This window comes from Pleurodeles waltl, chromosome 8 (assembly GCF_031143425.1).
Source record: "Pleurodeles waltl isolate 20211129_DDA chromosome 8, aPleWal1.hap1.20221129, whole genome shotgun sequence".
Lineage (NCBI taxonomy): Eukaryota > Metazoa > Chordata > Amphibia > Caudata > Salamandridae > Pleurodeles > Pleurodeles waltl.
The window spans coordinates 248451096-248523184 of NC_090447.1; positions in this window are offsets into that span (position 1 = coordinate 248451096).

The following is a 72089-nucleotide window of genomic DNA, read 5'->3' on the forward strand; positions in this document are numbered from 1 at the left end:
TGGCCTATGTACACTTTGTATCATGTGCTACAGACATATGCAACATAAGTATGCCATTTAGGAATATGCCAATTTAACCATATTACAAAGATGGAGCACAGGCACTTTACCAAAGTTTAGCAGGGGTAAAGTGCACAGCATTCCACAGCCAGAAAAAACAGATAAGGCAGAAATCGAGGGGTTCTCCCAGCCCCGCCAAACAACACGAATTGTCATTTTCCTACACATGTTCTTTGATTAAACCAATGTCTAGTGCTTGGTTTCTCATATTTTAAACCAGATTCTGTAGATCCGACAGAGGTTTGTCTGGTATTTTAAAACTGTGTTTTGCATTCCCTAACTTTCCCTTTATCTCTTGGTTATGTTTCATAATGTCCTGCAAAATATTAATTCTCCTGATATCTACTGTTTTAGTAGTAATTTTAAAATTGGTCTTAAGACTGTTCGACCCTTTCCGCTTAGATTTATTTTGAAATGCTAAAATTGATGTATCGGAGCTTTCCCTCTAACTCCTCAAACTGTTTTAGTACAATTTTAGCCAGTGGCAAAATTGTAAGTGGTATCACTTATGTAAGAGGGCTGGATGTAGACTGTGTGAAGAGTAGCAACATCTATGTTGTCCTTCCTTTGATTGCTAGAAAAAGATGTTGTAGTCTAATGCTTTTAAAATATTGAAACATTTTACACATTAAATTGAAATATGCATGGTGTTTAGCAGTCACAAATTCTATGCCACCACTAAAGATTAATTTATTTATTTAGTATTAATATATAGCATGCTGTCACCTGTGGGAATGTAGTCACTTCAAACTGAACAAGGTATAATGTATATTGGACATGGTAAAACATAGTAACAAGAAACTTTGGGGCTCATTACGAGTTTGGCGGACGGTATTACTCCGTCCCAAATGTGATGGATATCCCGCCCGCCGTATTACAAGTTCCATTATATGCTATGGAACTTGTAAAATGGGGGAAGGGCTATCCATCACGTTTGGGTCGGAGTAATCCTCTCTGCCAAACTCATAATGAGGCCCTGTATTGCTATAGGAAGCTTAAAATATTTACGGTAAATGCAAGTAGAAGATGTTAATGAAGAGGTTCTGGATGATATGGACGAATAGTTAAATGAACAATGAAGAACGTGCAATCAACTGCTTAAGGTTCCTCACAAAATAGAGGAGAGAGATAAAGACTGTTAAATTGGCATTTCAGCTCTAGAGGGGATGTTTGTGGGTGCCGAAAGGGACAGTTCATCAATACAGAAGGGGCTCAATCAAGGAAAAGGTTCAATTGTTTTTTATGTTTCCTGGATTTGAGCAAAGTAGGTTTGGCTCTTGTGTTTATTGGTGTTGGGTTGCAGGCAGCTATTGCAACTCTCATAGTTCTGGTCTGGACAAATGATGTTTTGAATTCAGGAATGTCAGCTCTGAAGTACTATTGACTATTAAGTTTTCTCTGTCCTCCCAAGATAGGCGGTAGATAAGAAAGAGTGTTGGTACGTGGGGCATTGTATGTCAGGCATCACAATGTCAATCGGACCTTTTACAAGTATCAAAAATAATTCTGTTAAAATGAGTGAGATGTGGTCAGTTTTTCTTAAAAATATCACTAGCCTGGCCGTAGAGTGAAGTATGGCTTTTAGTAGGATAGTTGCAATTAGGGGCGTCTGCTAAGATAGAGTTGCCAAAGTCCAAACAAGAGTTCAATAGTGCATGAACTGCTGTTCTCATTTGATGTTTGGGTGTGGTGTAATTTACTTTTTTGAGGTTTTTTGAGATGTAGAGGAAAATGTTAATTCCATAGTTTGTATTGTTAATGTGAGGAACAAAGGCCTGTGAGGAATCCGGTGTGAAGCCTAGACGGTTCATGGTTGGACTGAGTAATCTCAATGTCATCAGTTTATATGAGAATATATTGAAAATAGGGAACTGTGGTTGTAGCCTCCCAAGCAGAACTAGGACTTTAGTGATGAATTTCAGGCCTTCTCTACACCTTATGCCTCCAAAATTTACATACAATACTCTTGGTTGACTTCAACTTTCCAGACAATGCAAGCACTGAAAGGAAAAACCATCTCATTTGTGACATAATCAACATCATACAGCATGTCACCCGATCAGAACACCACAGAGGTAACATCCTTGATAGCATCTTTCAACATCACCAACAATCTAATGAAAAGTTACCACAAAAGTGGACTGGACAAAGCACTCAATATCCCCATCTCCTTTCTAAGATCCATACACCATGCCAATTCCAGCACAAAAGAGAGCAAACTTCCTAATACTTTAAAGACATTTCCATTGGCAGCCTAAATCTCAAAGTCAACCCTCACCCTGTCAGTTACATGTTGATGTCAACACACTTCTAAATAACTGCAAATTGTTTCTGGAAAATAAACTCTACACTCCAACTAAAACACAGAAGTGCAGGTCAAACTGTTTGGCACATTGGTACTCCACAAGCCTTGCCAAAAACAAATGTTCCATTTGTACACAGGACACACAAATGGAAGAAAAACAGTACCCCTGATGACCTCACACTACTGAAATCACATTATGCAACATGCAGAAAACCTATCCGGTCAGCAAAATCCAATTAATATGCCAACACCATCAAGGAAGTTGACAACAGAACCAAAACACTATTTAAGAAAATATAAAACTGCATAACCCCCTTCCTGGCCCTTCTCTCTCCTATACCACAGACATGTCTAATGTCATCAACCTCTTTTTCAGTGAAACAATGCAGATTATCAGATAGTACATCAATACTAAGCCTACCTCTCCTCTGAGACCCAACCCTTCTCTGAACTTGAGATAATGGTTGTGCTTTAAAGATGCAATCTCTCACAGATTTTGCAGACATACTCAACACCCTGAAAGCCATCTTGTTTGATGTTGATGCCTTACCCACATCCTTCACCAAAGCTGTCTCACCCCAACTCATGATTGTCAATGCCTCTCTCACTCAAGGCATCTACCTGGAATCTCTCAAGGCATCTCAGAACCTCCCACCCCTGCAGAAACCCACACTAGATCCTAATGACCTCAACTGTTACTAACCTATAACTCACCTACCCTTAATTGGTAAGATGATCCAAAAAGAAGCACGTAAAGGCCAACCATCTCCCACATCACTACCAAACTGGCTTCAGATCATGATCCTGCAAAGAGACAGCTACCTGATCCAAATAAATATAAGCCTGGTTCCTGATATTGCTGGTTCACCTTCAACACCATTGTCCATCCCACCTTCATCCACACCCTGAAGTCTTAAATGGGATTCATATTTAAATGTGTACAGGGTGTGCCTAAAGAATTCTAGCAGTGACTTATGCCCAATATAACTTAAAGCCCAAGAGCACATCAGTAAACAAAAGGACATTCTAGAATGCCTATTGCTAATGATTGTTATTGATGCAGGACTAGGTAGTGTTGGAAAATGGGTTATTGGTAAGGGCAGGTAAGTGCCTACACTTAGCAATAGGCCACTAACCTCCACTTAGGTCCAGTTAGGTCTCAGTAAATTAAACCTAATTCAACCCTTGGTAGCTTGGCAACGAGCGACAAGGCTTAACTTAGGAGACAGAGTGTAAAGCATTCACATATCACAAAACAGTAATTAAATAAAACACAGGACACAGTTTAAAAATCCAAAATCAATTTATAAAAATAGGAAATATTTGTAGCTTTAAAATGACATCAAAACAAATAAAATCGGAATAGGGGAACCGAAGATAAGAATTTTTAAAGAATTAATGCTTTTTAGCGCATAGAAGCAACTAGCGCTCAAAGGGTTAATAAAAAAAAAAGTCACACTGGAAAAGAACAAAGTCCAGAGTTCAGGCCACCCACAAGGTAACACTGTCACACTTACTTTCAGAAGTGTTTGATTCAGGAAAATTGGTCCACAGCACCAGCCAAGGGTTCAGAGGCTCTGGTGTGCCTCTTGGGGTCTGGGACTACAACTCCCACAAGGCACCTCTTCAACTTATGGAGTTGCTCCAAACGTCTCCAAATTCCTGGATCTTCTTTCAGAGGTCTTTTTTGTGTCCCTGAAGTGTCCACAACTTGATCCAAGGTTCCAGAAGCTCTGAGTTGTTCCCTGGGAGTTGGGACTAGAGTTACCAGAACGCACCTGGTCAGAATCCTCAAAGGGTCACTGTACGCTGGTCAGCTGGGCTCTGCTTGCAGGACTTGATGCAGGGGACGCTGGGCAGCTCTTTTGTACCTGTAGCAAACAGGGAGTCCCTTCTTGAAGCAGTAGAAGACAGGTAAAGTCCTTTTAGTGGTGAAGCCCAAGTGTCCAGCTGGCGCAATCCTCCAGAGTGCAGTGTCCAGGTGCAGGTCAGGGGTCCAGCAGGGCAGTCCTTCTTCTCCTGTAGTTCTCCCTTGTTGGAATCTGATAGGTATCTGAGGTGTGGGTGCAGGTCTGCTAGTTTTATCCGTGCTCCTGGGTGAAAAGCAGGGGGTCCTGGTTCTCCAATCAGGTGCAGGGTCCTTCCCCCTGTGATGACCACTTCCTGGGAAGTGTGGCAAAAATCAATCCCAGGGAGCAACATTCCTCAAAAATCCATCATGGCTGAAAGTGATTTTTTGAGGTTACCTCTGGCTGAGCCCACCCATTGGTGTGGCTAAAAATCATAAACACACCCCTCTTCTGCCCTCTCCTAATCTAATCAAGGGGGCACCTAATTGTCTGGGGTTGCAGGATGTGAGGGTGTTTCTGGGTTGCTCCAAATGTCCTTCTCTGCCTTTGAAGACCAGTTTGGCAGCCCTCCCCCTTCCTGCTTCACCATCTGCTGACGGGAGATCTCCTCCCCCAGGCACATCTCTTTGTGTGGAGCCAGGCCACTTCACACCTCATCAAGGCAGCCTGGCCAGGCTGTCAGAGGCTGGCCAATCAGAGCCAGCAGCAAAAACACTGCAGGGCTGAAGTTGGCAACTTTTCAGGTAAAGTTTAAAACTCTTTACCTGAACGGGTTATATTAAATCCCACAACTGGAAGTTGTGGGATTTATTATAACAATTAATTTGATACCAAACTTCTGGTATCTGTTACTTAAAGGGGCCTTTTTAAATTAAAATAAAGTCTCCCTATTCTAGCCTATGGAGGCCATTCACTACAAAGAGGGAAAAACACATTTTGCTGATTTACCTCACCAGGGCTTATAAAACTATTTTTATAAGGTCCCTGCTTATAGTTACATGGCACCCAGCCCTAGGGGCACATAGGGCACACCTTAGGGGTGACATATATGTAAAAATAAGGTAGTTTAAGACTTTGGAGCTACTTTTAATTCCAAAGTCGAATTTGCATGTAACTTTAATTTAAAAGCAGCCAGCAAAGCAGGTTTTGCCTTTAAAATGACACTGGGCACCTCAGCAGTGCACCTATGGGTGCACTACCTATGCTGGGGTCCCTAAACCTACATGCCCTATCATATACTAGGGACCTATAGGTAGGTTGACTTAGCCAATTATAATTAGCCTAATTTGCATACTGAGTTTACACAGAGCACAGGTCCTGGGACCGGTTAGCAGTACCCAGGGCACCATCAGAGTCAGGAAAATACCAGCAAAAAGTGGAAAATGGGGGCAAAAAGATAGGGGGGCTCTGCAATCAGCCCTGTTCTCTCACACAAGCGCCCCCAGCCCACACGCCCAGGAGACTCAGCCCAACCCTGGGGGACTCTTCCTGGCTTGTCAGGCGAGGGAGACAGTGAAGAGAACAGGCTGTTCCTTTACAGGGCCTACTCTGCCTTACATCCTCCTGCCATGGTCACTCCCTCTGGGTAGTGAATCCATCCCAACAGTAAAAGGACCCATCTCAAACTGAAACTTCCCCCCAGGGGGGTCTTCCTCCTCTCTCTCTACCAACTTGGGTTGTGAGGTGCCCACCTCTCCTACCGCTAACTTTGCTAGGGCAACACCTAGCTTACCCAAAGAGATGACCCAACACTTGAGCAACCCCACCATGACCAACAGGGTCAGGGGGCCTACTTTGCTTTTGGCCCTGGGGTCTGCCTTCCAGGCCAAGGGCAGTGCTGCCAGGAAGGCTAGCACCCAGCAGAGGCTACTGACAGCTGTCAGTACCCAGAACCACACCCTAAGCTCTCCACTGACAGGTGGCTGAGCTGCTTTTGGGGCAACTGTGGGGTCCTGGCACCCCTCTTGCTGACTAGAGTGGGGGGCTACCATCTCCTGTGGCAAACACCCTCCTTCCACTCTCCCTTCTGTCCGTGCAGGGCTAACACCCTGTATCTGGACAGCTGCCTGACCACTCAGGACTTCCTTGATGTCAGGTGAGGCCTCACTAGTGCCAACCCTGGGCTCCCCCCCTACTGGGGCAGAAGGCCTTTGGCTCCCTAGAACTCTCTTTAAGAGTGGCCCACCCTTCCTTTTCTTCTTTCCTTTTCTTGGGGACCCCTATCTCCTAACTGTAGGGACTGACTCCCCAGGACTTTGGGTTGGGGGCACCCTGGGTGACCGCCCCCTCTGGGACCAGACTCACCTCTGGGAGATCATTGCCCAGGATACAATCTAAGGGGAGGTCAGCGCTGACTACCATCCTAAACCAGCCAAGGATACCCTCCCTCTCTAGGGGCACTCTGGCTACAGGTTTGAATGTGACCTCTCCTGTGGCTATCCTGACTTTCCTGGTCTCTCCTGAGACATACGTGTCTGGGGTCACTAACCGGCCACTCACTATAGTGTGACTGGCACAGGTGTCTCTCAGGCCAGTGGTAGGGATCCCATTCACCTGAATGGGGTGAAAGTGCCTACTCCCACCCTCAGGGATCACCAGCTTACTATCTGGTCCTGTCTCCCAGCCCAATGCTAGGAGGACTTTATCATATGAGGAGTCCTCCTCCATGGCTACACTGGACAGCCCAGTGCTAACCACCTTCTTTGGACAGGCTGCATCTCTTCTGAAGTGACCTGTCCGCTGACAGTCAAAGCAAGCCTTACTGTCCAAGAGCTTTTTTAACCCTGGGTCTCCCTGTCTCTGCTTGTCAGAGTGGGAGTGGGATTTACTCTCCTCCTTCTTAGGGTTCTGGGGTACAGAGGGAGTCTCTGTGGTGGGCTTACCACCTCCTTCGTAAGGTTTTTGGGGACCTGACCCCCCCTTCTTGGAGTCTCCCCCCTGGGACTTGACAACCACCCTGGTTCTCAACCACTCATCAGCTGCCTCCCTCAGCTCTCTAGGGTTGGTCAGCTTAGAGTCCACTAGATGCTGGCATAACCTTTCTTGGATACAATTGGTCAAGATGTGCTCTCTCATGATCAGATTGTATAACCCCTCATATGCATTTACTTTGTTACCATGAATCCAGCCCTCTAGTGCGTTAAGTGAGGTGTTTGCAAAGTCAACCCAAGACTGGGTATTAACCTTCTGGGTGTCCCTGAACTTCATCCTATACTGCTCTGGGGTCAAACCAAACTTTTTAGTTGAGCATCTCTTCATACTGGGGTTTGAATCTGCCCCTTCCCCCCCTCAAGGTTAGGTGCCTATCCCTCCCAGAGTTGGGTACCAACTCCCAAAGAAGTGAACCCCAGTACTGAGGCTTAACTATCCTCATTTGGAGGGCCCTCTCAAAGGCCCCCAGCCACTTATCCATGTCATTCCCCTCTACATCGGCAGGAACCACCCCCTTGAGTAATCTGGGGAAAACAAACACTCATGGACACCTCAGCTTCTCTGTCACTGCCACCATCTCTTTTCTCTTTTTTTGCCCACTTTTTCTCTTCTAGGGCCAGCTTCTGTGCTTCCAAAGCTATAAATGCTAGCTGGGCCTTCAGCTCTTTTTCCCTGAGGGACAGGTTCTCTCCTCCTGAAGGGCCCCCCTTCCCCCAACTAGCTTTGGGTATGCCCCTAGTGACTGTGTGCAGTGAGACCGGTCATCCTCCTCCTCACTTAGGCTCAGATGCCCTCCCTCCCCTGAGTGATTGGGGCTAGCATCCTCCTCTACTTCTTCCTCCTCTGGAACTTCCTCTGAGCCTACTTCTTGGACCTCAGCCCATGCTGTCAGGGATTTAATCAGGACATGCTTCCTGTGGTCAGTGGTTGCAGGCAACCCCCTTGCAGAACACAGCCCCCTAAGCTGGACTACTGTCAGTGTGGGTAGGCAAGCCAGATCATCTCCATGGTTCCCTATTTTTGTGTCAACAAAAACGTTTTGCAAAAGTTGGAAACAGGAATTTAGAAAAATCACAAAAATTCAACAATTGAAATTAATCCAAATTAAAAATTAAATCTTTTTTTGCACTAGGACAATTTAAAGGATTTGTAATTTGTTTTACTTAAAACTGTAATGTGATACTGGACACAAGTACAGGATCCCACCACTGCGCACCAAAAATGTTGGAAAATGGGTTATTGGTAAGGGCAGGTAAGTACCTACACTTAGTAATAGGCCACTAACCTCCACTTAGGTCCAGTTAGGTCTCAGTAAATTAAACCTAGCTCAACCCTTGGTAGCTTGGCAACGAGCGACAAGGCTTAACTTAGGAAACAGAGTGTAAAGCATTCACGTATCACAAAACAGTAATTAAATAAAACACAGGACACAGTTTAAAAATCCAAAATCAATTTATAAAAATAGGAAATATTTTTAGCTTTAAAATGACACCAAAACAAATAAAATCGGAATAGGGGAACCGGAGATAAGAATTTTTAAGGAATTAATGCTTTCTAGCGCATAGAAGCAACTAGCGCTGAAAGGGTTAATATAAAAAAATCACACTGGAAAAGAACAAAGTCTAGAGTTCAGGCCACCCACGAGGTAACACTGTCACACTTACTTTCAGAAGTGTTTGATTCAGGAAAGTGGTCCATAGCACCAGCCAAGGGTTCAGAGGCTCTGGTGTGCCTCTTGGGGTCTGGGACTACAACTCCCACAAGGCACCTCTTTAACTTATGGAGTTTCTCCACACATCTCCAAATTTCTGGATCTTCTTTCAGAGGTCCTTTTTGTGTCCTTGAAGTGTCCACAACTTGATCCAAGGTTCCAGAAGCTCTGAGTTGCTCCCTTGGAGTTGAGACTACAGTTACCAGAACGCACCTGGTCAAAATCCTCAAATGGCCAATGGACGCTGGTCAGCTGGGCTCTGCTTACAGGACTTGATGCAGGGGACTCTGGGCAGCTCCTTTGTACCTGTAGCAAACAGGGAGTCCCTTTTTGAAGCAGTAGAAGACAGGTAAAGTCCTTTTAGTGGTGAAGCCCAAGTGTGCAGCTGGTGCAGTCCTCCAGAGTGCAGTGTCCAGGTGCAGATCAGGGGTCCAGCAGGGCAGTCCTTCTTCTCCTGTAGTTCGTCCTTGTTGGAATCTGATAGGTATCTGAGGTGTGGGTGCAGGTCTGCCAGTTTTATCTGTGCTCCTGGGTGAAAAGCAAGGGGTCCTGGTTCTCCAATCAGGTACACGGTCCTACCTCCTGTGATGACCACTTCCTGGGAAGTGTGGCAAAAATCTATCCCAGGGAGCAACATTCCTCAAAAATCCATCATGGCTGAAAGTGATTTTTGGAGGTTACATCTGGCTGAGCCCACCCACTGGTGTGGCTAAAAATCATAAACACACCCCTCTTCTGCCCTCTCCTAATCTAATCAAGGGGCACCTTATTGTCTGGGTTTGCAGGATGTGAGGGTGTTGCTGGGTTGCTCCAAATGTCCTTCTCTGCCATTGAAGACCAGTTTGGCAGCCCTCCCCCTTCCTGCTTCACCATCTGCTGAGGGAAGATCTCCTCCCCCAGGCACATCTCTTTGTGTGAAGCCAGGCCACTTCACACCTCATCAAGGCAGCCTGGCCAGGCTGTCAGAGGCTGGCCAATCAGAGCACAGCAGCAAAAACACTGCAGGGCTGAAGTTGGCAACTTTTCTGGTAAAGTTTAAAACTCTTTACCCGAACAAGTTATATTAAATCCAACAACTGCAAGTTGTGGGATTTATTATAACAATTAGTTTGATACCAAACTTCTGGTATCGGTTACTTAAGGGGACTTTTAAAATTAAAATACAGTCTCCCCATTCTAGTCTATGGAGGCCATCAACTACAATGAGGGAAAACCTAATTTGGACGTTTTACCTCACCAGGGCTTATAAAACTATTTTTATAAGGTCCCTGCTTATAGTTGCATGGCACCCAGCCCTAGGGGCACATAAGGCACACCTTAGGGGTGACTTATATGTAAAACTAAGGTAGTTTAAGACTTTGGAACTACTTTTAAATTCCAAAGTCAAATTTTCCTGTAACTTTAATTTAAAAGCAGCCAGCAAGGCAGGTCTGTTTTTAAAATTACACTGGGCACCTCAGCAGTGCACCTATGGGTGCACTACCTATCCTGGGGTCCCTAAACCTACGTGACCTACCATATAGTAGGGGCTTATAGGTAGGTTGACTTAGCCAATTATAATTAGCCTAATTTGCATACTGAGTTTACACAGAGCACAGGTCCTGGGACTGGTTAGCAGTACCCAGGGCACCATCAGAGTCAGGAAAATACCAGCAAAAAGTGGGAAATGGAGGCAAAAAGTTAGGGGGCCTCTGCAATCAGCCCTGTTCTCTCACAGGTAGAAACAACTGTTCTTTTCTCCTCATTAGGTGACCATTTTAAGAAAACACAGGGCTGAGGGCATTTCATCATACAGGTTGACCTATTCATCATATTCCTACAGAGAGAGTTGAATGTGTGCAGGGTGGTTCACCCGATTAATGATGTCACAATATATCTCAAAACCCCAAGAGTTGTCATTAAACAGAACATTCTTGAATGCCGATTGTTGGTGATTATTATTGATGCAGGACTGGGTGAACATGACTGTTCTTTTCCCTTCACTACATGGCCTGTTCAAAAAAACACAGTCCTGAGAGTGCAGTGCAGATGAGTACTGTGAATCTGCAAAAGTCTGTGCAATTTTACAGGGCTGTGGCTCCAGGCTGAGAAATTCAGATCAGCTGATTTAAAGTTGTAGCTGTTTCTTATCCGGTGGTAGATTGGTCTGTCAAGCAGTCTGGCAGTGCCAGATGGACCAGCATGAAAGGGCCAGCGAGTTGGCTGTGTTTTTTTTTTTTTTATCCTCTGGGTAGTGATGGAACGGGAAAAAAATCCCATACACTGGTCATTTAACAAGCTGGCCAATCTGGCAGTGCCAGACTTTCCGACAAGCCAGTTCAAGGTTGCTAGTTCCTATGAAGAAATAGAGCACTAAATAGCATCCCTGTGCAAACTGCTACTGCACTAGCGGTTCATCTAGTCAAGCATGAAAGGCCATATTATATGCCGAGCAGCTGTATTATGAGGCTGCAGAGCATAAGTGAATTAGTTTACCCTTCTGGATTCTGAGCTCTGCTGCTTGAAAATGAGGTACTAACACAGCGAAATATCAGGTTAAATGAATTCAATGTATGCTCTGTAGACACATATAACAGGCGCTGGGCCCAGCAACGTCAATGGTGATAGGACCCAGAGGGTCAGGTGTAATCAGTCGCTGCCCTGCTGGCCTTCCCACTTAGTCATACTATTATGTGCTATTACTTGTGAGACTGAATGTACATTAACACGGCTGAACATCTCCAACCCCGGTACTTTACTGAATGAAGACCGCAGACAAGAAGAAATCGTACCATGCAAGACAGCATTTTGTAAAAGGGACCATAAGATTTGCGTCTTATATGGTTTCATCTCCTTCAAAATACACATAAGAAATGTACGTCTGAGAATTGTTTCAATATATCATTGAAGTTCACGTTATTCAGTTATTCATTTTATGGAAGTATGTATGTAATTAAATGTTTCTGCAAGTTGTGATAAAATGGCAGCGTTTTAGTCAATTAATAGCGTTCCGTTTCCCCAGCATGCTCATTAGTGAGAGCATAAAATACTTCCAGCATTTACTGAATGTGGTAAACCTGAAATCCCATAACTGCTTGCAGTCAGCAAAATGTAAAGTGCTGATGATTACTAGACCGCACCAGAACAAATTAATGAATAGATGTAATGTGTTCAGTAATTAAAATGTCATTAGTGGCGTTTCATAAAGTAGATATGTGAGGGTTATGTAGATGCATGTTTAGACATTTGTTGGTCGCAAAATCATATCTCTCAGCTTTAAACCCATATGAGAGGATATATTTAATTTTATAGTTGTGCCTGGAGGAGAACGGCATAATCGCTTGCTATAAATTGTGTCTCTTTCGTACCACAGCGGTACCGTTATAGTCATATATAAAACTTTTTTTTAGAATTATGCAGACTCAAGGGCCTGTTCACCACGTGGGTTGAGCCCGTTCCTGTAACTCCAATTACAGCGAGAATTATGCACCAGTTTAAAAATGGTATAGCATAGTGCCTTAACCCAACTTCTCCCATCCCCTTTTAATATCAAATTCTGTAATCTGGTATCACAGTGGCCCCAACATAAGTGTAGCTTTTCGTGTTTGAGACGCACGTGATAAAACAATGTTCTTTGCATCCAGGTCTCTGTAACATGAAATAACTGCGCACGATTTGACAATGCCAATCATTCTGGCTCTTGCATATTAAAAAAATGTTTCCATCTTCGAGAAAGGCACAGAAAAGTAGCGATATCGTAGCAGCAGTGAATTCTAATTTCCCCACAAAGGATTATTAGGGTCGAGCCTGCGTCCATGCGCTTGTGCATGAGTATCGCTAGCGAGACCCTTTAGGAGTTAGAAAAGGGCTCGGAGCCCCGTCCACGTCACGTCAGTGTCTTTCATTGGTTCATGGGCTTGCCTGTTAAAATCGGCTTGCTTTCATTAGTGGAAGGCACGCATAGGTCATGCCTTTTCCGGTGGTTAGGCCTCCTCGAGCGCAGCAACCAAGTACTGAAAACTTGCGAGGCTTGCTGTTTCCCATCAGGTTTATGGACTACTTTTTCTCTATTTTCGCAGCACGATCTCGCTTGGCAGAAGTCGAGCGCTTTGCATAATATCGACCCTGATACATAGTTAATTGCACTTTTGCTGGTTACATACATAATTGCACTTTTGCTGATAGGTTTCTTTACGAGTGAACTGTAGCAGCGCGATCGAGCTGCTTTTTTTTTTCTTTACTGGGTGTCTTCTTTGCTATCTTGGCGATTGATTGACGTCACACATTTTCTACTGTAGCCGCGTGATCGCGCTGTTTATTTTTTCTTTACTGGGTGTCGTCTTTGTTATCTCAGTGATTTATTGACATCACACATTTTCTTATGGCTGTTGTCATTGCAGCAACTGGAACTAGCCCCGGTATGATCGCAGTTTTAGAGTTTGTTTCTTTTCAGCTCGTGGTGCGTTGCCGCATGTCCGCTTCGTGAATTATTAATTGACATCCGTTTTCAGAATGTGTTTTGTTTCTGTGGTCGAACCTCAAGGGTTTTCCTTCTGATACTTGGAATTAAAAGCGGTTTAATGTTTATTTCTGGTCTGTGCGAGTAGGCATATAAACTTTGTCATTATTTGGTGTGCTTTAGTAGTTTGGTTGTTTTAAAGGACATTTCTTAAACATGCCTCACAATTTCAAGTTTACTGCTGCTAGCCTGGCTTAATAGTCCATCTTGGAAGTAGATGATGCAGTGTTGAATATATATCCGCACACACCGATTTAAGGATACTGGTGTGACATCGCTATCAATATTATAAGACCATCAGCATTTTGCTGGCTAACGTCTGCTTAATTATTTTACATTTGCTTTATTTCTTCTAGTATAAAAGGTGGATGTTCCTAGCCTCATGCAGACAGCCCCATTATTTCCACTGGTTTGCTATCCCACCACACAATGTGCACCTATCATTTAGTTTATTTTTGTGGTTTTATTAGGCACATGTAAAGGCCCGTTTAGTCGTAAGTCTGTTCATATTTGTCTTTAAACCACACCGGCTTTGTACATTAAGACATTCTAAGCTGTGAGGTCTTGGTGGAAATGGGCATCTGCCTCTAAAAGTTTCATCGGGGCTTTAAAGTTACTCTTTTTAGGATACTTTATCTTTCTGGCTCCAAGTCAGATGTTGCGATTGAGACTTCACTCTGTACTAGCAAGCCACTTTTGCATTGTCCCAGTAGTCCTGTGTCTTTTATCATGAGGTGCTGGATGTCTGATAGATAAACTAACTGGCCAGATGCAAGCAGCTGTTGGACTCTTTAGTAGACTCTTCTTGCTTGTTCCAGCCAGTGAGTGGAAGCAGCCCATTTCCATTATAGGGATGTATGGTCATGTTTTATTTGTTTTGTGTTTGGGAACACTGGTAAGCAGGCATAGGTGCACTACCTGCTCGCAGGGTGACCAATAAGATTCTTCAAGGCGGATGGTGGCCCACCAGGACAACTTACCTCTGGTGGTCGCAAAGCTCCGATTCATTCTTGCAACACCCAAAATGGAGGTTGACACCTGTTTCATACCTCCTCTTATTTTGGGTTCATAAACTGTGGCTTTCAGAACATCTTTGCAGTCAAATGACCTTGTGATTTTGCTTCTTACAGTAGCAACATTTCATACATCACTTATTATCTCCAAATACACTAATACGTATTCATTCATTAAAGAATGCACTTGCTTATCAATATAGTTAAGTGCTCTAAAATAATTAAGTTGGGTACCTTCTCTGCACCACTACGATGACGCCTGCACCTCGTTAAAATCATTAATTACAGACATCTATCCTTCCTAAAATATCTGAATCGTTTACTCCTTCCTCAAAAAATCCAACCTCTACACTAATGAACTTCTCTATTTTGATCCCTCATTGCCCTTTGGACGAAAAATACCTCCAACCCAGACCATCACAAGCTGCTTTAGTTGTATGCAGGGTCACTGGAATTGAATGACAGGAAAAGACGAAATTATGAGGCATGGTCAACCAATTTATGTGGCAAAAGTCCAGTTAAGAATTTACAATGCCAATACAACTAAATCAAGCAAATGCAAGATCTATTGCATTGCAAATACTTGTACTCTATTACATTTTACTTCACTCTTTATCTTATAATGTGCTTCTTTCCTTGGCTATCTGGTGAAATTGTTGTCCACAGAATCTGACATAAGCTGTGACGTTTCTTACTAATCATCATTACCAGTAGGGATGCAGTGAGTCAGGTGAATTTTAAATGAAAACAGTATCAATAGATTTGTTTTTATTAGGCCAATAGTTAAGCCAGCTCATCAAAAGCCTTTGGCCATACAATCCGGCCTGAACTGCCCTTTTTAGGTCGAGCATAGCAGTGCAAGTGCTGCTTTTACGACGTTGTTGTTATCCATTTGGACTTTTAACCACGCCCACCTCATGCTCATCACTATCACTCGTTCATGGGCTTGCCCTTAAAAAATCCTTTGTTATCATTGGTAAATGCTTTACGTTTGTCCCTCCTTGGGGTGCTTTGGTTACTGCCTTGGACATCAACCATGTTACATGGTAACTGCACTTTTGCCAATATGTTTGACTGCAAGCGAACTTCTTTTTCCTTTTTTGTGTCTCCTTCATGCTCATGGCTGATGTGGCGCTTTGAATTGGCCTGCTTATGTGAAACTGTTTTACTTTTCATTTTCAATTTATGTGGCAAGAAAAGTCCTGTTAGGAGTTTGCAATGCTAATAACTCTAACTCGAGCAAATGCGAGACCCATTGCATTGCAAATGCTTGTTTTAACTGCTGCTAACATGTTGCACCTCTTTGGACTGAGTGACAAAGCATTTACAGCCCCTTCCTGTTATGTAAGTGAATTTATCGTGTGGGGAAACTTGCACTGCTGCTGTACTGTGTCCGTTAAAGCAGTCTGGTAATTCCATTTTTATCCACAGTAACAGATTTACTGTAACACTACACGGTTGCCACTGTCATGGGAGCTCTCGGGGTGCAAAAGTGAAGAGTGCAGCAGGCAGCGGGGAGTGCAAGGATGTAAGCACGTGATGTGAAACATTCAGGCTAAAGGGCAGAGTAGGCTGTAAGGAGGGAGTGCAGGGTGTGGAGGGAGACTGCAGGTGCCATCATATGACACAGGGTACCGAGATGGAGTACTGGGTGGAAGCTTACTTGTACATTCAGAACAGGTGCAGCACTGGGACCAGCAATACATTCAGAACAGGTGCAGCACTGGGACCAGTAGTGCATGGCTCTCAACACAATCACAGAACTGGTATCACCTGGGGCCAGCAGTTCAAGCATTCCTTTCTGATACAGAAAGGGCACAGAGCAAGAGGTAGCAGTCAAGCTTCTCACGTATGCAAACAACAGGCATAACAAGAGCACCACTCAGGTTAGCTATGTGTGGGTGCAATAAAAAGCAAAATAGTAGCCAGTCAAAGTGAGAGGGACAAGGAGATGACAGACAAAGAAGTCACAGACGTTCTAAGGTGGTGGAGAGATACAATGAGACTGGAAAGAGAGAAAAGCACATCGGAGTAATCCACACAATGGGGACCTAGGGCACATTGACATCTGATCCACGGTTAAGCAGATTATTGTGACCCAGAACTGCACTTCTCAGTTTCAGGGTCTTCTTCCACTGCCTCAGACCCGGATATTGCCTTGGTTCCTCGCTAGTCAATAAAATTAGAAAATGACCTCAGAGACCTCTTGACTGATGCCATGTTACACACACTGCTATGTTAATGTAACGCCCCTGAGCAGAGAATGGAATCAGCAGGGGAGGTTTTCACCATAGCAGCAATTACGAGGGAAAGGGCATGGAGGGGAGCACAGGGCCTGATAGTTAGTGAGGGAGCCAGAAAGCGACAAAGGAAATGCATTGAAAGAGGGCCCAGAAAACACACAGGCACACAGAAAGCCTGACTTGACTGGATATGGCTAACTAACAAACAAATCCCATCATAGAAGTCATTTGTGGTGCATCTTCCTGACATAGGAAGCGGATTGTGGCTTCAACTCCTTCACTGAGATGGCAATCTCAACGCTTCTGAAAAATGACAGTATGGCAAATTGAAATATGGACCCCCCTCTGCTTATAGGAATGGGCAATATAATGAACTCTTTAGGCAATACAAATATTTGTTATGGTTCAATTGATTTCTTGGCAAAGGGTCCATCTGTATATGAATTAAAAGCTTTTGTGGCAGAATATCATGCAAAAATACATTCTGGCATAAATATTGCCTCCTAAACATCATTTACAAATTTATTGTTCTATTGAGTGTATATTTTATATTATTATCTTCAATGGGGCAATAGTTTTTGTACTTGATGATAGTTGGTGCAGAAACAAAGTGGAGGGCAGGACAGCAGTTGCTGCAAATGTGCTTAGAATTCTTTCTCCTAAAAATTTTTGGGGACACATTTGGTACTGGGGAAAATGCATGAGAATAACAACTCTAAAGTCAAGCAGGTGACGAAATATACATGGTTGGTGCTGCAGAAATTTGAAATAATTGCAGTTGCAAAGATTTCCAAGCCGAAATTCAGAAATGAACTGAATTACTTGCTATCACTTCAACTAATTTTGATTTATCCTAAACCGGAATAAAATGCAAGCCAGGGAATGGAAACTAAGCAGACTATTTTGCAGACTATTTGGCTGAATAGGATCAAAGCATTCACAGTCTCTTGATCTGAAATCTGAAGGACATGGATCTGAGGTCCAAAGAGCGATGTTGTAAATAATGGAGAGAATCTACGCTGTATTAACTGGTAATGCAAGCAGTGTATGAAATGTGATAGAGGTAGTAAAGCCCATGTTTATACTTTTTTTTGCGCCACATTTGCATCGTTTTTTACGCAAAAGCGGCGCAATCTTACAAAATGCGATTGTATTTTGTAGGTTTGCGCCGTTTTTGCATCAAAAAATGATGCAAAATGCGCCTCTAAAAAAGTATAAATATGGGCCTAAGTGTCTCAAAATCATTCCCATGCTAGGATGAAGATTGGAAGAGAGCTTCTAATGGGGTGTTAATACTGTGTGGTATTATTCTTAATGGTGTTTGCTATGGATCTTTGAAAATGTGTGGGATGTAGCAAAGTAATAAGGGGAGAGAGAGGCCCCTTACATATCAATGGTACATATTGAATGGTCATGCAGGGGTAGAGGTCTGCTTTAATCTGGAAGGTTGAGCCCCATATCTGGTTCCTGCTTCAGATCAGGTTCCTGTTCCTCAACCAGTCAAAGTGGAGTTGGCAGTCAGAAACCCCAAGCCTGGCACACAAAATGATTTTCTTGGACTGCACTGCTGCGGGACCCGATTCCTGGTCTGGAGAAATCTTGATACACTGGTTGATAGTTTCTACCACTCACTTATGCTAATATTGTAGGCAGAATTTGAGTTTTCCAAAGGTCCTTCTCTGGGACATATTTCAGGTGGGAGTTGCAATTTCACTTAAGTTCCTGTTAACCTGTTGTGGGTAGCACTTTCAGCAAAAGTACAGCCAGGAAGGATAGAGACTTTCCCTACATTTCAAAGAGGACCCATTGTCTCCAACCATCCACACAATATCGTCTTACGTGCTACAAAATCCTTGAGAATGCATTGAGGAAGGCATGATGTCCTCAGCAGCTGTCTGGAAGTCTCCCTTTAGTCCATTATCCTAAGTACCCTTCGAACAGAGAAAATCATAATGCATTCCATTGTACTACATGCACATCATGTATGTACACATGAAGCAAAGGGGTCGGTTTCCTGGGACTAGAATACAACTTTGAACCAGAGAGGGAAGTAGGAACTCACCCGCCACTGACACATGTAATAAGGCTTGTCCTGCAAATGCAATCTTTTCTGCTGCCATCACTGTCTTTCCTCAACAGCTCAGCGACTTGGTAGTCATCACACAGTTAAAAAGAGGTGCACACACGGTTGTTGCGTTGGCTCTCATTGTACCTATGAGGCTGCTGGGTTTGAGAGGCAGCATCACATGAATTGTGGGGAACTGAGTCCAATCCCTTACCATGTGACAACTGTCGGTCTGATCCATTTGTTGTGAGTTAGCAGAACTTCACCTCTGTCCAGGAGCAGGGATGATTTGTGGCAACCGGGCGCATGACATTGTGACTTTTTAGGGAGATTGTGGTGGATCAGATCTCATCCTTTTCTGTCAGTTACATTTATCTCACATACCTAAGAATGACAGAAGTGGAGGAGCCTGTCATCTATAGAGACATCATCCCCATATATAGGCCAGGGAAACGGTAGTCTCAGGGACCAGCTGAAACAAAGTCAGACAGCATGCGTCATGGTGATCTGGTTGGAACCACCCTCTAATGTGCATGGGACAGAGAAATGCTCTTATAATAAAACAGCTAGTGTTCTGAGAAAAGCGTCCCCACATAAAAATACATACATTTCTGTGAAATGTTAGAGACGCAGTGAACCACTTGTGCCAACAATCCTATCTCGTTGCAGCTGTGAAGTAAGCACAGAGTAAAAGAATGCAATGCTAAGAAATGTAAATACTTTCCTATGCGAAAGAACAGCAAGATAAAGGAAAATAAAACATCACCTGAAAATGTAGTTGTTTCTAAAAAAAAAAAAGGAAATAAAATGAAACGTTACTAGGCTAAAGGGCAACAAGCAGCAGGCCTAGTTGCTAAAGTAACTTGCTGACAGACATCACTAAAATGGCTCACAACATGGTGCTCCCCCCAGACCACAGAACCCCATCTGGATCTCATTCCATGTCACAGAGGAACCCTTAGAACAAAAGCATGACTGTTGTTCGTGCTGTGGCAAAAAAAAAAAAAAAAAAAAGAAACTCACTATGGGGAGCTTGAGGCAGGAGTGCTTGCGCTCCAGGGCTACACAGGAGACCTTTTCCATCACAACACTAAAAAAAATGTATAGTCCTTCATGGATCACTTTAGTAATCACAATTAGGTGCACATTGAGAAAATGGTTACATGTATTGTTTGAGTATTCTGTCAAACACGATCAACATTTTGTCAAAGGATATTCCACAATGGCTAAATATGCCACTGAGAAATCGTTTTACATAAATCTAGAGTCTCAGACGCAAAACAAGACATACTCTCACATAATAACTATTGACTTTCATCTCTGGGAGGATGTGGCCTAAAGGCCTGAGTAGCAGACTGTAACAGGGAACGAGATTCGAGTTTCGGCGTCATCTCAACAACCTGTGATTCTGGTCAAATCACTCACTTTCCTAGTGTTTGGAAAAACATGAATGTGTCCTTGTGCAATGTAACCTATGCTCGTGTAAAGCACTCCAATATCTTCGGGTCGAGTTCGAGATTCCACTGGTATTAAAGCTACCTGAAAGGCATACATTGGTGAATGCAGATGGAAACACCACGAGAGATAGCCGGATGTGAAGGTCCATTTTGGATTTGATAAAAATACAACAATGGATTAGTTCTGCATTAGGGTCAGCGCTGCTCTTTACCAGTGAGTTTGCGAATATTGTCTATGAATAACGTAAACAAAATGACGGGTATAGGCAGTGTCTACACTGGAATATATGACAGATAAATGCAATATATTCTGAAGCAACGCTAGATAAGAGATCATTAGATATTGTCAAACGTAAATCAAATGGGACACTAGAGGAAATGCTTTATGAAAAAGGCAATTTACTTCGAAAAATTCTGCTTATTAGTTAACTTCTAAGCCAAATCAATTTAATAAAGTGTATAACTAGTATTAAGTGGCTGCTTCCAGTGAAGCCCCAGTTGGAACAATCTGATGATTGTGGCCCTTTTTAGAGTCCATGAAATTATTTTTAATAAATCTACTTGGAAGAGCAACTGTTAAATTACCCTGGCTTGCAAGTGCCTTTTAGGAGCACGCAAAATCAATACGGTCCTGTAAATAAAAGTGCTGGAGCTGTTGCAATGAAACTATTGAGGAGGCATTTTGAAAACACCAAACCTACCTTTGGAAATAAATAAGCCGTGGATACTTGCGAATTATCAATAACTGGGCATATTTACTCGTGCAGACCAGACCTTGAAGCCGTTTCGTCGCCTGACGTTTTGATGGCGTGGATTTCCTTCATATGTCTGAGCATCCTAATAGTAGACGGATTGTGAAAACATTTCGAGGGAAGTTTTGAGCTAGAATCGTTAGTTCTGATAGGCCTCGAGCCAGTTATTTGATGCTTGTTGTTTCGGTGCGGGCACCGGCATTTATTAATGAGGGCCGGCACTTATTTTTCAGCCTCAACATTTACTGCGAGGAAAACACACATGAGAAAGAGGAGGAAGAGAAAACGAAAAAGCGTCACAAAGGGAGAAAGCAGAAAGCTGCAAGAGTGATCTGAAGGTTCAGGGAGTGGCAGTAAATGGATTAAGGAGGCCCGAGAGGGCTTTGGGATTACAATGGTTTCGGGGATTATGCTGCCTCAGTATTCCGTGCTCTCACATTTAATTGCAGTGGCCGTGTGTTTCAGAGAAGAGCTTTGCGCACCAGTACCCTTTCATTTACAAATTAAGCACTGCCTCGAACACATTTACTTTTTGCCTCAAACGATTATTTCAATGTACTTGGCTTCACCCAAAACTGGTTAGGAAAGAGTATGTTATTTTTCCATTAGTCCTCTCAGTTTCTCAGTTCTTAGGGAAAAATTAAGATTCAGCCTTAAAAATCGGGTGCACAGTATGCACCTGCTAATTTGTCTTTGTGCAAGGTCACAATCACAAATGAGCAAGTAAAGAATGTATGCCCGATTTCGACATTGATGTCTTCAAAATGGGAATAACAGGCTACGAGTGCAAGTTATTCCCCCATTCCAAGAAGTTTAGCTTCACCTGTCAGAAATCAAGGGACGAAATACCTCTGATTTGCGCATAATGTTGCAAACCAAGGGCCTGATTTATGAAAAGTTTGCACCGTCTTTGCGTCATTTTTTGATGCAAAAGCGGCGCGAATTTACAAAATATAATATTTTGTAAGTTTGCGCCACATTTGCATCAAAAAATGACGCAAAGGCGGTGCAAATTTTCATAAATCAGGCCCTAACTCCCTTTCTTTGTTTAATCTCCAGATCAATAGAAGCTGACTGACATCTTTTATTTTAATGGTCTATACAGCATACTATAACAACATATATGAAACTACTATTTATGCAGCCATAAAATATGGTTGAGAGCGCAGTTTTTTATACATGAAAAATACTATGGGAGTTTGAAGGCTGAAGATGATTTTTACTTGCAGTGCAACTTGCACGTATGCTAAATTGTATTCCTATTGGTTTGCCATCTTTAGAGGACATCACCTCTATGACTGTTCAGCAATCCATGTAGTTATCATTGCTTAAGTACAATATCCTTTGTAGTACTATAATTGCTACATATAGTGCCTATCTAATTAGGTTGTGCGGGATTTCTCACTGTTGTACGGTCTCATCCTTGATAAACCTGAAGCAACCCACATAAGATATGCAGGAGAAACGCGAGTGCTCAGATGATAACATTTACCAAGGGGTGCAGTTATATGTTGTATCACTTATGAATTAATCTGAAAAATGCAACTTAAAAATAGTAACAATAATAAGCAGAAAATAGTGATCTATATGTTTTTTACAAAGTAGCCATCTTACCCAATAGCCGGGATCATCATACAGCCCAATGCAAGAATAGAAGAGTCTGCAAATTAAACAAATGGATAAAATAACATTTAAATAATTTCTCTGCAGTTTGAGGTCAGCCCTGCACCCGGTGAACACTTTTAAAACTATACATCTTATCAGCTCCCACCTCTCCACCATGCTCAACATCTCCATCCAAAGTGGAACCTTTCCGGACAACTGTAAGAATGCAGAAGAGCTTCTCTCCTGAAAAAAACCACAGTTGACACACAGGAGCTCAGCAACTACTGACCCATCTCACTCCATCCCTTTTGATCCAAAGTTGTGGAAAAAGCTATCAGCAAACAACTTTACAACCTTCTCAAACGACACCACCTACTAGACATCTCACATGTCTTCATTCCACAATAAGCACAGCATAGAAACCGTTCTCATTGCAGAAACTAAAAACATCTGGACCATCATGGACAAAGGAGAAACAATTGCATTCCTACTGTCTGACCTCTCAGCAGCCTTCAAACCGTCTCCCACATCACCCTCATCACAAGACCTCACAACTCTGGAATACATGGCCCTGCCCTGAGCTGACCGGCCTCCTTCCTTTCTGACTGGACCCAGTGAAATAGGCTCCCACCCTACATCTCAGAACCCAAAAGCCTCATCTGCGGAGTCCCTTAAGGATCATTACTGAGCCCTTCTCTCATCACCGTCTACATGGTGCTTTCACCCATGTCATGAGGTACCACAGAATCAACAGTGTATCCTGTGCAGACAGCACCGAGCTCATTCTCTCCCTCACAGACAACAGCCACACCACCAGGACCCACTTCAACACCTGCATGTCTAACATAGCAAACTGGATGAAACAGAACTACCTAAAGTTTAACACAGATAAAACTGATGTCCTGATCTTTGGCAATGAGAGGTCTCCATGGGAGTCCCCCTGGTCTTTAACAGACCTGGGACCCAGTCCCACCCCCAACTACCATGACAAAAGACCTCTGTGTCATTGTGGATGACAGAATTACAATAGCCAAACAAGTAAACACCATCACCATCACCCCCTCCTGCTTCTTCATTCTACGTATGTTCCACTGGCTCCCCACCAATACCAGACGCACAGTCACCCAGGCCCTCATCACCAGCAGATTAGACTATGTCACCACTCTCAGGCATAACATATCAACTCTTACAAAGAATTTAGACCACCCTGAGCGTTGTACCCAGACTCATCCTCAACATCCACCACAATGCAAACATCACGCCCCACCTTAGAGAGCCACACTAGTTACAAATCCAGAAGGGATGCCAATTCATACTGCTCACCCATGCATACAAAGCCCTCTACAACATCGGACATACCTACCTCAACAATCGCCTCTACTTCCACCAACACTCCTCAGGCAAATACACTCAACCTCACTCATCCTGGCACAAATACCCCACATCCACAGGAGCAAGTCAGGAGGATTCTCCTTTCCCTACATAACTGAGAAATCCTAGAATGAGCTTCGACACCACATCAGGGCCCCCATCTCTTCTCGAAATCTGTGAGAACCTGAAGGCCTGGCTATTCGACTAGGAGGGTAATCAGCTTATTCGTCTTCTCCAGCACCAGGATACCCATCGGGTGATAAGCAATCTCTACAAATCATCATACTATCACATACCATTCATGCTTGTAATAGAGGTATTTATTCTGAATTGGCCTTGATAACAGACATTTCGTCACTTTAGTCATAAAGGTCAAAGTGTAATGTGCCAATTACTTCCTGTTTGTTTCTCAATACTTCGATTACCCTTAGTCACCTCTGTACATACTTCAGGAAGACAAGTCCATATTTGCCCAGCCAATACATTGCCCAGCTGATACAAGCAAAATTACTCACACCTGCTTTCTGACTTTGCCTCAGGGCCCTCTGTGCCAGAAGGGGCCATAAAGAGGCAGAACACCCCTACCTTGACTTTTTTCTTGCAAACTGTATATCACAAACTCAACCTAACGGTATTGGAATGCGTTACTTGAGCTCTAGTTATACTGCACAAAGTCACATCCATTTTTCGGCATGAGCGTTTTAAGGGCCCAATTCACAAAGGTAAACTTACACTTTTGTGTAAGTATACTCTTCTTCGCTATTCATAGACAAACAATTTAATAGTAAGTTTACAAATGCAGAGATGCCACAGTCAGGGTGTTAAACTTTGCATATAAAAAGATAGGCCTTATCCTCCACTCCGCAGAGTCTCAGCAGTCATAAACATACTATTAAATTGTTTGTTTGTAAACAGTGAAAAGGAGTAAACTGACAAGAAAGTTTACCATTGTGAATTAGACCCTAAGTAATTTGCTGAGAATGAGGGGGCATGGCCACTATAGTGCCGGGACCACTGCACTGCTCTAAGCTCTTACGAACCACCCCAGCAACCGACCACCTGCATTGAAGGATGCAGTGCTTTGCCAAATGGCCCCACTGTCAGAGGGGCTTCAGAGAGGCTGAGGAGAAGAGAGGAAGTGACAACTGGTGTGACACCGTCTTGTAGCCTATGGGTGTAGCTCTGGAAATTAAATCCTACAGCTTTTACTTCTCACTCCTCCCATTTGGAATATCTCCTCACATGATCTTAGGTATGCTACGAAGCAGCTATCTTTTAGACACTACCAACTTTCTCTCTTCGCCCCTCATGAGAGTCTTTACTTAACCATGGGATTTATCTATATTTACAGCATCAGACACTATTGTTTAGTGCAGTGGCACAGAATTATGACTTTTGCTTTCTACTGTTACTTGAACACCACAACCCTGTCTCAACATTGACATTTAGTTTAATCTATGCAAACAAGCTAAGAGAAAAGGTCCACATGATATCTCTGGGAAATACAAGCACCGTTCCCATGATACAGGTACACAGGCAGGGCACATGTACATTGAGACTTCAAGGTACCACACACATGATCAGCTTGGCCATGGTCCATCGATCAGTTAGCAAACTGCCAAAGGGAGAACACACCATCTTTTGACATGAGCAGGCAGATTTGAAACAATACAGTTGGTTATTAATTTATCACCAGACCCACCTATGTGTGGCAAACAGTGTGTCGCTATTGGCTTAGCACCTTACCAGCTTTGACAACTAGTGGACCAAAATATTATATGCATTTTTGAAAAACTAATACGCCATTGTATGTGACTAGCATTTGCATTCCCAATTGGATTAATTTCCATCACCTGGCACAAATAATGGCTTACTTTCATAATCTTTAGTCACGTAGGGCATACTAGCCATGATTCCATGACTAGAAAGAGGTAGAATTTTCCAGATTTCAAAACCACCAATCAGCATAATGATGACATCAGAAATTACGTCAGGTTATCACAAGTCAAACCATTTTGTGTTGGAAGATACAGGTGTATTTGACTCAGGAGCTGACACGTCGTTTATGACATACTTACGTGGAAACAAAGTAACCAGTGCACTCCTTAGATGCATCTCTTCTGTCAGTCTGAAACCAGTTTAATACAAATGCAGGCTGCAGAGACTCTCCCCAGCTGTAGTGTTGATCATAGAAAGTAATATACAGAGCAGCAGTGTCTCCTATCAGCTCGCTTTGGATATCCCCTACAGGGCGACTGGCTAGAAGGCTGACAGGAACAGACACTATTGGACAAAGCTGAGGTGAGCCACAGACTGTTACTGCCTATGTGTTGACAAAGCTGAGAGCCTAAAGCCCTGGTGCTAAGCAGCTTGCGGAAAGCCACTGTAATCGTAGAAGGTCAGCAGACTGGGATAAACATCTACAGGAATAGATTATGGACTTTAAATGGTAGGTGTTAGGAATCATCTAAAAGCAATAGGCTTCCAAGTAAACATGGAGGGCTGGCAAGAATGCTGACACCAAAGTTTAGATTTATCATTATTTCACGTGGGTCAGCAAGCTACATTCTTGCGCTGTGGGAAATGGAAAGGGCAGTGTTAGAAATGGTGTCTTTGGTTGGCAGTCAGGTTACCCCGTCCAAGCAATGACCCTCACTCTAGTCAGGGTAAAGGAGAGTCACCCTCAGTTAACCCCCGCTCACCCCCTTGGTAGCTCGGCATGAGCAGGCAGGCTTAAATTCAGAAGCAATGTGTAGAGTATTGGCACCAACACACTCAGTAATACAGTAAACCACTACAAAATGACACAACACAGGTTTAGAAAAATATTTAATATTTATCTAAACAAAACAAGACCAAAACAACAAAAATCCAACTTACACGTCAAGATAGGAATTCTTAAAAGAATAAGGGGGTCATTCTGACTCCCGCCGGCCGCGGTATCCGGAAGTTTACAAATGCAGAGATGCCACAGTCAGGGTGTTAAACTTTGCACATAAAAAGATAGGCCTTATCCTCCACTCCGCAGAGTCTCAGCCGTCATAAACATACTATTAAATTGTTTGTTTGTAAACAGTGAAAAGGAGTAAACTGACAAGAAAGTTTACCATTGTGAATTAGACCCTAAGTAATTTGCTGAGAATGAGGGGGCATGGCCACTATCCGCCAGCCCAGCGGGAAACACCCTTCCACAAGGATGCCGGCTCCGAATGGAGCCGGCGGAGTGGAAGGGGTGCGACGGGTGCAGTTGCACCCGTCGCGATTTTCAGTGTCTGCATGGCAGACACTGAAAATCTTGGTGGGGCCCTGTTACGGGGGCCCCTGCAGTGCCCATGCCATTGGCATGGGCACAGAGGGGCCCCCAGGGGCCCCACGACACCCCATACCGCCATCACCGGCGGTACACCGCCGGTTTTCCGTTTCTGACCGCGGCTGTACCGCCGCGGTCAGAATGCCCTTGGGAGCACCGCCAGCCTGTTGGCGGTGCTCCCGCGGTCCCCGGCCCTGGCGGTCCATGACCGCCAGGGTCGGAATGACCGCCTAAGTGTCTTAATCCTTAGAAAACAGTGACAATGCTGTTGTTACACAAACTACCTGGTCAGCTTTAAAAATAAAGCCGTACGGGCGAGTGTGCGTCAGTAAAGTCAGTGATGCGTCGATTCCTTACTCGCACGTGAGGCAGTGCGTTGTTTCCTTCTCCGGTCGGGTCAGCGATGTGTTGTTTTCTCTCTCACAAGAGAGCGATGTTTCGATTTCCAGGCGGTGCACCTCGGATCAGTGCAGACTCCGGTTGACTTTGACACCCAAGGACGATGCGTAGAAAATGCAGTTGCACGGTATCAGAAAACTGCTCTGCTCAGGGGTTTTGAGTCCACTACTTATACTCCTTTCTGCCTTTGAAGTAGGCAAAGGAAAGTCTCTCTTGTTTGTAAGATCCTACCTGGCCCAAGTGAGGCCCCAGACACACCAGGGGTTTGGAGGCTTAGACCTTTAAGGTGTGAGTGACCACTCCTCCCCTCCCTCCCAGCACAGATGGATCATCAGGATATGCAGGCTACACGCCAGCTCCCTTTGTGTCAGTGTCTAGAGAGAGGTGCAAACAGCCCAACTGTCAAACTGACCCAGACAGGGAATCCACAAACTGGCAGATCACAGAAAGGTTTAAGCAAGAAAATGCGTACTTTCTAAAAGTAGAATTTTCAAATACACAATCTAAAAACAAAGTTTACTAAAAGATTTATTTTTAAATTGTGAGTTCAGGGAACCTAAACTCCAGATTTCTATCTGCTCCCAAAGAGAATCTGAACTTTAATAATATTTGAAGGCAGCCCCCATGTTAACCTATGAGAAAGATATGCCTTGCATAGTAATAACTTAATTTGGAAGTATTTCACTGTCAGGTCATATAAAACACCTTAGTATATGCTTACCTTAAACATACACTGCACCCTGCCCATGGAGCTACCTAGGGCCTACCTTAAGGGTGCCTTACATTTAAGAAAGGGAAAGGTTTAGGCCTGGCAAGTGGGTGCATTTGCCAAGTCAAATTGGCAGTTTAAAACTGCACACACAGACACTGCAGTGGCAGGTCTGAGCCATGTTTACAGGGCTACTCATGTGGGTGGCACAACCAGTGCTGCAGGCCCACCAGTAGCATTTGATGTACAGGACCAGGACACCTTCATGTGCACTTTATTAGGGACTTACTAGTAAATCAAATATGCCAATCATGGATAAACCAATCAACAATGCAATTTACACAGAGAGCATATCCAATTTAGCACTGGTTAGCAGTGGTGAGGTGCCCAGAGTCCCTAAGCCAACAAAAACTGGTCAGAAAAATACGTGGAAGGGGGAAAAAAGATTGGGGATGAGTCTGAAAAAAGGGCCAGGTCCAACACGTAGGAATGTGCTGTATTGAACATGATAAGGCACATTCCTGTCCTTTGCTTGCCCTGGCGCATAATGTGCTGCCTAGCGCCAACTCAGGCACCCTTTCATCACATTGCAGGCAGAATTGATTTTGTGCAGGAAGGGGCACCTTCCTGCACAAAACCAATCCTCGGAGGCATTTTCCTCCTTCTATGTGTGCCGCAGACAGCACACTAAAAAAGAGGAAACAACAAGGAAAAATAGAGATACTTCTCCTTGTTGCACCTCCACTGGGAAAGGCGTAACATTTTGATGCATTCCGAGGTTTACCAGTATTGGTAATTCTGGAAATGCTCAAACTCCATGTATGGATGCATGTGAACATCCACGCTCCTCCCATGGTACGCCTTCCTGGGGCAGAGTAATGCAAGGCAGCGATTTGTGGTGCCTTGTGTTACTGTAGATTTATCAAGCCATGCAGGGCCACACAAGGATGACGCAAAACCCTCGAGAAATATGACTGGAAGTGTGCCTATTCTTCAGGGTTAAATGGTAAGCCTACCAATCTGTCAAATTCATTTACCTTGTCCTCAAACCTTGTTCGAGGACCACATTCCCTAACAAACTTCCAACTCCTCTCTCCTCCCTTCCTATGCACATCTTGACACATAACTACTAGCTTCACCTAAAAGAGGGGCTGAAAATAGGGGTAAAGCAAGCATGTTCGGTAAGTGAAACTGCACTGCATTGACTTGTGTTTCTGAAAGTGTTAAATACATTCAGTGACAGATTAAACAGAAAATGACTGTGCACAACGCTGTTGTTGGCAGTGTCGTGCAATGCAAATTAAAAAAAGCAGGGATGCGCTGTATTTACTAGAATAGGGCACACCCCTGTGTTTCACCTTGCACTGGTGGTAAATTTGCTGCTATGAGCAAACACAGCCACCCTTGCTCCATAGTGCAAGGATGGCTGTATTGAGGGGGGATCTTGTTTTTGTGCAGGAAGGAAACAATTCCTGCACAAAAACAACCTTAAATGGCGATATGCTCTTTCTATGTGTGCTGCAAAATGCAGCACACATAGAGAAAAAATCGATCCCTGGGGTGGCGTTAGAATTTGACGCTGTCTCAGGCTTGCGAAAACTTGTAAATCTGAGGCAGCATCAAAATGCAATGGGTGTTGCTGTGACATGCCCACAGCAACACCCATTGCACGCTCCTCCCACACAAAGTGCTGCGTGTAAAGGGGTTGTATTTATAAGGTGGCGTTAAGCTACAAAAAGTGGCATAACGCCACCTCGTAAAGCCTCTGATGGCGCTAGGGGCTCTTAAATATGCCCCTCAGTCTCTTTACTCCTAAAAACATGATCTTCGTTTAATTCTTCCTGCAATCTCATTGATGGGGCATTTGAGTCAGTCTCTGTGATCAGCAACACAGTTACTAAATCACAATCACACAGACACCATATCATTTAAAGTTAGTTTATTTTGAGAGAGTCAGTGGTTCAGGGAAATGATGTCATTTAATTGTATAAATGATGGTCTGCAGTTACAGTAGGTTTCATTTGTCAACATTTAGGATGAGCTGCAGAGTTGGCACGTAGCCTGTACATTTCCGGGAAAATCACTGTAAAAGGAGTCGTTAAAATGGAGGAAAAAAACAACGAGGCACATCAAGACTATGGGCCTCCTTATGTTGTAATTAAAAGTAGAAATATTTCCTCTTCTTAAAGAACGTGCGCTAGCTCTGCCAGAATTTACTAGACATGTTTAACCTTTCACAAGATATCATTTTTTATCATATTGTTGCACTCAGTATTTGTTCGTGCTAGACAATACAGAAGAGCTTGGGACCACAGTGTAAATGCCTGCGTTTATGCTATGACGAGAGGAACTTAGCTTGATGTACCAGAGTACATATATTTTTATGTTTCCAACTGGAAGGTCGAGAAAACAAGCATTTGCGAAGTCAGTAGTTCGGTGTTTAATGTGCATGCAGTATAAGCGCCTTAAAGTCAGGCAAGAAACAAAGGGGCATATTTATGACATTGTCACGCAGTGCAGCGCAGCAACTCACCTTGCAGCACAGCACTGCGTAACAGAGAAAGGACAGGAATGTGGTGTATTTCAGTCAATGCAACACATTCCTGCCTTTTCCCCTGCACTGGTGCCCTTTTGGCAACCTAGCACCAGCGCAGGCACCCTTGCACTATGGTGCAAGAGTGACTCCTGTTCGATGTAGGATTGTTTTTGTGCAGGAAGGGGAACCTTCCTTCACAAAAATAATTGCCTTAGAATTTTTCCTCTTTTTGTGCAGCACACATAGAAAGAGGACAAAATGAGGAGAAATAAAGATATTTCCCCTTGTTACGGCTCACCAGGTTTTTGGCACATTCCTAGGTATACCACTTCTGATAAATCTTGGAATGCGTCAAAATCCATGGATGTTGAGTTGGAACACCCATGCCATCCCCAGGGATATGCTCCCTAGAGCAGAGTAATCCAAGGCAGCGATTTGCACGATGTTGCTTTACTCTAGATTTATGAAGCCATTCAGGGCCTCACAAGGTGGCCTTGCATGGCTTTATAAACCTAATTATTCAGTTGTATCACTTTTGCACCACACGGCACAAAGTAGTTTGTAATATGCCCAAAAGTATTTATATTTTTTAAAGCTTTTTTGTCTTTGATAAGGTCCCTTTTTTCTCTCGATTTCAAATAAATGTCAAGTGGAAAGGTAGCCGACATTATAGTCCTCCTGTAGAGTCTATAACAAGGAAAGAAATTACCGTTACGTTCTGTTTGAACCCAACCACCTTTTCACATGGAAACAGAAAAGGGTTGTTATTCAATCAAGGGAGCCATCAGTACATCACACCTTTCGTTCCTATAAAAAAAAGAAAAAAATATCCTCTCCTGTTGGCTCTTCTTAAAAACTGTCAGGAGGAAATAGCGGGAAGGGGAAGAAAGGAGTGCATATGGACGGAAGGGCAGGAGGGAGATAGGAGAGGATGGAAGACAAGGGGAACAAGAGTGCACAGGAAGGGTGGGAGGAGGATGAAAGAGAGCAGCAGGAGGAAGGAACCAGGAGCGCAAAAGGATATGGGATAGTGATATCTTAAGAATTTGTGGAACTTTGTGCAAAATATAGTTTGAGGCCACATATTTGAAAGCCTGTCAATTTATTACCCTTTTTGGCTCATTCAAACCCTCGTGATCCCAAACAACATTGAATTGTTTGCTAAACCTTTTGGAATGGGGCACCTAACAACATCTGAAAGCTCAAATTGCCGGATTTCTGCCAGCCAACTAGTCTTAAAAGAAAGCTTGAACAAGCATTGATAAAGCCATTTCTTTATTTAGTTTGGAACTAGATTTTCTTTTACTTGTGAAAACATTTTGGGCCTCATTCTGAGGCCGGCGGGTGGTGGTGGCCAGTGGCGGTGGCGGGTGTTAAGCAGACACTGAAATTCTTTGTGGGGCCCTCTTACGGGGGCCCCTGCAGTGCCCATGCCATTGGCATGGGCACTGCAGGGGCCCCCAGGGGCCCCACGACACCCCATACCGCCATCCTGTTCCTGGCGGGCGAACCGCCAGGAACAGGATGGCGGTATGGGGTGTCGGAATCCCCATGGCGGCGCAGCAAGCTGCGCCGCCATGGAGGATTCAGCAGGGCAGCAGAAAACCGGCGGGAGACCGCCGGTTTTCCTGTTCTGACTGCGGCCATACTGCCGCAGTCAGAATGCCCTGCGGAGCACCGCCAGCCTGTTGGCGGTGCTCCCGCCGACCCCGGACCGCCGGGGTCAGAATGACCCCCTTTATGTGGAAATTATTGTGTAACATGCTTTTACTCACACTGTAGGAAAACATGCCAAGGATCACTTGCTAGATGTTTTGTGGACTAGTGCATAATATTGAAATAAGTTATATGCACATAGCACTTGGAATTGTAGCTGCGGTTGCTGAACAATTGTAATCCCGTGTTGCTACTGAAATTCTTGCTGCAACAGTGAACATCAATGTGCTGCTCTGAGGGTTTTCAAAATTCCATTGGTTAAAATATAATAACTTAATCCTATTTTCTCTTCCTCACCCTTGTCCCTCTTCACCTCCTTTTATGCATGCACGTTTTTGGCTACACAGTTACCCGTGACCCAGCTGAGTAAGAGAAATGGGATGGGCAGGATATATGAGATGGAAAGAAACTTAAAGAGAACAGTATAGCTAGATGTATGAAATAGATGGAGAAGGGGTAGGCAAAGTAGATGATGATGAAAGATGTGTGAGGTAGGGAGAGAAGTAAGTAAAGAGGTAGGTGAGGTAGGGAGAAAAGTAACACAAAAGAGTTAGTTAGCCACAAGTAAAGATAAAATGAATTTAAAAGAGGATGATGTAGGTAGAGAAAGAGAGGTGAAGAAACTGCCATAGGCTTAAGAGAGCAGTGCAGAGGTAGCCAGAGTTAGGGAGAAGGAAAAGTAGAGAGAAGCAAAGCAGTGCAGCTCCCTATTGAGTGAAGTAAAGAGAGAGATAATGTAGAAACAGAGGTGAATTAGACAGAAGAATGTGCGGAAAGAAGTAGATATAACCAGAAAAGCTTGAGGAAAAACAAAGGGGAGAGCAAAAAAGAAGTTCTATAGAAAAACAGGTCGGGTAAAAAGAGTAGTGGGGAAGAGAAGATAGAAAGAAAGTGAAAATGGTGAAGAGTAGAAAGAGAAATATGGGGAAGAGCTAAAAGGGGAATGTGAGAGACATAGCTGAAATAGAGAAAGAGAGTTTAGGTTTACACAGGGAGCTGTGAGAGGAAGAGAGGGTCAGGTAGAGAGAGATCTAAAAGTAAATATGTCGAAACAGCTGTGATAGAGAGGTTGAGACAAAATGGAGAATGAGTTCCAGAGATAGATTTGTGTTTGTCTGTGGTGGGGAAGAGCGAGAGAGAAATTGATGATATAGAAAAAGGGTAGAGTACGAGAAAGAGAGGTAGTGACAGATATTTAGACGCTTCCATGACTCAGTATCAAGGAAAATCACATCAACATAAACAACTATCTAAAAAAAAAAATTGATAATCTCAAAATCGAGCTCCTATATTTAAAAAGAAACAAAATGACTATTAAAAAATCGAAAATACCTATATATTGAATATCAAAACGATACACATAATATTCTAACCACAATAAAACACATAGTATAAAACAATATAAACAAATACATTATTGACAACAAAAATATAATTATAACCTTAAAAAAAATGAAAATCTCAAATAAATAATGTAAAATACAAAATCACCAATAATTAAAGTGTGCTAAATAAAATATAAATATGTTTATTAAACAACAAAATGACAAGTAAAAACAGCATACATTATTAGTTTAGTAAAAACTATAAAGCCCTAAATCATTAATAATATACGCAGGAAATGTATATATATATATGTATGTATACAACAACATAATAACTGAAAAAAATACCTACATTTAATAGATTTATGTATTAAGTGTAAAATATATACGTAGCAATACAAATACTAATTAGCATTTGGCAAATAAGGTAAAAAAATAACTTCAAACAACAAAGACAACAAGCATTGCAGTTTAACTTTAAAACAGTTAACCTAATAAACACTTTACTAATTGCAAAAAGGCTTAAATAGCCACAAAAATATGCAACAAACTGTTTCAGAAAACCCCAACACTTCAAGAAAACAAAACTTTGCTGGATTGCTAACACAAGCAAAAAAGGGCACATCTAAAGCAAATGAACACATTATTTCAAAATAAGTAAAATAATGTAAACTAAAACTAACTTAAATAGAACAAAACTATAGCCTTTCAATTAAACAAATGAATTAATATAAACCTTTCTTTATATGTTTCCACAGAATACAAAAATGTATCCAAACTTAAATTAACAACAAACGGATAAAAAAGAATCATTTGCTAAAAGCAAAGTCCACAACAGCAAATAAAAAGTCAGCACAATCACACTATACAAGATAGTTATATCTTAAAATTAAAACCAAATCCCACAAAAACAAAAATGAAACGTAATAAACACATAACGATTAATATGTTTTCCAAAAGTCAGGCACCTCTGCAACAGAGAGCAAATCCTCCCACTGAGCAGCCCTGCCTTTGCACCAGAGAGACAACGCCCATCTCCGTCCTGATAGGCCACAATTCACTCGTAGGCCATGCTCGGTCCAATTAACCTAGCAGAAGTCACGCCCACAGCATCTCTACTAACCCAAGGAATATTCAACAGTCTTCATAGAAAAGAACACCTTTTGTACATGCGACAAGTAACAATAACATTGGTAAACCCTCAACTCACACAAAGGCCACCAGTATCGTCCGTCCTCCAAAATCAATCAAACATAGTGCACTAGTATAAAGAAATACTAACCTGTATAAAAGCTAAACCCACCCGTAGGCATGTTATTGGAAGATATCCCCTTAATATCACGTAACATAGCAAAGTAACAAGCTTGCACGCGAATGGGATTTTGTTTCTTTAGGTAACAGTGAAGTGTTTGGGAGAACAGTGATCTCCCAGTCCCTTAAAACTTTATAATTGCCTTGAAACCATGATATTCGCCATTCTAGCTAGAAACGGTGGAATGAAAATACATGACCTGGAATGGCATAAGAAAACAAAATTGGGACGAAACATCGGGCTTGGTTGTTCTGGTACGCTCCAGATCGGGCTGCTTCAAATAGGGTAATATTTAACATCATACTACCCTGAAGTACTAGCCAAACTGAACACATCCTTCATTCTCAACAGCAACTACCCCCTTTAGCCCAAGTTAGCCCCTTCATACCTGGCAGAGGTTTTTTTGCGAAACTCCGCGCTGTGTTTGGAGCACGGAGTGCCAAAACTCTGTAACCACCTCCAGAGGAGCGGAGTTCACCACCCACCCCTGGTATAATTAAGTATATTAAATATATATAACATTATTATAATTTAATTAATATTTTAATATTTATAACATAAAATGGCCAACAGGACCACACACAAGATCTCAGAAAGGAACATTGGGGGTCATTACAACCCTGGCGGTCGGCGGAGAAGCGGCGGTAAGACTGCAAACAGCCCGGCGGTCAAAAAAATAGAATTTGGTAACCGCCGCGGTCGACCGCCACTTCACCATTCCGACCGCCATGGCGGTAATGACCGCTGGGCTGGAGGTTGCGGTCTCCGGCCCGGCGGTCGTCACTAGACCGCCAACGGTATCAGGACCCTGCATGCCGCCATGGTTTCTGGCAGTTGGGAACCGCCATGAGAACCATGGCGGTAGGCACTATCGGTGCCAGGGAATTCATTCCCTGGCACTGATAGGGGTCTCCCCCACCCCCCACTACCCCCCACAAGTCCTCCTCCCCACCCCCCTGCCACCCCCCAAAGGGGGTACATACCCCCTCCCCACCCCCACCCCAACATGCACATACATGCACCCCTACACGCACACACCCCCAACATGCACATACACGCACCCCTACACACACACATACACCACGAGAACACATACCCGCACACATACATTCAGACATGCACACCGACCGACCCGCACACATATCCCATACACACAGCACCCCCCGCACGCATACATGCACTCACACACCCCCTCTACACACTCACACGCACACCCCCATGCACACACACAACACACATCACACCCCCACCCCCTCCCCTAACGGACGATCAACTTACCTTGTGCGATGGTCCTCCGGGAGGGGACGGGATCCATGGGGACATCACCGCCACCAGAACACCGCCACCAGAACACCGCCACACCAAATCATGGGATGTGATTCTGTGGGCGGTGTTGTGTTGGCGTGGCGGTGGAGGTTGAGCAGCCTCCACTTTACCGCCGACCGCCAGTATGGCTGCTGGCAGCTTTCCGCACGGAAAACGTCGGAAGGCTGCCAGCGGTCATAATACGTGGTGCGGAAGACCGCCACGGCTGGCGGTCTTCACCGCGGCGGTAACTTGGCGGTCTTGCGAAAAGACCGCCAATGTTGTAATGAGGGCCATTGTTGTTAAACCACAAGTGATATATGTCAACAAATAAAGTACAAGCAGTGATAACACACTCTGGAAATGTATAATTTATTATTCTAATACATGGTATTGGAGGAGAACAGTAAATAATTGAATTGTTGAAAGAGTGAAAGAGCACGATCCTCCCCCAAAAGAGAAGAAATCTACTGCAAGACCTCAGGAGAGCTAGTACAAGTTAACAAGAGACTATTGAAATAATCTTAAAAAATATAATGCCCAATGTGCCAGGTTATGCTATAAATCAACTCCCTACTTAAATTTATGAGACTCATAGGGCCTGATAACAAGTTTGGCAGTCGGACCGCCAGACCGCCAAGGCAGCTGTCCCAAAAAGACTGCTGCGCCGGCGGTCTTTAGACAGCCATATTATGATGAATATAGGCTGAACCGCTGACCGCCAAAACAAATGTCTGCCTGCCAGCTGCGAGGAGGTCTGTAAAATTGGCGGTGTGCACTCTGTCACTGTCATGGCCGTATGAAACTGCTGAGTCCATTACAATGCTGTAGGCACCACCCTGCACAAAAAGGAGGACATAAGGAAGAGGTGGAATGACCTGAGGGAGGAAGGTGCATTCCCTGGCCTTCAGTCAACACATGGACACCAATAAGGCTTGTGGTGGTCCTCCCAGTGCCCCTGGGAGAAGGTATTGGCCATCCTGCATCCTGAGGGCTTGACAGGAATAGATGGGGGAGTGGAGTCTGATAAGTTACAACAACAAAAAACTGCCACAAATTTTCAATGTCCTACATGCTCACATCTCACCTTTTGCTACTGTGTTGCTCATCTACTTTCCCAACATGCAATACCCAGGGTTGCAGGGATGTAAGCTTGGCAATGTGCATTGTCATACAGAACATCCCATGTATCAATCCCCATTACATGCGATATGTTGGAATGGGGTCTGTAAGTGTTTCAGCATCAAAAGATTATCCCAAGACCCATGGCATGTGTCAACATGTAAATGTATCAGCCAACCTAACTGCAGTGTGGCAGTAGATATGTAAGAATAAACATTTGTCAAGTGTTCAGAACTACAAAGAGTGACATGACTACATCTACCACGAGGCCCTTTTTCTGCACCTTTAACCACCAGGCCTTCCTGCACTTTTCCAAATACACCTGTGTGCCTTCTCCCAAATGATATACCCTCCCTTGGGAGTTAAGCATTTGTGTAGTGTGGGGAGACAGGAAGTGACATGACTACAGCTACCAGGAAACCCTGCATCTGTACCTCTAGCCTTCAGGCCTTCCTGCACTTGTCCAAATACACATGTGCACCATCTCTCAAATGATGTACTCGCCCATGGGAGTTTAGCATTTGTGTAGAGTGGAGAAGAAGCAAGTGACATAACTACAACTACCAGGAGGCCCTGCCTTTGTATCTCTAACCATCAGCCCTTCCTGTACTTGCCCAAATATACCTGTGTGCCACCTCTCAAACGATGTACCCTCCCCTGGGAGTTTAGCATTTGTGTAGTGTGGGGAGGCAGCAAGTGACATGACTACATCTACCAGGAGGCCCTGCTTCAGTACCTCTAACCAACAGGCCTTCCTGCACTGGTCCAAATACAACTGTTTGCAAGTTCTCAAATGATGTACCCTCCCTTGGGAGTTTAGCATTTGTTAGTGTGGGGAGGCATCAAGAAATGTGACTAAAACTACCAGGAGGACCTGCTCTGTACCTCTAACCAACAGGCTTTCCTGCACTTGTCCAAATACACCTGTGTGCCATCTCTCAAATGATGTGCCCTCCCCTGGGAGTTAAGCATTTGTGTAGTGTGGGGGATGCAGCAAGTGACATGACTACAACTACCAGGAGGCCCTGCATTTGTACCTCTAACCAATAGGACTTCCTGCACTTGTTCAAATACACCTGTGTGCCATCTGTCAAATGATGTATCCTCTCCTGGGACTTACCTATCTACATATCATGCTCAACTCAGAGACATGGCTGTCTACCTTGCTTGCTCCTGTCCTGGTATTACAGAATGAAACTATTGAGGACCGTAATGACACCTTACCAAGTGTGTACTTCAAGTATTCCTGAGACGTTAAGCAGCTTTATGAGACTGGCAGTAACAGTTAACACTTTGACTTAGCACTGCTCATATGATGGCTATAGCTATATATGCCACAATATTGTGTGTTTTCCTGTATCCCACCCAACTAGGTCTTGGAATGGTCAAATATGCATGTCTCCTCTCCACTGTGTTGGCCTAACTGTTTCTAAGATGTCATGGTTCCCTCATCTAAAGTGTAAGCAACTAATCACCACATCTGATGGGCTGCTTGAGTCTAATAGTTTCTGCAAAATTCACACATGTCATGTCAACAACTTCAATACCATGGTAACATAGCACAATCAGCAAACCTACCACTTAAGAGTGCCTCTACTTACAGGCATGCAAAACCTTTCGCTGTAGATTCCACACTTCAACCAATAACATTGTATTCTATTTCTCAAGTGGTCAAGCTACCACAGCACCTGGACAGACATTGTCCACCAACCAGACTCCCAACTCACCTCTTGAGGAAGCCCTCAGTGATGATAACACTCCTGAACATGTGGACATGGATAATGGTCCTGGCTCATCTGGGCAGTCTGGTCAGATGGCAACAGTGAGTCTCACTGTGCCCACAACAAGATGTCTCACCCAAGTTGCTTCAACATCACAGACAACAACATGCCCCCCAACCTGTGTACCTAGCACAGCTAGGTACACTACCTAGCTACCATCTTGTGCCCTCCAGTCCTGGCTCCTGAGGCTCAAATCAACAATCCGGACACTGAGGGTCCAGGCCCCAGGTGGGGAGGGCACCTGTGCCAAGGGCACAGGCTCCCGGGGGTAGGATCCGTGGGAGGGAAGCTGTGGGCCGCCAGAGTGAGGCCACTGCGGATAATCACAACCAGGTTAACATCAGTCAAGTCTTGAGGGTTTATCATGAGTCCAAAAGTTTGATGGGCCAGGTGCTAACCGAACTCCAGTAAGTCAAGCAGCTGCAAAGGGACAAGAACCAACACATGGAGGCCCATAGCCTCAACACCCTAACAGGGGTACTGAAGGACATCCACACAGCTCTGACTAGGGCTTTTCCCCGTCATCTACCCCTTCCTGTGGGCCAACTGCATCCAGCCCAATTTCATCTGCAGCAGACACAGGAAGGGAGGCCCTGCCAGAGGACCAACCACCATCAGACACCCCTGCCTCTGCAGCAGCTGATCCCTCCCTCACAAGAAAAGACATCCATGTAAAGATCCAGTCAACAAGCGCCCAACCTACAAACTTCTGGTACACACCTACAAGGCACTATACAACATAGGACCAGCCTACCTCAACCACTGCCTCACCTTCTATGCACCCAACAGACAACTCCATTCTTCCCAGCTTGCCCTAACAGCCATTCCCAAGATCTGAAAAAACTCAGCAAGAGGAAGATCCTTCTCCCACCTCGTAGGCCCGGACATGCCACACGCTACCTCTCAAACTCAGACAGACCGCATACCTGAAGCAGTTCAGGAAAGACCTCAAGACCTGTCTATTCGATTGAGCAGCACACTTGCATACAGCGCCTGGAGACCCCACAGGTGATAAGTCATGCTATAGAAGTACTGATTGATTGATGGATTCATTGCGGAGGTGCGGATGGCAAGACACCTACCACTGCCAGCAACAAAACCTCATCCTTAATGTCCTCCTTTGTGTGTCACGCATTCAGTCTGTGGAATTATCCTTAACCCCATTCCATTTCTGATGTTTGTTTTCCCCCTTAGCACTGTAATACATTCACAAGTCACAAACTGTCTTAAATTTCACATTTAGAAATGTAGATATGTAAGAACATGTGAACCACACAATTATATAACAAGCTACTTGTAGAAGCAGGGATATGTTGCATGTACACTGTTTCCACTTCAGGATTACAATCATTTCACACAACCACAAATATACAAGTGTCTTGTCAAAGGTGAAAAATGATTACATTTTACAGCTCATAGGCTGTCAATATGTCATAAGCTTAGCAAATCAAACATGATTGAATCATACTGGGTAAATGATCAGATTTACAGGTACAGACCGCCGGACCATGGATGGAAGGACTATATCAGACATTGTCCTGTAGAACAGGCAAACATGAAATTGGTAGATGTCATCAGCTGGAGTCACATCACCTACCTCACAAAAGGAATCCAACATCATATAATGCAAGACTCAGACAGATGGTAGTACAACAGTTTCTGATCACAGGGTCATTACAATCCAGTGCTTCTGCATCTGGTGGTATGACACAAACAAATGTCAGTGATGTTCCACAGGCACTTTGGCCTGCAATGATGAAATACATCAACAGTTGTATACAGTTCATTCGAAAAGAGTGTTTAGCCAATGTGAAGGGGAACTAACATGAATTCAGCCTAGGAATACATATTTTCTGACCACATGATGACACTCATGATGCACCAGGGCCACCAAACAACAAGGAACAAGTCCAATGGTGTTTTTCAAACTTCTATCCTATCACTGTGCAAGGTGTCTTGGCACAGGTTTTGTACACCCAAAGTCTGTGACCTACATTCCCAGGAATAATGCATGTCCACTTTGTATGTCCAAACAGCATCATATACCTGCCAATGTCACAACTCGGAAATGTCCCAATGAGGATGTCATGGTGAAGGTACTTGAACAAACACAAAAACAAGCAGTATAGATATGAAACAATACATTTGACACAATTCACAAAGCAAACATCTGGAGAAGGCATCCATCATATAACTCTCACACAAACAAAGCAACATCTCCTAAATTTTATTATGTCAAAAGCTTCCTCATCAGACATACATTGCCACTTTTTGGCGGAGCTTCAACTTCAGAATTGTTCCAACAAATATACTCCTTACATCATCACAAGAGTTCATTGTACAGTCGTCATCACATCTCATGACATACTGACACTCATGAGTAGAAGCTGTTGATGAGATGTTGTCACAAGTCAGCTCCTTCCTCTTCACCACTATCATCTTCATTTGGCATTTCCAGATTCTCACCCGATGGCACTGCAGGCTCCCACTCCTCTGGGATGCAATGGATTTTCCTTCATAGGGCGATGTTATGGAGCATGCAGCATGCCACAGTGATTTGATACACTTTCCAAGGTAAGTAGAGGAGGGCTCCCCCAGTCTTATCCAGAAAGCGAAATCTGGCCTTCAGGAGCCCAAAAGACTGCTCAACAGGCCACCATATTCTTCCATGGGCCTCACTGAAGCGGACTTCCCCTGGAGTAGTTGGATTCCTAAGCAATGTTTACAAATAAGGACGGTTGGGATATGCTGAGTCTTCTCTTTAGTAATTATACATATGTTCCACAAAGAGGTCACATACTTCCTGATTCTAGCACCTGATATTGCACACACAAGATCAGAACAGATGTCACTTACCAATAAGCCAGGCCCTCTCTGGGTGCAGTTGTGACACCAGTGTATGGTGCTGTTCTGCATCATGAAGGAAATATAGGCTGAACCTGGTAACCGGGCACAGACGTTTGAAATGTACAGATCTGACAAGCAGACAACTTGCACGTTAATCGAATGGAAGTGTTTTCTGCTGCGACAGACTTGTTCACTGTCATGCAGAGGTACCATACAATATGGGTGTCATCTATGGCCCCCAACAACATGTGGGAGGTGACCAAATCCCCAGACGTCAGCCTTCACATTGGCTAAATCCTCATGTCTGAGAAACCTGATATAGCTGTCAATGTGTTTTATCAATGCTGATAGGACATCTCTTAAAACATCACTGAACATAGGTTGTGACATACCATCAGATATATCCACTGTATATTGAAATGACCCTGTGGCCAGGAAGTTTGGTACTGTCATGAATCTCAAAATGGGTGGTATGCATGTTGGATTAGTGTTTTGAGACATGAGATCTGGCTCCAACTGACAACATAGATCTTGGATTGTTTGAATATTCAGATGGAACTGATTTTTTTTGGAGGTCTGGAAATGGACGGTAGACCGGAGGTTGTCACATCCTCCCTCTCCCAGGGTACCTATTTGTGAAGTGAAATGAGTTGGAACATTAGTCACTGTGTCCAAACCAACATATCTGACGATTAAGACCAAAGTCATGGAGCTTTACATCTGTTGGGATATTACTACACATTAATAGATGTTGTGACGCATTTAAATTTTTTACAAAACTGTAGTTTCAACTGCCAAAATGGTGGATGCCTGACCTTGTTCGTTGGACTTTAGAAACTTCATGCTACTGGCAGAAGTTGACCATGCAGTGGGCGCTTCCAACTGTGGCAGACACAGCCATAGGCTAACTTTGTTGACTGTGATGGTTGCAGCCCAATGGAGGTACCCATTGACGGTGATGACGGCGTATATGGCATATATGTATGCCACGGTTTGGTCACTTGCGTCCTGCCACTGCTGCCATCAACCCCTCCGCTACTTCAGCTGCTGTGTCCCCCTCTGGGAGGAATCATCCCAGGTCAAGCAGGTGAAAGCGCCCTTGCCTTCCCTCCAGAGGAGCTGGAGAAACTTGTTGAAGAGGTCCTTACCCGGTTTGGTCAGTTCTATGGCTCATCAGAGGAACAGGTAACTATCCCATATTCATATTTGACTATTTTCAAAACATCCTTTCCTTCCTCATAGGGTAAAATGTACCTCTAAGTCCCAGTGAGTCATTTGGGTGCCTGCTGTTACCATCGTTGGCCCATAGATACGATGTACAGGTTGTGGATTGTCGAGCATTGTACTCTTAATATTTCAAATGACCATTGTGTTTTGTGATGTGTGATAAGCCCTACATCCACTTTCTGTGCAAGTAAACTTTACAGCCAAACAATGATTTGTCTGATGGTATGATTATGGTAACTAACACAGTACATGTATTTGCATTACAGCATGAGCTGTGTATGGATACTGTTTGAGTCAGTCAGTATTCCTGCATGTCTCGGTAGCCCAGAAACCGAGGAGCACTTCTTGTTTTTTTGTCCTGCTTATTCTACTCCACGAACAAAATGGATTTGCACTATTTGTCGTGCCTTGGGTGTGACTCATTACTGGATAGCAATGAGGATTTTAAGGAGTGACACATCCAAACCCTTGATTGTCACAGTTAGCAAGTTCCTTGTGGCTGCGTGGCTCATACGTAACAGTTTTCTAAATAGCAGCTCCTCATGAACTATTTTAATGTGCACAGTATCTTAGAAATTTGACTTATATGATTATATTTTAAATATTGTAATTTTATATTCTCATTTTATCCTGTTTTCTTAATTCATTTTTGATTGTATTATTTGATGCTTTGATGGTCATGTAACCGAATAAAGCTTGTGTGATGATGATGAGTCAGTCAGTCAGTCAGTCAAAGAACTTTATTCCGGCTACAAGAGCCACAAAAGCACAGCAACAATGAATAATTACACAGAATTAAATAACATATGTGTATAAAATATGTACAGTACACCTGCACGAAGAAAATTATAAAAATTAAATAGGAATAAGAATTTAAATCAAAATAAAGATTAAATGTGCTCCCGGGGTAAATCTAACATTCTTGCTAACACCATTATATTGGTAAAAACTTCCCTCTGACAATCCAGCTTACCCCAAGGAATTTGGCAACAGCAATCACTAACATAGGTCGAGTGTCTGATCTAAGAATTCGAAGAGCTAAGACGGACCTGCGCACTACCAGCTGTCTACAAGCCGGGGTCAACCATTTCCTGCGTGGAGCAGTGTATGCAGGGAAGACAAATAGGACGTGGGGGAGGTTTTCAATGAGGGCTTTACAAGCTGGGGAGATTGTTGTTTTGTCATGTGACCAGTGACTAGTGAATAGTCTTAATGGCAGGGTGCCAATATGGAACTGGAAGTACAACTTCCTCTCTCTTGGGACCGTGATTATGTCCCAGAAAGCCTCATATTTGCACGTCTCTTTTAGGTTAGTGAAGTCACATGATAGTGTAGAATGAAGAGCAACCCTCGTGTCTTCAGTGTCTGCCATGTGCCAATACAGTTTTTTAAGATCACTTTTGGAGGGAAATGAAGTAGTGGTTGGGGAATCCCACAATTCTCTGAGCCCAAGCAAATAAAATAACCCCTTGATGTATCTAAGCCAGGGGATACTATGGGAATGGTCAGCTTCTAGGATGACCTGCAGGGCTGTAGTAAAGGAGGCGAGCTCTGGGGTGGTCCAAAAGTGCCGCCAATGCAAGAGGGGGTGTAGGCAGGCTTTGTGGTCAATGCGTTTTATGCCTAGGTCTTTAAAAAGAGGAAAAAGTGGAGTACTTGACGGGAGGGGCACTAAATTCCGTAAGAAGTTATTTTCAGACACCTTTATTTCTTGGGCTTTGGCATAGCCCCAGAGTTCAGCCCCATAAAGGGCTGAGCTTACTGCCTTGGTTTCATATATCTGGATCGCGGGGCGTATTGGTTTGGTATATGAAAGGTTAAAGTCCTTTATTAAGACCCCTGTGTTTTGCTTAACGTGAGTGCTTGCTTTGCAATATGGGAATTCCAAAGCATTTTTTCTGTTGGCATTATGCCCAGGTAGCTAAAAGTGTCAACCTTTTCAAGTGGAGTTCCCTTAAGAGTGAACTTTCCTCTAAATGATCTTTGTGGATTGAGTGTCATCAGTTTAGTTTTAGAGGCATTGATTTCAAGTCCCCTTGTGGAGCAAAATTCCTCAAAGCACGCGAGAAGTTTACGTAATCCACTTGGGATCTTGGATATCAGCAATGTATTGTCTACGAAGAGCAGAACCAGAATTTTCTGGGTGCCTAGTGATGGTGCCTCAGCCTCCAATTTAAGTAAAGAGGGGACGATATCATTTATGTACAGGGAGAACAAGGTGGGGACAAGGACACACCCTTGCCGCACACACCTTGACTCCTGAATTCTGTTGGTTAACTGCCCCCTATCGGCCCACCTGACACGTGCATAGTTTCCCTCATGGAGCCGACTTAGTAAAACAAGAATGTGCTCAGGGATTCCCATTAGGTAAAGAACTTCCCACAGCTTGTTACGGGGTACTAAGGCAAATGCAGATTTCAAGGCCACAAAAGCAACGTACAAGTTCCATTTGCCAATAAAAATGGTTTTCCAGTATAAGAGCAGGAACCTAAGGGCTTGCTCAATGGTAGATATTTGTTTGCGAAAACCTGCCTGGAGGGGACTAAGAATATCACGTTCTTCCATCCAGTCTTGCATTTTGCCCAGAAGGCAATGACAAAACACTTTCTGCACGCAGTCTGTTAGGCCTATAATTGCTGGGGAGGCTTCTGTCGCCCTTTTTAAAAACGGGGATAGTGATGGCCCCCTTCCAAGACTCGGGGATTGGTGCGCCAGATGCTATTGCATTCGCTATGATGGTAATATATCTCGACCAGATAGCTATATCGGTTAAGAATAGATCTGCTGGGACACCATCCGCACCAGGTGCCCTGCTGCGCTTTAGGGAGCCTAAAGAGTATGCTATGTCCGCTTGGGAAAATAGTTGTAACACTGGAGGGGTAGGTGTGAGATTGATAGATGAGCAAGTGTCCTTCTGTCGAGCGGCAGAACTATCATGGTTGTAAGAATATAACCCACTGAAGTGATCTACCCAGTGCTTTGGCGCGATATTAGTTGTAATGTGCAGATCGCTATTTGCATGGCCGTGCACTGTCAGGGACCAAAATGTGCTGCAGTTCCTCTCTTGTGCAGCGTCACTAAGTTCAACCCACCACTTCTCGTCTTGTTCACATTTAGCTTTGTTAATGCCAGATTTGTAAGATTTTCTGGCTAGGATAATTGCTTTTACATCCTTGGACTTAATGGCTTGGATTAAGTGCTTGCTTGAGAGAAAACACTCTTTATTAAATAAGTGATGCCTACCCTTAGGCCTCTTACTATCAGGGGTTGCATCAGCCGAGAAGAGGGCCGTGATACCCTTGAAACATGTAATGTGAGTGATGATTACTTACTCATTAGGGTATATAGAACCCCCATCTAGGGACGTCAATGCGGTCCTTAAGGTGTCATTGTTAATGTCAATGAGTGTTGGTTGAACAAGAACTTGGTTCCACTTTAGGTGGTGTTTGTCATTGACCAAACCAAGCCCCTTTGGTGCTTTCGCTGAGTTGTTAATTATGGGCAGGTGGCTGCTCAAAGCTAACAAGTGGGCTGAAAGAGGATCATGGTCACTTTCTGATCTCTCGACAATCCTCATGTCAATCACCAAAGGCCATAATCTTACGTCAACTAGACAACAGTTGATTCTGCTGGTGTGGTTAACTTTGTTGTACGTTTGACAGCCCTTTACATCTGACTTGGTCCTACCAGTTAGTGCCCTAAGTCCAAATTCCATGGTCAGTGATTTTACTTGAACAGCAACTTGGGACCACCTTTTGATGGGTGGACTATCCAGGGCAGGGGTAGCCCATGCCTGGTCCTCCTCGTGAGTGGACCCAAGATCATGCCAGTCGAGAGGTTCAAATGTGACGTTAAAGCCACCTGCAACAATGATTTTGTAATGTCGGGGACAGTTTTACAGAAAAGTCTCCAGGGTGAAGAGGGTTTTGGAAACCCATCCCCACCTCCGACCCCCTCTGGCATAGATGTTAAATAACATCACAACTGCATCAGCCCCGAATGATAGTCGAAGACCTAGCAGATCGGGGGAGTCAATAGGTAGCTGTACTATGCAGCAATTTAGTGACGTTCTGGTCCAGATGGCTAGACCCCGATAGGGCCTCCCCCTGGTGCTGACCATAGCAGGAATATAAAAGTTAGAGTAGCCAGTTCGAAAGAATGGATCGGTTGACCATGTCTCTTGAAAGAGACATATGTCGTGCTCATCAATGAAGGAAGTGAAGGACGGGAGGTGAAGGGTAGATCTCAGGCCTGCCAATTTCCACGAGGCAATTCGTACCCTGGTGGTTGAATGGACAACTCTGTCTATTGATGTATTGGAGGATGTGGTTGCTGAGGGTGGGTACATCAAGTGAGGTCGCTTAGAAGGAGATGGATCATCCTCACTGTTGTCCAGTTGATGCAAATTTGAGTTGTAGTAAGCATCTATAGGACCTGACCTGGTCCTAGTTGCGGTATTCTCGTACTTTGCTGTCTGTAATGAGTGTAGGTCATGGGGGGAAGAATGTGCAATGTTGTCATCGCCATGCAATAGATCAGAGGTGGACTGGTGGGGTCTATACGGAGGAAGATCGTGGGTGCTTGCAGGGGCAATGCTGGGGGCTACAGTTACACTGGGGACAATTGTTTCATGTGAGTCAGGGGAAGGCTCAACGTGTGTTTCAAGTGATTCTCTAAATCAATCATTCTCGCTAAGAACAGATGGTTTGCCTGATGGGCCATGGATGGGGCAGGCCATACAATGTGCAGGTGAGCTAGGATATTTAAACTGGATATGGGATTGCTCTGGAGCACTTGTCCTTGCATCTAGGGCCATCAGATTGTCCACCATACTCCTATCCCTGAATGTCAACTGTAAAATGTCAAAGTGTGTGCCAGGGTCGGGCCTTCTTACTGTATCAATTATGTTCTCACGGATTACAGAGTAACAGCCTCTTACATGGTGAATCCAATGAATTGCCTAGTTTCTGAGAGAATCACCCCCTTCTCTGGGTGCCAATGGGTGTAGCTTAGGAACATTTACCATTAAAACAGTCCTTGTGGATTGGAGTCGGTCAATGATGGGTTTAGCTGTGTATTTAGGGACAATATTGCTTATAGGTTTTGTAATTGGATAGCAGGCATCCAGTGCATTCCCCGCATTTAAATTAATGTGGGAGGTGGGCTGATCAGATTCCTTTATGTTGGCATTAGCTAAGAATTGGTCAGCACAACCATTTGCTTGCGTTGTGGGCAACTTCATTGTGGTGCCTAAGTGGTATGGTGTTGGATTGCAATAGTGATTTAAGGAAGTCGTTGTGTCTGAAGAAATTAACTGCTCGACTAATTCTGGCACCTCCCTTTTTAGATCTTGTATGCATAGCATGTGCTGTGCATCTTACTGGACTGAGTGCTTATTTACATCTACATCTGCTAACCCACCCACCCTGGTGCATTGATCTAGGTCGTCCTGAGAGTCTAAGATGTTTATTAGGGGGGTGAAGCAGTTACTGCACTGGATAGAGTCACTGGTATTAGTTGAAGGCTTATCCGCCGATATTGGGGAGGTGTGGATGATAACATCCCTACCCTCCCCCTGGCCTGTGGAGGTCATGGCCTGTTAGCCGCGTTTTACAAATATGTCAGCAATTTTCTTATGGCCAAAGCCCTTCCTAGCAGGCGAGCACTCTCCCCCAATTCCGGTGGGGCTGCTGTCAGGGGGGGAGTTTAAAATTCCTTCACATTTGTCAAGAAGGTTGTCAATTCTGTCCATAACACAATTATTGACTACATGCTTCTGCCTTTTCCGCTTGGTTTTTGACACCACCCCTGCCCCACCCTTTATTGCTTTCCTTTTGCCCATCTGCTTATAGTTAATGGTTAGCTGCTCAATAATACTCCTGCAAGAAGACACAGTAGTGGCAAAGTCAATAGCTCCTTTTTAAAGAAAATGTTAGGGAGGTGGCCCAGCCTGCTCCGGGCTACGACAGGCGTGGACGGGCCCGAGCGTGTCCCGTGCCGCGAAGTGCCCCCACATGCTATATAGCGCTCGTTGGTGTGATCAAGTGGAAGCAGGTGCTCACAAGATGGCCGCCTCCTGGGGCCTCAAAGCAGTCTGAGATAGGTCGTCCATCAGAGTTCCTGGCGCGTCCTGTGCCACGAAGTGCCCCCACATGCCATATAGCGCTCGTTGGTGTGATCAAGTGGATGCAGGCGCTCACAAGATGGCCGCCTCCTGGGGCCTCAAAGCAGTCTGGGATATGTAATCCCTCAGAGCTCCTGGCACGTCCCGTGCCGCGTAGTGCCCCCACGCGCTATATAGCGGTCGTTGGTGTGATCAAGTGGATGCAGGTGCTCACAAGATGGCCGCCTCCTGGGGCCTAAAAGCAGTCTGGGATATGTAGTCCCTCAGAGTTCCTGGCGTGTCATTGTTCTTGTGTTGTTACCTCTTGACCAGATTTTTACCGTCCCCACTCTTTCACCAAAACTGGCACACATGGTCACTCAATGAAGTACATGCCATATGTCAGTTGCACTAAAAATGTCATCCTTTGCCCAGTTTATGGATGCTGTCAACAAGCATAATTCTTAATTTTTTCACCTCACCATTCCATCTTCCATTCTTCTTTAAACACAAGTAGATATCCTTTCTGGATTTCTGTCTACACTTTTGGTCCCGGTAGTCTGGGCAAAATTTGGGTGATTGGCAATGTGCCGCTGTTCCTCCCCTTCTTCAGTTCTTCCAGGACGTGAAGTGCTACTGTTTGAGTCAGTTGAGGGTGTTGTTAGCAAAGTGTAAAATCCCACAAGTCACTCAGCCCAGATCAGGCCTTGGCAAACTGTCGTATCAGACCTTTGTAAAAATCACTGAGCCCTTCAAAGTGCCACACAACCCTGAACTTGCATATAGGATGACCAGAAGATGTACTGTCATGCATGGAAATGATGGTAATGTGCTGTTCATGTAGGTTTTGTATGCTCAGCCTGCAGCGAGCAAGGCTTGTCAAAGCCTATTCACAGAATAGGACATATCCCAGGCTGGTGCACAGCAACTGTGGCTATGCAACTGTGTGACTGGCCCATTCCCAGTAGACCTTCCGATCCTTGGGTGTGGCCAAAATAAGTCTTCTGAAACAAGATTTGGCCTGCATGCTTTCACATTGACTACAGTAGGAATGGGGGATGAGGTAACCACCTGACCTTGTAGTTATTTCCATTGACCCTCTTTGTCAATGTATGTCATTGCCTAATGACAGGCCCCTTACCCCCACAAGTCTGTTGTCAACTTTCCAGAAGTCATGTTTGTACAAAACAGGCCTATTGCACTAGTGAAAAACCCACAGTGTAGATAATTGGTTGATGCAGGGGAGATCATGACATGTGAGTCACTAGCTTTGTTACATGCAATGAATCAGACCAAACATACCTTGGTATGTTGAATGTCATCACTGTAGGAGTGCCACATATGGTAAGCGGTCTTTTCTGTGAAACCAATATATATCACACAAACTCACTCAGAATTGGGATGAAAGTCCATTATGTAGACCACATTTCCACACATCTACAGAGAAGAAGCTTCTAGTGACACCCATGCCAGCCCTTTTTATTGTCACCTAAGCTTTAGGGTGTAGTCTGTACCATGGTAGTTGCCTGTATGGACCTTACGCAGCGAGTCAATGTGCCTGGATGAAAAGATGTCTGTACAGTCATGCACAAGTAGTTTACCATTCAGAAGGTTACAATGCTGTGTTGTGTTTCCCAGTGGCTCACATCACAGCACATTTTGCTTGACCCTGGGCTACGATATGTCAATGGGTGTGCTTAATCAGTGTAGGCCATGACCAGGTTTATGGATACTCAGCAGATGACTCCAAAAGTGTACATTTATGTACCTATACTTAGCACCATGTGTGATTTACGCATGCTGTGTGTGTGTTGACAAATACAAAATGCTTGTGCTAGGTGTTTTGAAAATGTGTGTTACAAAACCAGTTGCCCTAAAAAAGTGCAGTGCAATTGTGACCTCTTCATTTGCCTGTTGCATCCATACAGGTCAACACTCATCAGAACCAAGGGATTTGGAGAGCCATCGCCCAGAAGGCACAGACCCTGAGGATTGTTCGCTGGCGGAGTGTCAACTGTTGAAAAATATGGGAGGACCTGAGACTCTGGGCCTAGAAGATCACGGAAGTACATCCGGGACTGTCCTCCCAACATGGGCTGGGCGACCCCCTGATGGCCCGCATAATGGAGTTGGCCTACCCCGTACTTGATGGGTGTTTGAGGGGAGCACAGCAGTTACAAGGGGCTGAATTCTGGGCAGATTCATACATATTACATTGCTAGGTTGATGTGTTAGAGGCATTCATCTCCCCATGAATATTGGAGATAGCCAATGTGCAATAAACAAGATGAGTTGTTGTTTGTGTAGGTGTGGTAGTTGGTGCATGGTGATGTGCCTTGACTCTTTTCCTAGTGACCAGGAAAACAACAGAGTACAGTCCACTAACAATATACTCTCTTGAGTGCAGTGGTCAATCATCTCATGTTATTTCATGTTGTGGGTGTCATTGTCTACCCAACAGTCCACTCACATTCAGTATGTCAGCTCCAACATCAACCAACACGAGGTAATAGATCACTGTATTCAGCCATGTGTATGGGCAAAGGGGTATATTGTCTTCAGTATGTCAAGAGTGCTGGTGCTTCACTACTGTCTGTCATGTGGTGGCAGCCAACATACATGTGACATAGCAGACATTGTCCTTTGTGTGCAGTCACTGATAACTACTTTCCCCTGTTAAGTAGGGAATGTAAAATTAAATGATTTGTGTAACATCACAGTTTTCATCAGTATTTGTGCCTACATGTTAGCATGTGTACCTTGCACTTTTGAAGTGTCATTTTTACTACTGTCTCGTACAAGATCTACCTGTCTTCATGGGATGATGTCTGATTCCATCACATATGTGTGCATGCCAAAATCTCTTGTTGAATAGTTTGATGTAATGAGTATGCAGTTCATGTGTTACAACACATAGGGGTGTGTCAACATTGTTTTTTGGGTCACACATGCACCAACCCATTACCCCATGTCATTTATCATGAACGGTTGCAGAAGTAATGAAGTACATGACAGGGAGACCTACAGTACTTAATTCATCACAGTGTGCATTTCAATGACATTGATGTTGAATCTTTTGGCTAAGTGATTTGCACATGTCAGTTGTTGAAGGTTCATTACCTGACAATTGACATGCATCAATGAGTGACATGCAGAAATGTTGGAATCATATGTGAGTGTGTACACTCAGTAATCTAATGGAATCTGTGTTTGCATGACTTAAAGATACAGAGATGTGCCTGAGAAACATGTTAGAGGCCATCTTCAGGTTTTGGACATTGCCGTAACAACAACAACATTCAATGGACTATTTTCTTTTAGTAATGCAATATTAGAAGGGTGCTCTTACGAGTACCAATCAAAAAAGGTGAATTCCCTAGGCCTAGTTGTTTCATTGTGCTGAGGATATTTGTTGACAAATCTCTCAGACATTTTCAGCAGATTGTCTCCAGTATACCTCTTAGACCTGCAATCCTTAGCATAGTTTCCCTTATCTTTTTTTGCCTCTGCTTGCTATGTTTTGACTGTGTGCTAGGCTCTGTTTTTACTGGTTTTGTAACTCTGGGCACATTACCACTGCAGACCAGTGCTAAAGTGCAAGTGCCCTGTGTGTAAATTGTATGTGTAATTGGCGTTTCTGTGATTGGTACTAGTAACTCCCTAGTAAAGTGCACTAGAGGTGCCCAGGGCCTGTAAATTAAATGTTACTAGTGGGCCTGCAGCACTGATTGTGCCACCCACATGGGTAGCCCTATAAACATGGCTTAGAGCTACCACTGTAGTGTCTGTGTGTGCAATTCGACCTGGCAAATATGCCCACTTGCCAGGCCCATACCTTCCCTTTTTATACATGTAAGGCACCCTTAAGGTAGGCCCTACTTACCCACAAGGTTGGGTGCAGTGTATGTTAAAGGTAGGAAATGTGCTGGTGTGTTTGTACATATCCTAATAGTAAAATACTGCTGTATTTTATTTCACTGTTGCAAGGCCTATCTCTTTCATAGGTTAACATAGTGGCTGCCTTTAAATACCTTTTAGGTGCAGTTTCTCTTTGTGGAGTCTGATGTCTCTGAACTCACAATTTAACAAATACGTCTTTAGGTAAAGTTGTTTTTTAAATTGTCGGTTTGAAAATGCCTCCTTTAGAAAGTGGGCATTTTCTTCCTTAACCATTCTGTGACTGCCTGCTTGTATATTCCTTGTCTGGGTCAGAATGACAGTTGGGATGTTTGTGAATCTCCACTAGACAGTGACAGCACAAGGGAGCTGGGGTGTAGCCTGTATATCCTAACGGGCCATCTGGGCTAGAGTGGAGGGAGGAGTGGTCACTTACACCTGAAAGGGCTGTGCCTGCCCTCACACAAAGCAGTCTTAAAACCACCGGTGTGAGTCTGGAGCCAGGCCTGGACAAGGCAGGATCTTGTGAATAACATAGGCTTTCCTTTGAAGTTTACCTACTTCAAAGGCAGAAAGGGGTATATGTAGTGGAACCAAAACCCCAGATTTTCAGATTACTTCTGGATTCAAGAGAAACCTCTGCCAAGGAGAAGAGCTAAAGAGCTGGAGGAGGTGTACTTCCCCTTTGCCTCTGACTGTGCTTTGCTGGGTTGGCCTGCAGTTGATGCTTCTGCCTGAAAGAGGACAAGGACTGGACTTTGTGGCATATTCCTGCTTTTGAAGTTTCTCCAAGGGCTTGGACTGAGCTTGCCTCCTGTTTTGAAGTCTCAGGGTTATCAACGAGTTCCTCTGCTAGCACCTGGATTCTCTGCTGAGACTCCTACCCTGCCAAGTGGTGCCCTATCCAGTCTCTGGCCCTTTGAAAGATGAAGCTGGTGGAACAAAGCCTGATATCCACCCACAGGAGCCGTGCAGGGAAAATTCTGACACACCACCTGCAACGCAGCTGTAAAAATGACACGTCACTGCATTGCGGCTAAAATATTGCTGCATTAACTGCATCACGACTGGAGAAACGACGCAACACAGGCTTGCTGCTGCTGAAAACTCCATGAAGCGTGGTTTTCCATCGCCGTGCGGCTGGATTTCGCACTCATCATCGATGGACGTCGAAATTAACGAGAACCTGTGCAGATCTCGATGTGCCCCATCCGGAAATCGACTAATCGCACTCTTGCTGGAGAGAAAAATGACACATCACCTACCAGACCAGAGAAGAAACGATGTACAGTCTCACTTGGGAGTAAGGAATTGACGCATTTCTGATGCAAACCAGGTAGTATGTGTAACAAAAATCCTTTCGTTGTTTTCTATGGAGTAAGAGTCTCTTATTTTCAAGATTCATAACTTGACTTGTGTATGTTGGATTTTTTGTTGATTTGGTCTTGTTTGATTTAGATAAATATTGGCTATTTTTCTAAACTGGTTGGTGTCTTTTTTGTACTGTTTTCACTGTATTACTGTGTATGTTGGTACAAATACTTTGCACATTGCCTTTGAGGTAAGACTGGCTGCTTGTGCCAAACTACTATTGGGAGGAGCAGGGTTTAACCTAAGTGTCGATCTCCATTACCCTGACTAGAGTGAGGGTCCCTGCTTGGATAGAGCACATACTAATTGCCAAACACAGACCCCATTTCTAACAGTAACTTTCTGTGAAAGTTGTGTCATCTAGCAAACCAAAATTAGTACAACTTCCACTACACTATTTTAACAATGTAGATATTATGAAATCACCATTAATGAATTTTTACAGGGTGACACGGGTGTTTCCATGTCACCTTCTTTGATTTACTGTACTCCTTACTACAACGTGGTTGGATTATTTGCCTACCATTTCATCCTGATGTGGTATTGTGTATATGAACCTTTACTGATAGCAGGACCTTGTGTGGAAGCTGTGAGAATGTCCTTGGTCTTGCCATTATATTGGATGCCAACAGGTTAGTGAGGGGTCTCCTACTTGATCCATCGGTTTTGTGATTGGACAACTTTACTCATGCAACTGAAGTTGTCTGTGATTCTGATTTTCCTGTGTGCAAATGTTTACAGTTAATGTAGCTTGCATGCATGTGATGTTGCAAATGTTGGAGGACCTTTGGAGGATCTTGTGGCTATGGGTTACTGTACGTTATGGTAATGGTTTGTAATCAAAGCTGTTGTTCAAGTGTGTTCCCGAACATGGACGGACCCTGTTTGTATTTGTCATTCAGCATCATCACAGGCAAGCGGAGGAGACAGGGTCAACATTAGTGGGAAAGCAGCTGGCCCGGTACCTCAGTCACAAAACATCCAACATGGAGGGACCCAGTGACCCAGAGGGTGAGCGGAGTGCCAAGGAAGAGACTGGATCCACATCATCTTCTTCAGAGTCAACCTCCAGTGGACACTCCCTAGTGATGGCAGAACACTCTGGACCTGTACTTGCTCCACTCTTGTCCATATCCCCCAGTTCCATCTCCATACCCAAATGGTCAAGCTCGCTCCCCAAGAGGGTAGCCTTCTCCTTCGTGGCAGGCACCTCACCCCCTGTTCCTGTTACCCTTGCTGCCCTGTATGAGGAGGCCTTTGACCTCCTCAGTAACATCTCTGTGGGTCAAACTGCCATTCTGAATACCAACAGATAGTTGTGTACATAGAAGGCATTCAGAGTGCTATGTCTGCCCTACAGAGCTCTTTTCAGGCTCTCGCCTCCTCCATAATTGCAGCCTTCCACCCCCCACAATCCTCCCATCACCACTTTCCTTTTCCCCATACTATTTCCCTATTCCTATTCAAAGCACTCCCATACGAATGCATGCACACACCTCAATAGCCACAAGCAGCACACATAGGCCCTCATTACAACCCTGGTGGTAAATCCCACTTACCGCCGTGTAGAAGACCGCCAACACACCGCTGCAGCGGGGGAATTCCGCTACAGCTATTACGACCCACAGCTCGGAAGCCGCCATAATCCAGACACCCACACAAGTCCGCCACACCAAAGGTCAGTGATAAACTGGTGATAACAAAACCGTGACGCCAACAGGAATACGCCCACACTATCACGACCCACGAATCCATGCGGCGGTCTTTCAACCGTGGTATTCCATTGGCGGTACACACCGCTGCACTCAAAATACACGCACATTTACAAAACACAACCACATTGGACAATTCGAAATACACACACCTGATACACATACACACACCACACCCACACACCCAATCCAATATAAAACACACACCCACGTCACCCACAAACCCTTACTACCAGAATTCTGATACCATGCCAGAGAGAGACACCACCAGAAACAACACCAGCATCCACAGACACACAACATCATAACGCACACAACATCCACGCACCTCAAACAACACACAACACATCCCCTCACACATCACAGCACACACCACCTCACACATCACCCACACCACATCTTGGCACCTCAACAACACCCAGGTTCTCTGAGGAGGAGCTCAGGGTCATGGTGGAGGAAATTGTCCGGGTAGAGCCACAGATATTCGGATCACAGGTGCAGCACACCTCCATTGCTAGGAAGATGGAGCTATGGCGCAGAATCGTCAACAGGGTCAACACAGTGGGACAGCATCCAAGAACTAGGGAAGACATCCGGAAGAGGTGGAACGACTTACGGGGGAAGGTGCGTTCCGTGGCCTCCAGACACCAGATTGCTGTACAGGGGACTGGCGGTGGCCCTCCACCTCCTCCCCCACAACTAACAACATGGGAGGAGCAAGTCTTGGCAATACTGCATCCTGAGGGCTTTGCAGGAGTCGCAGGAGGAATGGACTCTGGTAAGTCAACTCTTTACTACCTTATCCCCCACCCTCACTGCATGCCATCACATACTCCCACCCCCACCCTCACCCCCATCACTCCAACACCTCACATATGTCCCACTATCACATCCCACCCATCCCAATACCAAGCCCTGCATGCAACACCAAAGCATGGACACCCATCACCAAAGCATGTCCACTACAGATACCCACACAGACCCCAAACCAATGATCACACAAGGACCTAGACAAGAATGCAAGCACTGAAGTACACGGTCACTCACCCTTTGCACACAATGGCACACACAGATGCAATAATCATGCCTTTACACCCCTGCAGGACACCTACCCAAAGTCATCGGGAGGTACCAGACATATCCAGTCCCCCCACAGAAGAGACCCACAGTGATGACAGCAGCTCTGCACAACTGGATCAAGATGACCAGCCCGGCCCATCTGGGACCTCGGGACAGTCGGTTCCCCTGACACTGGCACAAGCCACCACAGACCCTTCCCCCTCAGGAAACACCAGCACAGCACCCAGCCAGCGGGCCCATCCCTCTGTCCCCAGGACACGTCAATCAGCAGTGCGTCCACCACTACAGGGGACCCAGGCAAACCCACCATCCCAAGACAATCAGTGACCTGGGGGCAGTGGCAGTGGGCACACGGTTCAGGGTACAGAGGAACAGGAAAACAGGGGAACTGGGAGGACTGCTGTGCAACAGGGGGAGGACAGGCCCAGGGAACCCACTCTCCACGAGGCACTCTCCAACATCATGGGAGCGTACCATAATTCCCAGGAGACGATGGCAACGGTACTGGCCAAGTTTCAGGAGACCCAGCGGCTGCAGGAGGAACACTATCTGTGGATCAGGGAGGAACTGAAGGCAATTAACACCACCCTGGTCACCATTGCAGTGGTGCTGCAAGACCTTGTCAACACCAGGAGGGACACTGTGGCACAACAAGGGGCCCCTGACACTAGCCTGGATGATGAACAGCCCTCCACCTCCGCTGGCACTAGTGGACAGGAGGCACCGCCACAGGAACACGACACCAGCACCCCACCCCCTGCAGATGGAGAGCCACCCCGCAAACGGTCCCTGAGATCCAGGAATAAGACAGAGAACATTGCCAAGACCCCCGCCAGGAAATGAGACCCCCCCTGAATGTCACCCTTCTGTCCTACTTTCTCACCCTGTCCATCCATAAACTGCCCTCGCTCCACTTCCTATGCCCCTTTGGACAATGCACCTGTGAAACAAATAGACTGGACTCTGCTATGGACATTCCTCCACCATCACCCCTGCCCATTTTAAACCCCCCTCCATTTATGTGCACAGAGATAAACGCACCTCAATCACAAAACAATCTGGAGTCAGTCTGTGCTTTCACAAATGTGTAATTGCAATAACTATGGAATATAGCAATGTCAATTTAATTGTTCACATACCGATGAAACACAGCTGTAGGGCTGGAGGAAATATAGCAGAGGTCACAAAGTGGGACCCACATCTGTTAAATGGAAAGGCAAAGTGAGAAGTCAGGGTCCATACACTGAGTGAAAATGACAGACTTATGCTAGCTCCAACAATAGTATGAGATGTGTGAGGCAGTGACATCTTCTTACCTGTGTCTCACTGGAAGTATTGCTGGATAATGTTGTTTCTGTTGTCGATATCCTCTTCTTCTGCCTCCTCTTCTTCACTGTCCACAGGCTCCACAGCTGCCACAAGACCACCAGCTGGATTATCCTCCTGCAGAAAAAGCACCTGCCGTCGCAAAGCCAGGATGTGCAGCATATAGCAGGCCACGATGATCTGGCACACCTTCTTTGGTGAGTAGTAGAGAGAACCACCTGTCATATGGAAGCACCGAGACCTGGCCTTCAGGAGGCCGAAGGTCCATTCAATCACCCTCCTAGTTCGCCCATGTGCCTCATTGTAGCGTTCCTCTGCCCTTGTCCTGGGATTTCTCACTGGGGTCAGTAGCCATGACAGGTTGGGGTAACCAGAGTCACCTGCAAATGTCGAGGGACAACTGTTAGACACACACTAACCCGTGGGGACAACCCCAGACCCAGACAACTATTCACACTGTATAGGGTCCTTGTCCTCACCTATTAGCCACACACAGTGCCTCTGGAGTTGCCCCATCACATAAGGGATGCTACTTTTCCTCAGAATGTAAGCGTCATGCACTGAGCCAGGAAATTTGGCATTCACATGGGAGATGTACAGGTCGGCCAAACACACCATCTGCACATTCATCGAATGGTAGCTCTTCCGGTTTCTGTACACCTGTTCACTCCTGCAAGGGGGGTTTCAAGGCCAAATGTGTCCCATCAATGGCACCTATGATGTTGGGGATATGTCCCAGGGCATAGAAGTCACCTTTCACTGTGGGCAAATCCTCCACCTGAGGGAACACGATGTAGCTGCGCATGTGTTTCAGCAGGGCAGACAACACTGTGGACAACACGTTAGAGAACATCGGCTGGGACATCCCTGATGCAATGGCCACTGTTGTTTGAAAGGAACCACTTGCCAGGAAATGGAGTACTGACAGGACCTGCACAAGTGGGGGGATCCCTGTGGGATGGCGGATAGCTGACATCAGGTCTGGCTCCAACTGGGCACACAGTTCATGGATTGCTGCACGATCAAGTCTGTAGGTGACTATTAAGTGTCTCTCTTCCATTGTCGACAGGTCCACCAGCGGTCTGTACACCGGAGGATGCCGCCATCTCATCACCTGCCCCAGCGGACGTGTCCTATGGACGAGAACAGTGAGCAGAGAGTCAGCCAACACTGAGGTATCACAAAATGTCATTTGCACACATTGCCTGTTACTGTGTGTATGCAAGGCCTACATTGGTGTGACGCAGTTAAAATTAATGCCATGTGGCCCCCTGAAATGGCGGCTGCTTGACCTGTAAGGTGGGACAAGGGGACATGAGGTAACTGCCCTGGCGTTGTACACCGTCGCGGTAGGCGGTCGAAGACCGCAGCGCAATCCTGCATTGGTTATCATTGGACCAATGACGATGTACGCCGGCGGTGACGGTACGCACCGCCGCAGATGTGACTGTCATTTTCTGTCTATTCCCTCACTTGATACCTGACCTTCAACAGGAGAGGACCTACACTGCAAGTGCTGCTGTGACCTCAGTCTGGAAGCGACGATGGCATATGTGTCTGGGGAAATGGCCCCTGCCTTCACTTTGGAGGAGTTGGAGAAACTAGTGGATGGGGTCCTCCCCCAGTACACACAACTGTACGGTCCTCCAGACAAACAGGTCAGTACACTGTGAGAATGCTGCATGGGCAATGCCTGTTTTGAGTGGTGTGGATGGAAGATAAATGGGGGGGAAGACTGAGGCCTGCATGCGTGGACGGTGAGTGTATGTGTGTCAGGGCAAGGGTGGGAACGTGGGCCAAAGAGGATGACGGTCCGGACGGGTAAAGATTTTCCTTTTCCCCTGTACTATTCCTCTAGGTCAGCGCCCACCAGAAGAAGGATATTTGGCATGCCATCACCAAGGACATCCGGACCCTGGGGGGCCACCACAGACGGAGCACCCACTGCCGGAAAAGATGGGAGGACCTTTGCCGCTGGAGCAAGAAGACGGCGGAGGCCCAGCTGGGGATGGCCTCCCAACATGGGAGGGGTGCCCGTCGCACCATGACCCCCCTGATGTTCCGGATCCTGGCGGTGCCGTATCCAGAGTTGGATGGGCGCTTGAGGGCATCACAGTAGCCACATGGGGGTGAGTACACTATCATTCTGCTGACTTTGCACGCAATACAAGGTGTCTGGGCAGGGGAGGTGGGCAGTGGGTTCCCCTAGGCCAGGGCGAGCTTTGTAGGCAAGGTACCTTGTGAGGCAGGCTCTGTGGGCCCCCAACCCGACTAGTGGTTAGTGCAATCTACACATAGTCAGGCTCCTGTGACTTCCAGGTGTGCAGCAATCCGGCTTAGGCCTTGTACCCCATGGGCATGTGATAAATCTTGGAACTATCAGTGCATGGCGTAGTGCAGAGGGCTGCTGTGTCTGTTGTATCCGCCAACGGTAGAGGTGTTGCATGCACTGAACATCTCTTTCTTCTGTCTCCCCCCCCTTTTTGTGGTCTCCCTGTTCTTGTGTGCAATAGCATCATCAGGCGGGGGAGCAGTGGCACCGGAGCAGGAGGGAGCTGCATCCCACATGGCCCTGGAGGGCGAAACAACAGAGTCTGAAGCCACCAGTGGGACAGAGGGCGAGGGTAGCTCCACGGCGGGGACAGGAACAGACAGCAGTGACAGGGACTCCTCCTCTGATGGGAGCTCCCTTGCAGTGGCGGGCCCCCTACCAGCATCGCCCTCCCAGCAACCCCTCAGCGTGTGTCCCGTGCCCGCTCACCCAGGAGGGTGGGCATCTTCTTTGCCCCAGGCACCTTAGGCCCTGCCCCAGTCAGCCCTGCTGCCCTCAGTGAGGAGGCTATTGACCTCCTGAGATCCCTCACTGTTGGGCTGTCTACCATTCTGAATTCCATCGAGGGTGTTGAGAGGCATTTGCAAAAAAAAATGCATACCTGGAGGGCATTCATTCTGGCCAGGCAGCCCAACAGAGAGCATTTCAGGCTCTGGCCTCAGCACTGATGGCAGCCATTGTCCCTATGTCCAGCCTCCCCCCTCCAACTTCCTCCACCCAGACCCAATCCGCAGTACCTCAGCCTATCCCAAGCAAACCATCAGACCAGCATGCACACACATCAACACACAAGGGTGGCTCAGGCAAACATAAGCACCACACATCCTACAGGCACTCACACAAGCATCATACCCATGCACACATACCAACATCCACTGCCTCCACTGTGTCCCCCTCCTCCACGTCCCCCTCCTCCCTCCCAGTCTCGTCTCCACTCCCACCTGCATGCACTACATCCTCAGCCACTACCTAAATCACCATCACGCCCATAACCATGCACCGCTCACGTGCACTCACCACCCCCACTACCATTTACACATCCCCAGTGTCCTCTCCCAGTGTGTCTGTGAGCTCTCCTCCCAAAATACACAAACGCAGGCACACACCCACCCAACAGCCATCCACCTCACAACAGCCTCCAGCCCATGCACCTTCACCCAAATTCAGCAGACATGCACCTCCTACAACCACTACCTCTACCTCCACTCCTAAACCCCCTCCATCAACCCATCCCAGTGTGTCTAAAAATCTTTTCCTGGCTAATATTGACCTCTTCCCTACACCTCCCCCCTCCGTCCTTCCCCTAGGGCCAGGCTTTCCAGGTCCCAGCACAGCACCTCAGCGACCACATTCCCAGGCACAGTGGTGCTAGCATCTGCGGGGTCATGGAGTGCGCCAACCATCAGGGCTGCCAGTGTGCCACGGAGCAAGGGCAAGGACATTCCACCACCTGCCAAGGTGAAAAAGGTGTCCACATCCTAGAGAGAGAAGCCGAAAACACCTGCCACCAAGGGGTCAGGGAAAACCAAAGGGGATAGTGGCAAGACAGCTGTGCGACCATCAAAGGTGGGGAAGGGCCAGAAACTGAAGGGCAGGTCAGGAGAGGGCATGGTGGCACCGACTGAGGGACCAGTGTCACACCTTCTGTCCACGTCGCCGCCAACCTGTATGGCAGAGAAGACCACCACCTGCACCGCCACAGAGCCCGCCGCCAGCACCACTGCCACGGAGCCTGCCGCAAGCACCGCCACCACAGACCCCGCAGCCAGCACCACCGCCACAGACCCCGCAGCTAGCACCGCAGCCACAGACCCCGCAGCCAGCACAGCCGCCACAGACCCTGCCGCGAGCACCGCCGCCACAGAGTCCACTGCAAGCAGCGCCGCCACTGAGCCCGCAGACAGCACCGCCGCCACAGACCCCCCAGCCAGCACCGGCGCCACAGTCCCCGCATCCAGCACAGCTGCCACAGACCCCGCAGCCAGCACAGCCACCACAGACCCCGCCGCAGCACCGCTGCCACAGAGCCCGCCGCAAGCACCGCTGCCACAGAGGCCGCCGCAAGCACCGCCGCGACTGACACCACCGCAAGCACCGCCAGCGGCCCCGCGACATCCTGAGCCAGTGGCACCACCGAGGCATTGCTGCCATCCCTAGGGGTCAGTCGTCCGAGGCTGGTGGTGAGTTCCAGGAGCCTGGGCAGCTTCCATGAAGCATCACTGTCATCACAGTTGTCACCTGCATATGGAATGTGAAACCGCAGCAGTGTGGGGTATGTCTCTGCTTCCATGGCGTATCAACCTACCTGTACCTCGGCAATCTCGTGGCACACACACCCAGGTGAGTGTATTGTTGCGGCCACAATGCACGTGGAGCACTCTGGGTACAAAGCTCCCTCCAGAACCAGTGGAGTATCACATCCACTACCTCAGTCCTTGGCAGGATGAAGCACTCTGGGCACAATGCCCCCTCCAGAACCAGTGGAGTATCACATCCACTACCTCAGTCCTTGGCAGGATGAAGCACTCTGGGCACAAAGCCCCCTCCAGAACCAGTGGAGTATCACATCCACTACCTCAGTCCTTGGCAGGATAAAGCACTCTGGGCACAATGCCCCCTCCAGAACCAGTGGAGTATCACATCTACTACCTCAGTCCTTGGCAGGATGAAGCACTCTGGGCACAAAGCCCCCTCCAGAACCAGTGGAGTATCACATCCACTACCTCAGTCCTTGGCAGGATGAAGCACTCTGTGCACAATGCCCCCTCCAGAACCAGTGGAGACTGTTATCCACTTGAGAGACTGTGGCTTTGCACTCCCCAGGATAAAGCAGTGGGCAAACCACCCACTTGTGAGACTTGAGAGACTGTGGCTTTGCACTCCCCAGGATAAAGCAGTGGGCAAACCACCCACTTGTGAGACTTGAGAGACTGTGGCTTTGCACTCCCCAGGATGCAGCAGTGGGCAAACCACCCACTGGAAAGACTTGAGAGACTATGGCTTTGCACTCCCCAGGATAAAGCAGTGGGCAAACCACCCACTGGAATGACTTGAGAGACTGTGGCTTTGCACTCCCCAGGATACATCAATGGGCATGGAGCCCCCTCATGGAGCAGTGGCATCGTGCGTTCATCAGGCTAAGGTGCCCCCTTCCCCTTGAGATGCCTGTATATTTTCTATGTGATGCCCCTCCAGTGTTCTCTCCGTTTGGAGTCAGGTATCTAGTGTGGGCCTCGCCCATGCATTTTGGGCCCACTGGTCCACGGACAATGATTGGTGCACTATCCGGACTTGAGTAGTTGGTGTACATAATTGTATATACTGGATTTTGAGTTTTGACTAATGGATTTTTATTGATTACAATCGTTACAATCATTTCCTTTTGTCCTTGCGTTATTCAAGGGGGTTGTGGGGGGTGTATATGTAATGTTGCAGCATGTATTTGTGTGTATGGTTGTTGGAAAATGGGTTATTGGTAGGGCAGGTAGGTACCTACACCTAGCAACAAGCCACAACCCTCCACAAAAGTACAGTTAGGTCTCAGTAAATTAATCCCAGCTCTACCCTTGGTAGCTTGGCATCGAGCGTCAAGGCTTAACTTAGGAGACAAAGTGTAAAGCATTCAAATATCACACAACAGTAATTAAATAAAACACAGGAAACAGTTTAAAAATCCAAAACCAATTTATAAAAATAGCTTATATTTTTATCTTTAAAATGACACAAAAACGATTAAAATCGGTTCAGGGGAACCGGAGATATGAATTTTTAAAGTATTATTATTTTCTAGCGCATAGAAACAAAAAGCGCCAATCGGGTCATCTGGTTGCACCAGGACCGGGACAAAGTCAAACTTTCAGGCCGACCGCGATGGAGCCCTGCTCGGATACAGGTCGCGGGAAGCCTCGGTTAAAAAGTTACCTTCTGACTTAGTCTTTATTTTGAAGTTTTTCTTCACCGGGACGAACCTGCCAGTTGGATCCGACCTCCTGGAGCCCTTGTCCGGATACGCGAAGTCGGTTTCCTCGGTGGTGATTTCTACCTTCGGACTTAGTCGTTTTTTCGAGATGAAAATCCTTCGACCGGGGTAAACCTGGATCTTGATCCGACGTCCGTGGAGCCCTTCTCGGATACGATGGCTGGAAGGTCCCGGTCAACTTTTTACGTTCGGACGTAGTCTTTTTTTCGGATGTTTTTCTTGACCGGGACGAACCACGAAGTCAGGCCGGGTCGCGGTTGAGGCAAGCCGGCTAGAATTTCCGCGTCGAGTCGGTCACTTTATGGAGCTTTTTTCTAAAATTTCTCCAATCTTTTCCAAACTTCTGGGGCTTCACCCAGATGTTCTTTTAAGGTTCTTTTGGGGTCCACAGCTCACCCCAAGGGTCCAGAAGTTCTGTGATGGTCCTTGGGAAGTGCGGACTTCAACTCCCAGAGTGCACCTGGCGCAAACTCCTTTTTGGCCACTGGGCAGTGGTCAGCTGGTCACTTTTTCAGGAGTTGGTGCAGGGGACTCTGGTTAGCAATTTTTCACCTGTAGCAAACAAGGAGTCCCTCCTTGAACCAGTGGAAGCCAGGCAAAGTCCTTCTTGTGGTGAAGCCCAAGTGTGCAGCTGGTGCAGTCTTTCTGAGTGCAGGGTCCAGGTGCAGGCCAGGGGTCCAGCAGGGCAGTCCTTCTTCTCCTTGTAGTTCTTTCTTCTTGAAATTTGGTGGGGATCTGCGGCGTGGGTGCAGGTCTGCCAGTTTTATCCTTGCTCCTGGGTGAAAAGCAGGGGGGCCCTGGTCCTCCAATCAGGGACAGGGTCGTCCCCCTGTGATGACCACTTCCTGGGAAGTGTGGCAAAAATCCATCCCAGAAAGCAATAGTCTCTAAAAATCCAAAATGGATGAATCTGATTTTTGGAGGAGAGATCTGGCTGAGCCCACCCACTGGTGTGGCTAAAAATCATAAACACACCCCTCTCCTGCCCTCTCCTAATCTAATCAAGGGGGCACCTAGCTGTCTGGGGTTGCAGGATGTGGGGGTGTTGCTGGGTGCTCCAGATGTCCTTCTCTGCCTTTGAAGACCAGTTTGGCAGCCCTCCCCCTTCCTGCTTCCCCATCTGCTGAGGGGAGATTCTCTCCCCCAAGCACATTCCTTTGTGTAAAGCCAGGCCACTTCACACCTCATTAAAGTGGCCTGGCAGAAGCTGCTGCAGGCTGGCCAATCAGAGCACAGCAGCAAAAACAATGCAGAGCTGAAATTGGCAACTTTTTAGGTAAAGTCTAAACTTTTTACCTGCACTAGTTATATTAAATCCAACAACTGGAAGTTGTGGGATTTATTATAACAATCAATTTGATACCAAATTCTTGGTATGTAACATTTAAGGAGACTTTAAACTTTAAAATAAAGTCTGCCCATTCTAGCCTATGAAGGCCATTTACTTCAATGAGGGAAAAACGAATTTGGCTGTTTTTACCTCAACAGGGCTTATAAATCTATTTTTATAAAGTCCCTGCTTATAGTTACATGGCACCCAGCCCTAGGGGCACATAGGGCACACCTTAGGGGTGACTTATATGTAAAAATAAGGTAGTTTAAAACTTTGGAAGTACCTTTAATTCCAAAGTCGAATTTGCATATAACTTTAATTTAAAAGCAGCCAGCAAGGCAGGCTTGCTTTTAAAATGACACTGGGCACCTCAGCAATGCACCTAGGTGTGCACCACCTATGCTGTGGTCCCTAAACCTACATGCCCTACCATATACTAGGGACTTATAGGTAGGTTAACTTAGCCAATTATAATTAGCCTAATTTGCATATCCATTTTACACAGAGCACTGGCCCTGGGACTGGTAAGCAGTACCCAGGGCACAGCCAAGAGTCAGTAACCACCAGTACCTATCCAGAAAGAGTGGGGGTGATCAGGCAAAAAAAAGGACTTTCCTACACTGCCCCCCCCCAGATGAAAGGTGATGGGTACTAACCTACACCCTGGTAGTCCTCATCAGCTAAGTGGAAAAACCTGGAAAGGCCATCTGCATTGGCATGAGCAGTCCCAGGTCTGTGCTCCACTGTGAAGTCCATCCCCTGTAGGGAAATGGACCACCTTAACAGTTTTGGGTTCTCCCCCCTCATCTGCATCAACCATCTGAGAGGTCTGTGGTCAGTTTGTACACGGAAGTGAGTGCCAAACAAGTAAGGCCTCAACTTCTTCAGGGACCAAACCACAGCAAAGGCCTCCCTCTCAATGGCACTCCATTTTTTCTCTCTGGGGAGTAGTCGCCTGCTGATGAAGGCAACTGGGTGATCATGGCCCTCTTCATTAACTTGTGCTAACACTGCCCCAATCCCTTCCTCTGAAGCATCTGTTTGCACTACAAACTCCTTGCTATAGTCAGGGGCCAGTAACACTGGTGCTGAACACATAGCCTGTTTTAGGGTGTCAAAAGCTTTCTGACACTCTGGGGTCCAAATGACCTTCTTGGGTTGTTTCTTGGAGGTAAGCTCAGTCAGAGGGGCCACTATGGTCCCAAAATTCTGAACAAACCTCCTGTAATACCCAGTCAGGCCAAGAAAGGCCCTGACCTGAGTCTGGGTTTTTGGAGCCTCCCAATCCAGAATAGTCTGGATTTTGGGCTGGAGAGGTTGTACATGGCCTCCACCAACAAGGTGGCCCAGGTACACAACAGAACTTTGCCCTATCTGGCACTTGCTTGCCTTGATAGTCAGGCCTGCTTGAAGCAGGGCCTGAAGCACTTCCTTCAGGTGGACCAGGTGGTCCCTCCAGGTGGAACTAAATACAGCTATATCATCCAGATAAGCTGCACTAAAAGATTCCAACCCAGATAGGACTCTATTCACCAACCGTTGGAAGGTGGCAGGAGCATTTTTCATCCCAAAGGGCATCACCTTGAACTGAAAGTGGCCCTCTGGTGTGGAAAATGCTGACCTCTCCTTAGCTCTTGGACTTAAGGCAATCTGCCAATATCCTGAGGTCAGATCAAATGTGCTCAGGAATTTGGCAGCCCCCAACCTGTCAATGAGCTCATCAGCTCTAGGTATGGGGTGAGCATCAGTCCTAGTGACTGCATTTAGACCTCTGTAGTCCACACAGAATCTTAATTCTTTCTTCCCACCTTGGGGATTAGCTTTGGGTACCAGTACCACTGGACTGGACCAAGGACTATCAGAGGGCTCAATTACCTTCAGGTCCAACATCTTAGCCACTTCAGCTTTGATGTTGGCCTTGACCTGGTCAGACAGCCTGTACAGCTTGTTCTTGACAGGCAAGCTGTCACCAGTGTCAACATCATGGACACACCAATTGGTGAGTCCAGGGGTCAGGGAGAACAGACTAGCAAACTGTCCCAAGACTTGCTTACAGTCCTGTTGTTGCTGATCTGTCAGTTTGGGAGAGAGTACCACTCCCTCCACTGACCCATCTTTTTCCTTTGAGGACAGGAGGTCTGGCAGAGGTTCACCCTCCTCCTCCTTCCCTTCATCAGTGACCATCAGCATGGTCATGTCTGCCCTGTCCTGGTGGGGTTTCATCCTATTAACATGCAGGACCCTGTGAGGATTCCTGGGGGTGCCAAGGTCCACCAAATAGGTGACCTCACCTTTTTTTTCTAGGATTGGATAGGGCCCAGTCCATTTGGCCTGTAGTGCCCTAGGAGCCATGGGCTCCAAAACCCACACCAGCTGTCCTGGGTGATACTCAGGCATGGTAGCCTTTTGATCATGCCAGAGCTTCATGAGCTCCTGACTGGCCTCCAGGTTCCTGCTTGCCTTCTTCATATACTCAGCCATGCGAGACCGCAGGCCTAGTACATAATCCAGCACATTCTCCTTGGCTTCCTTGAGAGGCTTTTCCCAAGACTCTCTCACCAAGCACAATGGGCCTCTTACAGGGTGCCCAAACAGTAACTCAAAGGGGCTGAATCCAACCCCCTTCTGTGGCACCTCCCTGTAGGCAAACAGCAGGCATGGGAGGAGGACATCCCATCTCCTCCTGAGTTTGTCAGACAAACCCATGATCATGCCCTTCAGGGTCTTATTGAATCTTTCCACTAGACCATTGGTCTGTGGATGGTAGGGTGTGCTGAACTTATAAGTAACACCACACTCCTCCCACATGGCTTTCAGATAGGCTGACATAAAGTTTGTGCCCCTATCTGAGACCACCTCCTTTGGGAATCCCACTCTGGTGAACACACCAAGTAGGGCCCTAGCCACTGTGGGTGCAGTGATTGTCCGGAGGGGTATTGCCTCAGGGTACCTGGTGGCATGGTCCACTACCACCACAATGTACCTGTTACCTGAAGCAGTTGGTGGGTCTAGGGGACCAACAATGTCAATCCCCACCCTCTCAAAGGGAGTCCCAACCACTGGCAGTGGAATTAAGGGAGCCTTTGGCTTGCCCCCTGTCTTGCCACTGGCTTGACAGGTGACACAGGAGCTGCAAAACTCCCTGACTTTTTCTGACATTTCAGGCCAAAAAAAATGGTTGACCAGCCTGTTCCAGGTCCTGGTCTGTCCCAAATGACCAGCTAAGGGGATATCATGGCTTAAGGTAAGGAGGAATTCTCTATACTTTTGGGGGACCACTACTCTCCTAGTAGCCCCTTCTTTGAGGGTCCTAGCCTCAGTGTAGAGAACTCCATCCTCCCAGTAAACCTTGTGGGTACCACTGGTATCCCCTTGTTCTTGCCTGGCAGCAGTCTGTCTCAGGCCCTCAAGAGTGGGACACTCTCTTTGTCCCTGGCACAAATCTTCTCTGGTGGGCCCACCTGCCCCTTGCAGTTCTGCCAAGTCAGGCAGAGTTTGCAGGGAAGGTGTCCCTCCCTCAGAGTTCAGATCCTCCCCCTCAGGGTTGGATTCTTCCTGACCCTCTGTACTTGTTGGGGCTGGTAAGCCAGACCCAGTGCCCTTTCTCTTCTTCTTGGAGGCTTGGCCCATTGTTCCAGGGTCCAAGTGTCCAGCATTTCCCTGTTGTGCTGCCTGTGACCTGGTCACAGCACACACCCATTCAGGGAGATCCAGCATCTTTGCATGGACCCTTCTCTCCACTTCTGACCATTCAGATGCTTCAAGATCATTTCCCAGCAGACACTCTACTGGGAGGGCAGGAGCTACAGCTACTTTTTTAGGGCCAGTCACACCTCCCCATTCCAGACTTACCATAGCCATGGGATGGAGTTTGGTTCTGCTATCTGCATAAGTCACCTGGTGGAAGACACCAGGTAAGACCTGCTCTGGAGAAACCAGCTTTTCTGTGACCATTGTCACACTGGCTCCTGTATCTCTCAGAGCTTCCACTTCAGTCCCATTGACTTTAGGCCTCTGCCTATACCTCTGCATGATGGGAGGTAAGGTGGCCATAGTTGCAATGTCCACCCCACCCACGGATACTAAGGTGACTTCAGTGTACCCTGATTCCACCCCTGGGCCAACTTCCACCCCCAACCCTACACTAGCAATCCCCTGGGATTGCCCACCAGTGGGGGGCTTCTTGGTGCAGATAGCATCTCCTCTTTTATGTCCTGGCTGATAACAGTCAAAACACTTGCCGGCCTTAGCAAGCTCCTGAAACCTTCCTGCTTTAGCAGGATCAAAATTCTTTCCCTGATACCCTTTCCCTTTAGAAGTGAATTGGCTCGGGGCTCCCCCTCCCTGAGAAGTTTTTGGGGACTCTTGTGAGGACTCTTTGGGTTTTTTGTCATCTTTCCCTTGGTTCTTCCCCTGAGAAGAACCATGTCCTCCCTTTTTCTGATCACCCCCTGGGGGTCTCTGGTTAACTCTAGTTCTTAACCAGTCATCTGCTGCCTCCCCCAGCTCTCTGGGGTTGGTCAACATAGAGTCTACTAGATACTGGCGGAGCCTCTCTTGGACACAATTAGTTAGAAGGTGCTCCCTCATAATCAAATTGTACAGCCCCTCAAAGGTACTTACCCTGTTGCCCTGTATCCAGCCCTCCAGTGCTTTCACTGAAATGTCCACAAAGTCCACCCAGGACTGGGTGCTTGTCTTTTGGGTGTCCCTAAACTTAAGCCTATACTGCTCTGGGGTTAGACCAAACTTTTTAGTCAAGCATCTCTTCATACTGGGGTATGAGTCTGCATCCTCCCCACTCATGGTTAGGAGCCTATCCCTCCCAGAGTTGGGAACTAACTCCCAAAGGAGTGAACCCCAGTACTGAGGCTTGACTTTCCTCATCTGGAGGGCCCTCTCAAAGGCCCCCAGCCACTTATCGATGTCATCCCCCTCTACATAGGCAGGAACCACCCCTTTGGGTAATCTGGGGGCAAAACCCCCACCCAGGGACACCTCAGTTTCTTTCTCGCTGCTTCCATCTTTTTTTTCTTTGCTTGCCCCCTTCTTTTTTTCTAGGGCAAGCTTATCTGCCTCCAAAGCTATGTAGGCTAGCTGGGCTTCCAGCTCTCTCTCCCTGATGGATGGGTTCTCTCCTCCTGAAAGGACCCTCTTCCTACCACTAGCTTTGGGTCTGCCCCTAGTGACTGTGTCCAGTGAGGACCGTTCCTCCTCTTCCTCACTTGGGGTCTGATGCCTTTCCTCCCCTGAGTGGTTAGAGTTAGCATCATCCTCTTTTGGTTCCTCCTCTGGAGCTTCCTCTGTCTCTACCTCTTGGGCCTCAGCCCATGCTGTCAGGGATTTAATCAGGATTTCCTTCCTGAGATTAGGGGTTGCAGGCAACCCCCTCTCAATACACAACCCCCTAAGCTGGACTACTGTCAGTGTGGGTAGGCTAGCCAGATCAAGCTCCATGGTTCCCTAGTTTTGTGTCAACAAAAACTTTTTGCAAAAATTGGAAACA